General features: G+C 33.2%; 4 protein-coding genes and 1 pseudogene across 4 annotated transcripts; 3 read left to right on the forward strand and 2 right to left on the reverse strand.

The window, feature by feature from the left end:
- Positions 1–19,030: 19,030 nt before the first annotated feature.
- LOC146922343 (putative leucine-rich repeat receptor-like protein kinase At1g68400) lies at positions 19,031–23,111 on the forward strand. Its single transcript, XM_085715332.1, has 2 exons — positions 19,031–20,390; positions 22,216–23,111. Exons 1-2 carry the CDS (start codon positions 19,097–19,099, stop codon positions 22,836–22,838), a joined length of 1,917 nt encoding a protein of 638 aa, XP_085571458.1. The 5' UTR covers positions 19,031–19,096; the 3' UTR covers positions 22,839–23,111.
- A 356-nt stretch (positions 23,112–23,467) lies between these two features.
- Positions 23,468–27,204, reverse strand: LOC146922344 (glycosyltransferase BC10-like). The gene is made up of 2 exons (XM_085715333.1): positions 25,852–27,204; positions 23,468–24,348 (listed from the first exon to the last, which is right to left on the reverse strand). Exons 1-2 carry the CDS (start codon positions 26,389–26,391, stop codon positions 23,713–23,715), a joined length of 1,176 nt encoding a protein of 391 aa, XP_085571459.1. The 5' UTR covers positions 26,392–27,204; the 3' UTR covers positions 23,468–23,712.
- A 5,924-nt stretch (positions 27,205–33,128) lies between these two features.
- On the reverse strand, positions 33,129–34,640 carry LOC146922345 (zinc finger protein GIS3-like). The gene has a single exon (XM_085715334.1). It carries the CDS (start codon positions 34,367–34,369, stop codon positions 33,572–33,574), a length of 798 nt encoding a protein of 265 aa, XP_085571460.1. The 5' UTR covers positions 34,370–34,640; the 3' UTR covers positions 33,129–33,571.
- Positions 34,641–44,985: 10,345 nt separating this feature from the next.
- On the forward strand, positions 44,986–60,162 carry LOC146922346 (protein FAR1-RELATED SEQUENCE 5-like; annotated as a pseudogene).
- A 4,883-nt stretch (positions 60,163–65,045) lies between these two features.
- On the forward strand, positions 65,046–65,583 carry LOC146922347 (uncharacterized). The gene is made up of 2 exons (XM_085710829.1): positions 65,046–65,452; positions 65,553–65,583. Exons 1-2 carry the CDS (start codon positions 65,061–65,063, stop codon positions 65,581–65,583), a joined length of 423 nt encoding a protein of 140 aa, XP_085566955.1. The 5' UTR covers positions 65,046–65,060.
- The last annotated feature ends 6,506 nt before the right edge of the window (positions 65,584–72,089 follow it).

A 72,089-nucleotide genomic window follows, 5' to 3' on the forward strand; every position in this document is an offset into this window, starting at 1 on the left:
GGTTGGTAAGCCTTACGAGCACGAGCCACCTTTCGGCTGCGGCGGAAAAACCGGGAGGCAATGAGCACGAGGGAAGTCTTTTGTGACCAATGAATGCATGAGATGTGTAAATGCATATGCAAAAAAGACTCTTTTTGTGTTATCGAAGGGTTTTAGACAGATTAGAAATTTGCAAACATTACTAAACAAACTAAAACATTCAAACATCACAAGGTCTTACAAGATAACTCCCTTTGAAATACTAAGCCAATGGATAGACTTTGAAATGTAAAACAACAATAACAACTGGAAATAACAACGGGAAACAGAAATCCTAAAGCATAGGAAGTGGAAGGACCATCCTCGGACTCGGACTCGGACTCATAGCTGCGGTATCGGCATAGAAGTCACGGGCACCCCTAGCCCTCTTGGAATCCCTCATAAGCAACTTATCTTTCTCTTCAATTTCTTTTCTAGCTTTAGCCAACTCCTTCTTCAATGTTAAAACCTCATGAGTTTTACGCTCATCTTTTCCATCCAAAGTCATGATCAAATTCTCGGCCTCATAGTATCTAGTCTTCCACTGATGCTTCTCTTGGCTCTCCATAGCTAGATGCTCCTAATACATCTCCCGAGTAGGTGGTAGTAGAGGCAAAGGCATGGTTGGAATAGATGCGGACACATATCTCATGGCGGGGTAAGGCATGCCAATCTTCTCGGCTGGTTTATCACCCATCGAGTATAAGCCTCATGAGCAATACCGGATCTCACACCCATATGCTTCACCTCTTTCTTCCGAAGCTTGGACCAAGCCTCTATGAAATCTTCTCTTATTCCCGTGGGAGCATTAGAGTAATGGAAGAAGTAAGGAGATGTAGCAAGATAGATAGGCTTCTCTTTCATCGGGAAACCAAATTGTCACAAGGCGAGCTCCGGGTTATAGTTGATTCCACCCCGGGTACCAAGAAGAGGTACATTAAGAAACTTTCCATCACCGAAGATAATTTCTTTGACTCTAGCGGCGGGAGTGAGCCAAACCACTTCATTAGGGGTGAGAGCCATGATCCTTTGTGAAATAGTCCAACTCTCCGGATTATCATGGAAAGACTTCGGAAGGTGCGAAATAAACCACCTATAGAGGAGAGGTACACATCAAAGAATGTATCCACGACCCTTGCCGAATCGATCGTGAATAGCATGGTATGTGTCGGCTAGCAAAGTAGGAACCGGATTCTTGGAGTGGAAGATCATAATAGCATTCATATCCACGAAGTCATCAAGATTTGGAAAGAGAATAAGCCCATAGATGAGTAGTGCAAGGATAGCCTCGAGAGTGTACGACAAGTGGTTTTGAGTTTGGCTTTCTCAAGTAAATACTCCAAAGTGAATCCTCGGATGTGAGCCTTAGTGACAAGATTCTTGGAGACGTCGGTGGTCTTAAGATGAAGATCACGGGCAATGACCAAAGGGGTAGGAGGATTCTCAAGTCCCGCGAAAGGTACCCCCTTAGCAATAGATAGATCCATCAAGCAAGAATAAGCCTCGAGTGTGGGCAACAACCGAAAGTCGGGAAAAGTGAAGCACCGATAGTCTCGATCATAAAACTGCACTAGAGTGTGTACAAGCTTCTCATCCACATTGGTCGGAGAAGCATAAGTAAGTCCCCGTAACGATGTCGGAAACCAGATCGGATCCTCGATCTTGAGTGCCAAGTCTCTCAAACTAGCTAAATCCACTTCCTTGAACTTGTAGGAGTTAGTCTTCCCCATTCCTACAATGTTTACAAATTCAATTTGTCTAAGCCCTTCGATAAATGCATGGAAATAGTTTATGCATGTATGCATGTATGCATGATCATGTTCAAGTACGGAGAAAACATGGTGGGTTGAGATTCAAAGTCAAGGAGTCACGGGTGGACACGGTGTCGGTGAATCTAGGGCTTTGGATAATAGTAACCGGGTTCTAAAAAGTTCCCAAGTCGCAAGCTCTCTTACGTATATCATGGTGTCACGAGACAAACACTCGCTCCGTGATTATCCGTAAGAAGGTCTAACTTGAGTGTAGTATCGCGTGACGACTAAAACTCGAGACAACACTCGGTTTAGCCTCCGCACTACATCCTAGAAAATGGGCATGGATGGGTTCGGTTATCTACGGTTCATAGCGTCATAGAACAATTAGTAAAGTGCCTAAACGCGACAACACGCGCCGACAACATCACCCCCAAAATGCCTCGGCTATGTGGGATTGATCGCATAATCCAATACACGAGGCAACCCTCGGAATGAATTGTCGATTATATCCCCCCTAAATCCTAAGTTCACTCAGCCCGGGTGTAGGACTTTTGATATTCTCACCCCCACACATTAGCGAGAATTTAAACATTTATTCACACAAGAAAGCAAAAAGAAGCAAGTAAAAACAAAAGCGCAAGCGTGGAAATAAAGACTAGGCGTAACTCTCGAATCTCCCCGGTGAAGTCGCCACTGTTTTATCTTGGTTTTTCAGGTGTCAAACATTGATTAAGTTTGAACCTTTTTAACCTTTGATATCTCATTTTTTCTTGGGAAGGGAAAAATAAGAAAACCCTTGAGAATCGAGGTCCGGGAGTTGGTTTTGCTATAGGAAGGTGTTAGGAACCTATAGCAACTATAGTATCCTATAGGAACCGTCTTTACTTTCTACGCACGCGTTTTATTTTTAAATGCTATTTGAAAAATGATATTTACACCTAAGAGTTTACTAAGTCAAGAATTGGAGGGAGAAGAAGATGTTTGAATTTGGTTTTATTGGACTTGGAGAAATTTTGACTTCTTGCCTACATACCCTTTTAAGGGATCAAACTCCATGTAGTTCTCTTCCACAAAAATGTTTTTGTTTTTGTTGGTTGATTTTAACTTTGAATATGGAATTTTGAAGAATAAGAGAGAGGCCTCAAGGGCATAAGATTTTGAAAAGGTGAGGTGGAATTAGTCATTTTGCAAAAGAAAGTCTAAGTATGATTAAAGTACATTAAGGGTTTTGTTTAAGAAAATAAAGGGAAAATTCAATGGGATTTTGATCCCAAGGTTTCTTTGGAAAATTATTTGAGTGAAGTTGTTCATGTTTTTTGGAAAAGAGAAATTTTCTAGGTATCGTGATCCCTAAGCATACATCTAAAGCATACATTCCCTAGATATTCATCTAATGTATCCATGTGGTGTGTGTGCATGTGTCGGTGCTTGTGTCGGTGTACATCATTAGAGTCCATTGTCCTTTACATTGGCCCTAGTTTACATTCTATGGTCCTGCAAGAATTTAAAATTGCACGAAGTAAAATACACCACCCTAGGTTTTACATTCTAAGTCTTGGCATGAGAATTAAAGTGCAAGAAATGAAACTAAAATTGAAGGATGAAATATGCTTATGGAATGTATGAAACATGAGATGAAAATGTTAGTAGCACAAGATATAAAGCAAGTAAAAGCTATCATAACAAAAGTAAGAAAATTGACATAAAAAGCAAGCAAAAATAATGTGAAATAGCCCTAAAAATTCATCACCAATGCAAGGCTTGAATATGACCTATAATCCTCATAATTCAACATACTTTCAAGGCATAAAATCCAGGTTTTAAAATGAGAATCAAAGTGTCATTGTAAACTTTGCATTTTTATGTTAATTTAGACCTATTTGCACTATTTATTCACAAAACAAAACTTGCAAAGCAAGCAACCAAGCATCACATGCACATATTCAAGTAAAAAACACATTCAAACAGTAGTGAAAAAACTTCATAAAATCATATATCATGAACCACAAACATTTATCAAGAATTGGAATTAAATCATGCAATTTTCATGGATTTTTTACATGAAATTCAAGTAATAAAGCAAAAAACGTCACAATATTTTTTATCAAGTTTTTCGGTAAACAAGTAACACAAAAACATTACAAAATTATCAAGAAAGTATATGAATTTTTATGGAATTTTTATAAAAGATTTTAAACTCAAAAGAGGTGTAATTAGCGAAAGCAATATACAAAATAGCAAGAACACAAGTGAAGAACGAAAATCCGCAAGAGACAGGCCTGTGCCCAAGATCTGGATGGATCCGGTCTATCCAAATGCATCGGGAGCGTTGGATTGATCCCGGCTCCATCAAACCCTAGATCTAACGGCTAAGGATGAACATAAGGTGAACCAAGAATGAACCGGACCGGTTCAGGGGTCTATAAAACCCTAAGCCTACCGGTCCGTTCATTTTCTACGTTTGCTTCTCTCTCTAAGCCTCAAACTCCTCTCCACTTCTCTCTAAAACGCCGGTCATCTTCTCCGGCGGGTTTGACCACCGCCGTGAAGATTCGATGACGGAACCCTAACTTTCTCCGATCTACATGGATCTAAATCCTAAACTACTCTATTTTTCTTGCCGATTTCGAATATGAGCTTAGATTTGAAAAATAAACGGTGAAACTTCGTATATCTACGTTTGATGTTTCGGTATCAAATCTTTTCCAATCTTTTTCGAATGAACAAGTCCTAGAACTTGTTAATCTACTTCGATTCACCATTTATTTATGTTTATGTACCTTCGATGAAGATTTGAAACAGAAACGAGAAGGTTTTCGAGTTTTACCCGAGTTTTGAACGAAGATTCGAGTGAGAAGACGAAGAGAATCTTCGTGAATCTTCTTTGAGTTTCGGTAAGTGATTTGTTGTTGCAAACCGAAAACGAATCGGTGAAATTCTTCTTCTTCTTCTTTGATTTCTCTTCTTCTCCTTAGGAACACCGTGATCGTACGAATTTGTCACTTCGGTGACGAATTCGTATCGGAATTGCGGTGAATTTGGTTCGATGATGAAGATTCAGCTGCGAATCTCTCGAGAACTTCGCGAAATTCACTTCAATTTTGTTCAATTTGTGATTCCGGACAATTAGGGTTCGTGATTGTTTCTTTTGTTCTTGATGAAATCGTTGCTCCTAACAATCTTGTGATGCTGAATTCGTGTGGATTGATGGATTTGGATATGGATTTGGTGGTTTTTTGTTGGAATTGTGGATGAAGAAAACGGTTAGGGTTTGAAGCTTGCTTCGGCCTTCATCTTGTTCTTGAGTTTTTGGATTTGATTTCTTTGATTCGGAGAGAGATGGGTAAATGTGTTTGTGTGATGTGGCGATGAATGAATGGTGATTTTTTCTTTGACTTGAGTTGGCCTTTGCTTTATAGGTGCCAAGTGTGATATCTGGACCAATAGCTTGCCGACACTGTCTTGGACTTGTTTGATTCGAACTTGGACTAAATTTGGGACTTAAGGACCTCCCTGCAATTTTTGGAACTTTGGGACCAATCCGCAACTTTAGTAAAAGGACTAAAAAACAGACTTTAAAACAATAAGGGACTGGACTGCAATTTTAGAAAAAGGACTAAAGACAAATTCAAAACTAAAAGGACTTAAATGCAATTTTCAAAACTTTGAAGAACTAAAGTGAAAATAATAATAAAATTGGTAAATTGGAAAAAACGTAAAGTGAAACCAATAAAAAACACAAAATGATCTAAAATGAACCAACTACATAAATGAGGTACTTCAAAGTAACCTCTCTCTGTCAAAATTTTGTGTGAAATGACCAAAATGCCCCTGGGGACTAAAATGACTCAAAATGATTCAAATGCAATTTTTTTTAAAATGGTTTTTCAACAGGGAATTAAAGCAAGAGTTTATACAAGCAAATTAAAAGACTCAGAGACAATTTTTAGGGGTTAAAAGAGTTTTAACACAGAAATGACTAAAATGCCCTTAGGGACCAAACCGACCCAAAATGGCTCGGATGCAATCTTGGAATGGATTTTAACATAGAAATGAAACAAAGATTTATACAAACAAATTGAAAAGGCTTAGAGACAATTTTCAAGGACTTAAAATGAATTTGGATGCATGAAATGACTAAAATACCCCTTTTTTATGAATTTTGCAAATAACATTGAAATAAAATGCGAGAGAAATATGCAATTGATCGAGAGACAAATCCAAATGACTTGAAACACAAGAAAGACTCTTTGGATGGTCTAAAATGCAAGAAATCATGGACAAAGTCACAATTGAAAAGATTTTTAAAGCAAAATTGGAAAATAAAGCAGAGTAAAATATTAGTGTAAAACAATAGCAAATTGGTAATCTTTCAATAGTAATAGACACATATCGTAGATGGAAAATATTTTGGGCAAGTATTTTTAGGTCCAAAATTAGGGTATAACATGGACTGATTATGAAATAAGTGAAAGAGTAGAAGAATGTGTTATTTCTAAAAAGGTGCAGGATACATTGCAAACACATCATGCAAGAGCTCTGAATTTCAAAGAAGCAAGAACTGACATGGGAGTAATAAATGCATTGACTACTCAGCCTTTGTGGAGGGATTGATCTATCAACTCTTCCTTCTTCTAAATACAGTCTCAATCTTTATGTGTGGATGATTTTGTGGTAGGAATTATCGATGACAGTCAAACCATAAGTTTTTTCGACTAGATGCAAGGGTAGATGCATTAGAATGCTCCACATAAATTGGGCATCTTAGTTTCCCCATTGTCATCTAACCATTTAACATTTCATATGTTGGAAAGTCTTTAATAATTCAAATTATAGCGACCATCAAAAAAATGTTTCTTCAAGGACACGTCGTAAGTCATAACACCGTCCTCCCATAACATTTTAGATTCATATATGGTGGCAATAAAGAGTAATAATCACGGGCCAACAAGAAAAACCCGGACTATTTTGTCGAATCGAGCAAAACTATCTCGAACACAAACCTATTCTAAGATTATGAGGATCTCGAGAAAATTTAGGTCATGTTTCATCAAAGTCTTTCCAAGCTTCTACATATGGCGGTGTGAAAGAGATAAAGAATCGTTCTCTCTTGCCTTTCACACACTTGCATTGCATTTCTTACAAGAGTATCTAATATCCCCTTTTCCATTGTTATCTTCGTGATGTTCCAAAGCAAACTTAATAAACTCATGAACTTTGATATTCTTCTTCCCACTCCTTCTTTCATCAACAATTTCATAAAAATATTTCTTTCCCTTTATCATACTTTTCTTTTTATTCAATATTTACTTTTTTTTCAAAAATTAACAATTACCAATTATTTTTTTCCATTATTTTCTTGTTAAAAATGTTTTTCTCAAATCAAAATTTGTTTTATGAAAAAGGACTTTTAGTATATATATATTTTTTAAATAAATCATTTTTTAAATTGGTAGAATGTAAATTTTTTTTTTCAAATTTTTTGAAGTAATTTGGATTTTTTGGTCCAAATTCGAATTTTTTTGAATTATTTGGCGCCAGCTTTTCTTTAGTTTATTTACCGACGAAAATTCGTACAATAATTCGTCGAAAATTTGCAGGAATAGATCAAAAAATTTCTACGAATAATTTCCTCATAATTTTTACAATAATTCCTTGGAAATTCGTCGAAAATTTGCAGGAATAGATCAAAAATTTTCTATGAATAATATCCTCAGAAATCAATGTTTCCGATGAATTTGGGATGTTTTCCGAGTAATAAATTCGTAGGAAAACCAGTTATTTATTGTAGTGTAATAACTTGAACAACCTTCTCATACACATATACATGGTGGAAATAAGGAGTAATAATCACGGGCCAACAAGAATAAACCCTGACTATTTTGTCAAATCGAGCAAAACTATTTGAACACAAACCTAATCTAACATTACAAGGATCTCTAGAAAATTTAGGTCATGTTTCATTAAAGTGTTTCCAATCATCTATATATAGTGGTGCGAAAGAGACAAAGAATCGTTCTCTCATGCTTTACACACACTTGGATATCTTACATGAGTATCTAATATCCTCCATTGTTATCTTCATGATGTTCCAAAGCAAATTGTATAAACTCATGAACTTCGATATTCTTTTGACAATAATACTCTGTTATTCATCCATTGGTACGTCCATTGCAGATACCTAAAAAAGTTATAAAAAAGTAACATGATTTCTCACTAAAATGACTTAAAATACATATGAAATTGGCGGTTCCGAGATGAAATAGAAAAACATAACTTAAATGAAAACAATACAAAATGTTCTTTAAATCCAGTGGTACCTCCAAAATGACTTAAGAAAATTGTTAAAATGTTATCAACTATTCTATCATCGGTCATCCAGTGGTACCTCCAATATTGCTGATGCACTATTTTTAGGTACTTAAAAATAAAATGATCGACCAACTAAGGTACAACTACTTGTAGATAAAATATATAATATGTCCTTATAAATAAGTTATAAAAATAATAAGGTGATCATACAATTGAATTTGAAAATTGAAATTGTATTATAAGATTGAATTTTAACACCATATCGTCTAAAACAAAAAAAGAAAAGGAATGTATATATCTTTATTAGGAGATAAAACAATTGTGTTGTAAATTATAATTAAAAAGAAAAGAAGAAGGTCTTTACAGGTCCAACAACTTGTGTTTAATACTATGCATGGTGAAAAGGACTTGTAACTTCCTCTCCTTTCAATTAATATTGTGGTCAATGAATTAATCCTACACGTAAATTTTGATCTGAATTTAGTTAAATTAAGGTTTAAGACGCAAAGCCATTTGAATTCTTTCACATTTAATTTTAAGAAACCAAAAGTTGTATAAATTGGACCTTAGGTGTAATTAGATTCTCATCAAAAAACAAAACTCAAATGGTACATAAATTGCTTTGTGTATCATTATCCATCAGATTGTGCACTCTACCAGACGCATTGCATTCTGCACACTTTAAAGCTGAGATTAGAACTGCATCAGCGCTCTCCTAAAGCTGAAGGTCGTCGTATTCTATGATCTCTACGTGAGTATCTAAATAAATAAAATAAATTAATATTTATGCTTTTTTTGGATAAATTAATATTTATGCTTTTGGTGATTTGATGATTGTCTTTTCCACTGTTGCTTAAATAAATATAATTTCATGGAATGAATTTTTTTCCACTCTTTTTAGTTTAATTATTGATCTAGTTGAATAATATACTATGTTATTTTAAGGGAAATAATATTTGAACAACCATTTTGTGAAAATTTTTGTGACAATTCATATTATGTTTTGTATTTTCTCTAACTATTCCTCATGGTGTAATTGTGGTAAGAATTCATTGTTGTGTCCGTGGAGACCTGCTCCCGAATCACTATATTTAAAGTTTAATGTTTCTTAGCTCTCTCATTTCTTATAACAAGTTAAAGAATTCTAGGCAGCTCAATGATTTTATAACATAAAGATTGTTTAAATCCTTAAAAAAAATATACAGATTGTTTAAATATACTCATGCATATAGATAATTTAAATACACTCAACCCATTTTCATACGATCTGGTATGTATTTTATAGTTTGTGTATATTTTATCTTCTTTTATGTGTATATTTAGCATCTATCAAATTTTGTTATACCGATTCCATAATATCTACCTCAGTTGATAACATTGATAATCATTCTGGTATAAATCAGAGACCTCACAGTTGTGCATGTATATTTTAGATGATATTTATCACTTCATCTCTCGACAAAATAAAACAATACAAAATGCAAGGTTTCAATCTTTTGTAATCACCACTAATGAAAAAGATGAAAGAAACTGGGATATAATATTATTTTTTATATAAGGAAAAGCTAGGATTGCATGTATAAATATATTTTTTAATAACAAAAATAAATTTTATTGATGAAAAGGAGAAAAAGAAAATTAATATTGAACTCACATCTTTGAAGTAATTAAGTACAACGGACCCACTAAAAAGAATCATCCTACATGAACAATAAAGACAAGACAAAAAATTCAAATACCATTCAAAAGACATACATGACCCCATTTTCTTCCTAGTTAGTAGTTAGAGATCATCTCTAAGAGAATGATTTAACCTCATCTACAAAGACCTCCACATCCGGATTCTTTGAAGAAAAGATTAATCTTATCCTTTGAGTTGAGTGTATTTAGATTAATCTATCTACATGAGTACACTTAAACATATCTGTATGTTATGAATCATTGAGCTGCGTAGAATTCTTTAACTTGTTATACGAAATGAGAGAGCTAAGAAACATAAAACTTTAAATAGTGATTCAGGAGCAGGTCTCCACGGACACAACAATGAATTCTTACTACAAAATTACAGTAAAAAATATTATTCCATAAACTAAAAAGAGTGGACAATATTCATTCCATGAAATTATATTTATTTAAGCAATAGTGTAAAGACAATGATCAAATCATCAAAAGCATATCTAATTATTTATTTATTTATTTTATTTATTTATTGAGATACTCACATAGAGATGAAGGAAGACCACCTTCAGCATTAGGAGCTGAAGGAGTTCCAGTCTCAGTCTCAGCTTCAAGTCTGCAGAATTCAATGCATCTGGTAGAGTGCACAATCTGATGGATAATGGTACACAAAGCAATTGATATACCAAGCTGAACAGTCAATAGGCCCCCATGTCTTGGGCGATATTTCATCATCTTTCTTCATCAGATCAGCCTTTCCCACAGAAACAGTAATGAGAAGAATAAGAATAACAATTGAGATATTAATTACTTGCCATTTGTAACTTTTTTATTAGGATATACTATGTATTTTATTTAGCAGTTGTACTTTATTTGATGGATCATTTTATTTTAAGTACTTTTTAAAGCAAAATTTATTAATTTCGAATAAACAAGCACAAGATGTACAAAGACGCTCGATAAAACAAACAAAGTTACAGAGAAAATTCTCAAACATCCACAGTGAAATAAAACATGATAAAACCACCAAGTAACATCACTATCCCATTTAGTATGTTTGACTGCTACTGCTAAAAATATTGCATCACCAATTGAAATACCAGTGGATTGTTATTGTCAAAAGAATATCACTGTAGAGTTTAATATCGGAGTTCATGAGTTTATTAAGTTTGCATTGGTACATGACGAAAATAACATCGGAAAAGGGAATATTAGATACCTGTGTAAGAAAGGCAAGGGAGAACGGTATTGTGTCTCTTTCGCATCCCCATAAAAAGAAACTTAGAAACACTTTGATGAAACATGACCAAAATTTTCTCGAGATCCTTGTAATGTTAGATTAGGTTGGTGTTCAGATAGTTTTGCTTTCCGATTCGACAAAACAATCAAGGTCTATTCTTGTTGGCCCGTGATTATTACTCATTATTGCTACCATGTATGTGTATGAGAAGGGAGTTTAAGTTATTAACAATATTTTTCATGGCCCGTCCAACCCAAATAGGAACATTGACATGTATAATATATGAATCTAAAATGTTATGGGAGGATGAAGTTATGAGTTATGACGGATCCTTGAAAAAAAACTTTTTTATGAAGGCCGCTATAATGCGGATGATTAAAGACTTTTCAACCTATGAGATGTTAACTGATTGGATGACAATGGGGAAACTAGGATGCCCAATTTGCATGGAGCATTCTAAGGCATTTTACCCATGCATCTGGTCGAAAAACCTTATGGTTTGACTGTCATTGATAATTCCTACCACAAAGTCATCCACACATACGGATTGAGACTTCATTTAGAAAAAGGTAGAGTTGATACATCAATTCCTCCACGAAGGTTGAGTGGTCAATGCCTTTCTTTCTTACTCCCATATCAGCTCTTGCTTTTTGACATTCAGATTTTCTGCATGATGTGTTTGCAATGTATTCCACACCTTCATAGCAGTTGCACATTCTTCTATTGTTTGATTTTCTTGTATAATCAGTCTAAGTGATAAGATTAGATGAACTTTTGCATTCAAGATCACTATTTCTTGTTTAGATCTTGTCTAGGTATCCTCTGGTTTCTGACCTTGAGTTCCACTAAGCTATAATTCCTTTGTAATGAATGGTGGTCTTGATGAAGAGCATCCTTTGTAATGAAGCTGTAGGTGGAAATTAAATCTTTGCTCAACAATTTTACTTATTCATGAATATTTCCTATAACACTTATAAGGTTCTCAAACCCATAGAGGTAGAGCTTTGATGCCAATTGAAGTAAACACAATAGTCATAAGAACCAGGGTTTGAATTGTGGCCCTTTGAAATTTTGGTTATTTTTCAACCTTGAGAAGATATTCAGATTTGATGATCTAAAGTATGTATCAGAATAAATTTGATACTTGAAAAGATTGGATGATTGTACTTGCTTATGAAATATAAAATAAAAATGGCACAATGAAGTTATCCCGGTTCACCCTAACCTAGCTAGTCCAGTCCCCACAACTTGTGAGATTATCCAATAATGGTGTCTGAGATATCTTCTTAGATGATGCACACTTTAAGGCTTAATGGATCTTCTTCCACTGTATACATCATATAATTGGGTCTATGCTCTTTAACAATTCTTGCTTTCTTACCTCTTCAACGTTCTATAATATCACGCTCAATGTTTTCAACATTATTTCGATTACTATAATGTGACAAGGTGTAGTGCTTCCACTAGCGCCCCCACTATTCTTTAATTCAAATGGGTATTTATTTTCATAAAGTCAACATCGTTTGATTCTATGATCACTTTACATTTATGTCATAAAACCCATATGATTTGTTATTTATAGCATACCAAATGAATACACATTCGTAGGCTCTACTTGTGAGTTTAACTCTCTTGGGGTCATGAATTCGAACATAGGTTAGACAATCTCAAGTTCGAAAATAAGACAAATTGGGTTGTCTTTTCTTCAAAACTTCATAAGTAGAAATTTTGTTCTTAGACTTGGGTACTTTATTTAGCACATAGCAAACAATTAATAAAATTTTCCTCGCTAATGAGATACATCACCGAAATTAAGCATGATTTAAAAACTAGCTCGATAAAGGTTTTAATTTTTTTCCTTGTCAACTTTACCGTTCATTTAAGAAGAGTAATATATAGTTGTTTATGCTAGCTTGACTAGTGACAAGCTCCCTTCAAGCCAAACTTGGGTTCCTGCTTCCAAATCATCTCTCTATTCTGTCGGCCTTTAAGAGTGTGTAGATTCTTTCCAAATTTTGGGGGGATGAAGTAGAAGAGCGTGAGGGTCACAATGCCGAGGCACTAGTGTCTTCTAAAAAGATTGTAGATCCAAAGGTTATTCAAAATTGGGCTAACACTCCGGTGCTCACTCTTATGGCTATGCCGGTCACAATGTTGAAGAAAACTCTTAGCCATGACAAGAGTCCCGAGATGGAAGAGGACGTGTTGAAGCCATCGTAACGGACTTTGAGCAGCACTATTCAAACCTTTCTAAGAGCACTAAGGCAGAGAAAAAGAAGAAGCATGTAAACAAAGTGAAGCCTTCTAGTTTTAACTCAGGAATGAGAACCGGTGCCCAAAAGGGTTCCTCTAAAGTTGTCTTGCAGATACAAAATAGTTGGTTCAATTGCATTAGAATAGCAAGGAATATTAATGCTTTTATACAATCTTTCATGGAGAGGGTAGTATTGTAGTAGTTGTTATGGTCATGAATGGTCATAATCTGCCTAGCTTTTGTACAATGGTGGATTAAGCCACCTCTTTCCTTAGGACCTTTCCTTGATAGGGATAGATAAGGATTTTCTTTTCACATGTTTTCCACTATGTGACTTTCTTGTATTGGTTCAGGCATCTCCTGTTTTTATATTTTAGTGCTTTGATAAAAGAAGAATTGTATTCCTTAAAAACTCATTGAAAATGTGGGGATCATATTATGTGTCTCTATCACCACGAAAAAGTCAAGCATGCCAAATATTAAAATCACACAGATTGTAAAAACAAAAGGAGAATTTTAATTTTGAACATACCTTCGGTGGCATAGTATTTTCCAACAAGAATACATGGTACACAAGTATCTTTAAGTGGCATAGTATTTTCCAACAAGAATACATGGCACACAAGTATCTTTTTAAATCTGAATGAACTCGAGTCTTTTTCGGTAGAAATACGTAAAAAAGATTCTTTCTTATCTATGGAGCATGCATCACATCCTAGAGAATATTTTCCTTTTTCGGACGTCAATTACAACTCCGCGTCTTCAATGCCACAACTCTAGTGGTGTAAGAAGATTCTAACAACACTTTATTATTTTCAGTCTTAGCATATGTTTTGAACATAGCATAATCATAATAAGCATGGCGCTAATGTTGAACCACCATTGACTTGATCTACCAACTAGATGGATTTAACCAAATCATAGTAGCGAATTTCTCTTTAGTCGAGTTAGGTTGCAGAGAAGCACTTGACATATTCCTATCTTTATGGGACATATGACCTGACTTCTCACAATTGTAGTAAATAAATTGTGAATCAATGTCATTTCTTGATGGTGGTTGTTGATTTCCATTATAGAACATTTTGTGGGGCTCTTATTCTCGTGGTAGTCGGAGTTCTTATTCACGATGCAATTTTTATCTTTGAAAACAAATTTCAAACATATTCGGAGTTGTGTGTGTGAATTTTTAAGTGTTGTTGTTTGAAACAACAAGCACTTCATTGTTTCGTAGAAAGATGTATTTCTATAGTCCGATTTATCTTTGTTGTATTAAGGGATACCGAACCTCAATAAGTAATTCTCTCGGTAGACATGATTTAAGAAAACGTCTTAAAATTTTGGTTTTGGATTTTCAAATTGTTGTATTTGGATTTCCAAAGTCTATTTTTGAAAAAGAATTTTCATCTACCAAAGTTGTTACTAGGTTGAGTCATGACCGAGGTTGCTCTCTTTAAGAAGTTTTGTGGCTTTGCCTAAAACCGTACAAGGCGTACTAGAAACCACGCCTAAAATTGTGCAAGGCGAGACTAGCAACCAAGCCGCCTTTAGGATAAAACAAGTTCATCGACAATTGTGTGATTAACTATTGCAATGTAGAAAACCATTCGAGAATTACATTTGCAATATGGTACTATGACCACTCTTTTAAATACGAAACCAATCAATTATGGTACTATGACCGCTTTACTATGATATTGTGATCGGTCAAATATGATGTTACCGCTATTTTCTAACTTTTAACATATCCAAGTATCAATGTGGCATCTCAACCACTCAAATATTGTACTACCACCATTCTAACTTTTAACTTCTCCAAGAATCGAAGAAGAAAATATTCTTAAGATCATTCTTAATTTTTAAAGGGACATTATACTTCGAAAGGGACTATGATTTTAAAGAAACTATTTATTCTGAAATGACATAAATTATCGAAGCGATTATGCTCTTAAAACCATTCTTAATTCCGAAGAAAATTATATCTAGAAACGGTCTATGGTCTTAGAACACTCTTAATTAAAGGAGATGAAGAGAAGAAAGATTCATCAACACAAGTAAAAAATGGGGCGAGAGAAGAAAAGTATTTGAAGTTTCAAAATACTTTTCGGTGTGTTGAATGAACTACGTGAGCTCTCTATTGATAGCTAAAATTCACAACTAATATGTGAGGAGCTTTGAGAAGAAGTAATTCAAGTATTACTTTGGGATTAAATAATTCACATATTGGATTTAGTACAAAAATATTTCAAATTGAGTACTGTACTAAAATATATTTTAGATAAAGTGGCAAAATATATTAGATTGCATACCAAAATATTTTCAGATTGTGCACCAAAATATTTTAGATTGCATTCCAAAATATTTTAGCAAAACTTTGGAAGTAAGAAAGCACATTCTAATAATAATTAAATTAATTATTTAATTTAACATTTTTAAATAATATAAATATATATATTCTTGTACTAGTGCTTACTTCATGTAATTATGTACATGTACATCTGTCCTCGTGAGCATAGCTCGGTTGGTATGAACAATGCATAAAATATGCAAGGTTTGAGGTTCAAACCCTAACCACCACCAAAAAATGTACATGTACATCCCTCTGTCAAAAAAAAAAGTGTACATCCTCCATTATATAAACACTAATAACGTGTGTGATCTATCTAACGTGAGTTTTCACTTTTTTCAATTCACACTATTAGTTCTACCCAATATAAAAAATTGTGTTTAGTCTTTTTACTCAATTTACACATTTATTCCAACATATACATATATAGGAAAAAGGATGTTAATTTGGTAATTAATACTTCCTCAGCCCCAATTTATAAATCATTTTGACAGTTTCATTCAAATTAAGAAATATAATCAATGTTGGATAAGAAAATGAAATTATAAATAACTTTAATATAAATATCCTTCCTTAATGTTATAGAGAAGAGGTTAAATAGTAAAGGATATACTATAAAAAAAAACATTAATGCTTAATTGATATTACAAAACAGCTTATGATTTTTTTTAAAGATAACAACTTATGATTTCGAACAAATATTTTCTCCTAATCCACTTTAAACTTTGGATCGATAGGTAGTTTTTTTCATGGTACATAAGAGAGAAAAAGGGTGTTGTTGACCCTCAAAATATTAGTGAGCATTTCTTCCAATTTACTCATTATACGGGTCATTTAAAGGTTCGTCGATCGTTTCTCCAATTACTTTGGCTTCGTGTGTTTGGCTGCTATGGAGTGAACGTATTAACAGGATTTTCAATAACATAGAAACTCCTATTGTACAGCTTTTAGATCATGTTAAATTCCATGCTTTATGGTGGCATAAGGCTAATAATGCCATTTTTGTGCACGATTCTCGAGAGATGGTGGTCGACCCCTTTGTTTGTTTGGGTCTTGAGTGATCGTTTTTGTATATACACCGTAAGACGGTTGTCTTTTGGGGTGATTTCTTTGGTACATCTCGTACTAGGGAGGTCTCGGCGCCATAGTTAATATATTCCATTTTGATTTCTTCAAAAAAAAAAAAAAAGAGTGCTCCGAGATACTCTTTAACGATTCCAAAAGAAGAAATTATTTTATACAAAAGTCAAATATTTCAATTTTCGATGTATTGATTACATATATTTTCACAACAATAAATTGTCATTTAAAGGACTTTTTTTGTGTTAATAGTGTTTTACCCCCGTAATATAGGTCATTTCCGGTTTTACCCCCGTAAAATAATTTTTTTGGATTTCGTCCTTGTAATTTGAAGATTTTTGGTATTGGACCTTTATGAATTTTGACCGTACAAAATCGAAGATATGGCGGGGGTAAACCGAAATTTGCTCAAATTAACGGGGGGTAAACCGAAATTTGCTCAAATTACAAGGGGGTTAAACTAAATTTGCTCAAATTACAGGTGGTGAAATTTTTCATGAAGGTCCAAAACCAAAAAATCTTCAAATTACAAGGATGAAATTCAAAAAAAATATTTTACAAAGGGAAAACCGAAAATGACATATATTACAGGGAGTAAAGCACTATTAACATCTTTTTTTGAAAGAATCATTTAAATGATTTAACTAGTGTTCCAGAGACATAGTTTTATATTTATATATGCCTAAGAAAAAACTCCAATTGAATCTTGATTTCAGTGTCAAATTAAAAACAAGGCTTAAATGCACTTTTGGCCCCTATGTTTCAAATAGTTGCGATTTTGGCCCCTAAGAAAAAATGGATATTTTGACCCCCTATGTTTTGTTTCTCTTTTGATATGCTGATTTTGACCAAGTCAACGCATACGTGGCATGCCACGTGTGTAATTAATTAATTAAAAAAATAAAAAATCGAAAAAATCAATTTTTAAATAAAATAAATGAAAAAAATAATAAAAAATTCTGAAAAAATGAAAAGTAATAAAAAAATATTAAAAAATTCTGGAAAAATGAAAAATAATAAAAAAATTAAAAAATTAAAAATTTTCCAGATTTTAAATTAAATAAATGAAAAAAAATCCAGAAAATCAATTTTTAAATTAAATAAATGAAAAAAAGAATAATAAAAAATTAAAAATTAAAAAATAATGAAAAAATTAGAAAAAAACAATGTCAAATTTTCCAGATTTTTTAAAAAACGAAAAAAATAATGAAAAAATATTACAAAAAAATGAAATAAATTCTGGAAAAATGAAAAATAATGAAAAAATAAAAAAAATTTAAAAAACGAAAAAATATTCCAAAAAAATGAAATAAATTCTTGAAAAATAAAAATATTAATAAAAATGATTAAAAAAACGAAAAAAAATTCACGGACAATTCCAAGAATCACTTATTCGAAAAATATTAATAAAAATAATGGAATAAATATTAATGGAAAAATATTAATAAAAATAATGGAAAAATATTTAAATTCTGGAAAAATGAAAAATAATGAAAAAATAAAAAACGAAAAAATATCACAAAAAAATGAAATAAATTCTTGAAAAATAAAAATATTAATAAAAATGATTAAAAAAACGAAAAAAATTTGACAAAAATTCATGGCCAATTCCAAGAATCACATATTCGGAAAAGTAATGTCATGGAAACATTCATTTCCCTAAAGAAGAAATATGTACCAAATTTGTGGCCAAGTTGTATTCTCGTCGGTGTTTTTGTGTTTACTTTTTCGTTTCCTTGCGCCTTTAGAATGTCAAATTTTCAACATTAGAAAATTCGTAAAAGATTCGGAAAAAATTTGAAAAAAAAATTTCGAAAAAAATAATGTCAAATTTTCCGGATTTTTTAAAAAAATTCCGTATTTTTTTCGAATTTTTTAAAAAATCTGGAAAATTTGACATTATTTTTTTCGAATTTTTTTCATTATTTTTTAATTTTTTATTATTCTTTTTTTCATTTATTTAATTTAAAAATTGATTTTCTAAATTTTTTTTCATTTATTTAATTTAAAATCTGGAATTTTTTTTATTTTTTTCTATTTTTTTTATTATTTTTCATTTTTCCAGAATTTTTTATTATTTTTTTCATTTATTTTATTTAAAAATTGATTTTTTTGATTTTTTATTTTTTTAATTAATTAATTACACACGCGCAGACGCCACGACAAGGCTTGCCGATTTGGTCAAAATCAAGAAATCAAAAGAGAAACAAAACATAGGGGTCAAAATATCTATTTTTTTCAACTATTTGAAACATGTATGGCCAAAAGTGCATTTAAGCCTAAAAACAAAATCTCAATGTGGGGTATGTATGAACAAGAAATTTAACAAAACCAACCGCACAAGTTTCAACACTCTATTTCGTCTCCTAGTTCCTAAATCCTACTATTCTTTTCCCTAACTCTCACTCACTCCAACAATGGCACAACAACCACCTTCTCCTTCCATTCTACACACAACCATCTTCACACTAACCTTCTTCCACTTCCTCCTCTTCACTCACGCCACAAAAAACCCAGATTTCCATCCACTACTTGCATTCAAAACAACCACCGACACATCCAACAAACTCACCACATGGAACATCACCACAAACCTATGCACATGGTACGGTGTTTCCTGTCTCAGAAACCGTGTCTCCCGCCTCGTCCTCGAAAACCTCGACCTCCACGGCTCCATGGAACCATTAACGTCTCTCACTCAGCTCCGTGTACTCAGCCTTAAACGCAACCGTTTCAACGGTCCCATTCCAAATCTCTCCAACCTCACTTCACTAAGACTTCTCTTCCTCTCATACAACAATTTCTCCGGTGAGTTCCCGGAAAGTTTAACCTCGTTAACCCGTCTCTACCGGCTTGATCTCGCTCATAACAATCTCTCTGGTGAGATTCCGGTGACTGTGAACAATTTGTCTAGCCTCCTCACTCTCAAACTCGATGGAAACCAAATCAATGGACACATTCCAAATATAAACCTCTCTTATCTCCAAGACTTCAATGTCTCTGGTAACAATCTCTCTGGTAGAATACCTGAATTACTTTCGGGTTTTTCTGATTCATCTTTTGCTCAAAACCCGTCTTTATGTGGTGCTCCATTGCAAAAATGTAAAGACGTTCCTGCCCTTGCTTCGTCTTTGGTTCCAACTTCTTCGAGTATAATGTCGAGAAACAAGACTCATAGAAATGGAGGTCCAAGAATGGGGACTTTGGTTTTAATCACCATTATCCTTGGCGATGTATTAGTACTCGCCGTTGTTTCATTGCTTCTCTACTGCTACTTCTGGCGAAACCATGCTAACAAGACCAAGGAAAGAAAACAAGGAGAATCGAATTCGAAGAATGTAGAAGGTGAAAATCAAAAGATGGTTTATATTGGACAACAAGGGTTGGAGAAAGGTAATAAAATGGTGTTTTTTGAAGGAGTCAAGAGGTTTGAGCTAGAGGATTTGCTTCGTGCTTCGGCGGAAATGTTGGGGAAGGGTACCTTAGGAACTGTCTATAAAGCTGTTCTTGATGATGGAAGTGTTGTAGCTGTGAAGAGGTTGAAGGAGATTAATATTAGTGGGAAGAAAGAGTTCGAGCAGAGAATGGAAGTTCTTGGAAAGTTAAGACACTCCAACATTGTTAGCTTGAAGGCTTATTATTTTGCAAGGGATGAAAAATTGCTTGTCTTTGATTACATGGTTAATGGTAGCTTGTTTTGGCTTCTTCATGGTAAGATTTCTTTTCTTTCTCTTGATTTTTTTTTTGGATAAAATTCTTTTGCTTCATTTCAAATTTTATTTTTCTTAGTAGTTGCCATGAAGTTTATTGTAGTATGATGCCGTTCAATGCAGTGGTTGCATCTATTATATTGCTGCCGTATGCAAAGATATTTTTGTGATTTACAATCATAATGTACTATTGCAGGCTGATGCGGTTGCGTGCAGAATTCGGTTGCAATGCAACCGCAACTACAATATTGTGGCCATATCATGAAATATACTCCACAGTCCACAATTTCAGTATTGTGACCAGTAACTGCAATATTGTGGCCGCATCATAAAACACGCTCCAAAATTGCAATATTGTGGCCGGCCACATTACGTAATGCGGTCCAATATTTAAAACATTGCTTGTTTGATTGCCAATTAGTACATAGTGAGTGAGGCTAGTTATAAAAGTCAATGACCCTAATGACTGGTTTTTGATTTTCTACCTTAAAATCCATCTTCTTCTTGCCTTTTCCTTACAACCAAACAAACCTAAGCAAAATTGAAAATACCTAACAATCTCACCTAATTATTCTATAATGATGGTGTAGTGACTAGTTAGCAAGAGACCCATACATACATAGGGGACCACCTTTGATTATTTGAAGTTGGACCATGTGATCATAATAACTGTTCTGTTTGTAGCACAACAATATCAACTATGAGTCCCTATCGATCCTTCCATCCTTAATTTGTGTCACCAATTGATACATATCAAAGAATTGTGAAGTCTGCAGATGCTGCATTATCAGAGAATAGGAACTACTACTATTGTACTATTCACAGACTGTTCAACCAACTGAATTTGATTCTTTTCTTTTGTAAAAAGAAAAGACAAAGAATAAACATTGTCTTTTTATATATTTTGCTTTTGCTTTTTTGTTGTTTTTCAGAACCAACTTTGGCTTTGTGTTTACACTATTAGGACACGGAAATTAGAATATTTGAATGTAAACAAAAAGGGCAAAATAAAACAGATTAACAGGCCCTACCTTGTAATACAAAATGTTCAATACTTATAATGGCAAGTTGACATGTTACCATTTCTTATAAAAAATGGTGGGTTGAAATGTTGAGAGAGATAGATTTTTTTTTAAAAGGATTGAGAGAGATAGATATTGATTGAAAATTGGATAAACATGATTTTATAAAATAAGTTTTAGTATTTTGCTGAGGGTTCCTTTTGACCTCTCATCACTCCATTTCTTAATTTCTCCATACAATCATAAAGTAAACCTTGTATCCACTATGACATTTTTTTATCATGTTATCTATATAAAGTTTGTATGGTCGTTTAGAAGTGATAAATCCTCACACAAGGAGAGTTCTCCCTTTCTAATCAGATTATTTTCATACACAAGAATCGTGATTGAACTCCAAACCACTTACTTAAAATACCCACATTCCATTATCATTTGGATCAATTTATTGTTGGTAAGACCATTTTAATTAATAGGCATTTTTAGATTTATTTCAAACTTTTCTATAACAAAATATGTAAACCAATCAATATTTGATCTAATAGAAAAGTTAAACTCTTATAACATGTTGAATCATTTGAATTTGGATTAAGAAAATATCAGCATTCAATATTCTATATGTATGGAATAAGATTACCTCATATTAAAATAACTTAAGGAACATTAAAATTGAAGAATGTGTAGATTTAATTAAATGTTTTGATGTCTTTAAATACTTATATTTTCATTGCTAATAACATCTCCTAAAGAAATCGTCCACTTTATTAAAATGGAACCTTGATGACTTAATTGTTATATTTACGACAGGTAACCGAGGACCCGGACGAACCCCACTTGACTGGACCACAAGACTAAAGATAGCAACCCAAACAGCACAAGGTATAGCATTCATTCACAACAACAATCTCACCCATGGTAACATCAAATCCACCAATATCCTCATCAACGTCTCTGGAAACACCCACGTGGCAGATTTTGGACTCTCCATTTTTACCCTCCCATCAAAAACAAGATCGAACGGCTACCGTGCTCCAGAAACATCATCAGACGGTCGAAAATACTCCCAGAAATCTGATGTCTACGCCTTTGGAGTTTTACTAATGGAGATACTAACAGGGAAGTGCCCCTCCTCCGCCGTAGATGACGGAGCAGGGATTGAGCTTCCAAAGTGGGTCCAGTCAGTTGTTAGGGAGGAATGGACTGCTGAGGTGTTTGATCTTGAGCTGATGAGGTATAAGGATGCTGAGGAGGAGATGGTGGCATTGTTGAAGATTGCGATGACGTGTACTGTGACTGTACCTGATCAACGGCCTAAGATGAGCCATGTGGTTAAGAAGATTGAGGAGTTGTGTGATGTGTCCACGTGTCACGGCTCGGTTTCTGACTCACCTTCAATGTCTGAAGATACATGTGGAGGTGCTATTAACTAATCTTATCAAAATTTCATCAAGGATTATTACTAAGTAGTTTAAGTAAATAAACCAAATTATTATTAGTCTATTTTTGTTTTTGAAATGTTACATGTCACTTAATTTTATTTCATGTACTATAGTTTTACATTAGAGTCGTGGCTATGTTGCAAATCTTTATATTGTAATGAAATCCAGACAAATGTGGCCATTGTGGCCGAAATTTGATTGCAATGCCTTTGCATAAGCATCCAAAATATTTATATTACGGAACTATGTTCCTTTTTTGTCTAACATTTTTCTCTAAAAAGAAAAAGATCTTATCTAATATTTTACCTTAGTGCTATATTGATGTATGATAAAATTTCGGGCAATGAATTATGCCAAGTAAAGCAACGTGACATACATGTTGATATGACTTATAAGTATAATATCGTGCCTTTATAGAGTTGGTGAAGATTTAGAGAAGCACTTCTTTATTTCATTTGGTTGACGTAATCTGAATGGCTTTTTCTAAATTAAAGCATGTTTGTAGATGCTATTTTGGACCATATAAAAGTGTGGAAGAAGGACCTAAATGTAATTTGGTTTACTTTATGTCGACCAACTTTCCTTTATTTATTAATTAAATTCGTTCACTAATACACCTATCAAAAAATTAAATAATATACCTTTGATGTGGATCTTAAATTACAAATATATGGAAAACCTATTAAAATAACACATCAAGTCCATGAAGTAAGTGGACTATATGATTATTGAAGAATGAGTTTATCTGTCTATATAGAAGAAAAATAAAAAAACTACCTACATAAAAAAGAATGAATTAAATAATTTATATAGTTGCAACTGGTAATTACTAAACTATGTAATTACTAAACTATGAAGAATGAGTTTATAAGTGCATGACCTTTGGAGCAAACCTCATGAGCCTTGACAATGAAGTAGGCAAGAATTTCCTAGCAAACAAATAACAAACATTTGTGCTATTTCCATTATACTTACATGTTTGATTCCTCAAATTCTCCAAAAACTCACAAGTAACCTCTGGTCTCACATATTTAACTGGGTGTGGTCCACCCTTTGACCAGTCAACCCAAGTCAAACTTCTATTTGTATTGCTCTTCCAAAACTTAATGCTAACAAAAGTTGGCAAATAATGCTCATCAGCATAACATGAACCATTGCAATATTTTCTGAAAACCGGGTAATATGTTCGGTCTGATATTACTTCTAACGCAAGATTTCTGTCCATTTCAAACCATTGTGACCCTTTTCTCCATTGTCCGAGTTTGATCGTAGGGGACATTTTAATTTTATACCGTCCGCGTCCAACTGAACTTGCCTGGTCGTAAGCCATGACGTAGCTTTTTGTTGAGTTCATTAAATAAGAGTAGACTGTTGAGAAGTTGAAGAGTGGTATGCATGATTCTGATATGAGAACGAATCGTTGGTTTGAGAAATCGAGAAGCGCGTTTGCTAGCAGGCGACGTTCGGCTTCAATCATGTTGAATTTTCCCCATTCTACTTTCTGCATTATATCAGATGAAAGGTTATGATTACATTTTGAAACAAATTGATGGAACTAGAAGTCTATTTATTAGCAATTTCCTAAAAATTAAGATTTGAAACAAGTATACAATAAACCATAAAGGAAATTAATTTTCTCATGATCACTAATTGGGTTAAGTTCTATAGATTTTTCCCCTGCATTTTCTATCTCTGGTCTGTTTCATTGAAAGCTTAATTCAAAATGGCAGTGAATGAAATTTACTAATCCATTTAGTTATTTTTACACATTTCGTGGTTGCATAACACTCTTTAGACTCTACATATTGGTCCCTCCCTACACAACACTAGAATTTCATTAATAGGTGGTAGGAATTTAGATGGAGCATAGCATTGATAACTAATTAGGAAATATCAAATAATGAATTTATTAGTAATGTTTCACCAAACTTCCACCAGCTACATATCCTCAGTTAATACTGTGCCTTAATTTTGGTCCTCATGACCTACCTAGTTGAAGACTATAATCTATGAGGTGGCAAATGGCAATTTATCTGGGATTATTCTTGTAAAGTCACAAAACCATGTATAAATCTTTTAGGCACACTTACAAAATATCAATTCAACCTTTATTCTTTCAATTATTTAAAAAATAATAAAAAAATTAATTCTACATTTTGCTAGTTTGTGAGTGTGCTAATAGTATTTTGACTATGGAATACTGGCTCGTTTATCTGCTTAATTTTTTGTGCAAACTAACATGTGTCCTCTTTTTGGAGGAACCATGAAATGCTATATACAGACATTTTTTTTAATAATAAGCTGATATTCAAACTGAAAACTATCCTCTTCCATACTACGGTCATGGTTGGTTGGGTGGTTTGTGAGGGGTGTGCCAATAGTATAACACATGAGCGACATATGAGAAGTCCAGTTGTAAGCTACTTCGGTGGCCTCTCCCCCTCAAAAAGTTTTTTATATCTTTTCTTTTGGCAAGATTAAAAAAAATTGGCACTTAGTTAAGGTAGTTATGGTCTCAATCGATCATGGCCAACTTAAAACGTACATGTCACACCGACACTTCATATTTTTTTGAATAAACACCGACACTTCATATTGAAAGTGTTTCCGGTACTAACTCACCTGGTTACATTCAATATTTTTTAATTATTATAGGACATAAAGCTCTATTTGTCTCCCTCTGCTCTGCTTCATTTAATTCTCCCCTTTTCCTCTTAATTCAATTTACTTAGGCACACAAATTTAATCAAATTTTTATATAATTATCATTAAATTATCAACCATATTTAAAACATGTGTATACTCTTTCAATGAAAATATTATCTATCCACATAGAATTGTTTGATTTGAAAACATGGTAATAAAATTGTAAAAAACTTGATCTTAGTTATGCCCTTACTTTATTTGTTCTTTGATTTTCTACTAAGCAATCTTAATCTTCATTAAACCAATGACAATTTTCATTCATAAGTTAACCATATCAAGATAAAAAAAATTCACTAACCTTACTGGGAATTCTCCTGCCATGAAACACAGGACTCTCCACTTCAGAACCATTGTAAGATGGATTCGAGTGCACGTAAATTGAGTAATACCCTTTATGCCCTTTGAAGAACTTCTCCCACAGTGGTGCCAAAGGCACAGGACCCCTTACCAAGAACAAAAACGCCACCTTCGGAACTCGATCGAAAGGATATTCATCTATCTTAGGAGTCAATGAAGCTCTCCATAACAATTCTTCGTCGCTTAAATCATGTACAACTTGAGATGGCTCAATAAATTTCTTCAATCCTTCATGACTACCATTGAGACTGGAATCGAATACTATTGGTTGGCGTAACGGTAAAAGCGTTGTTTTTTGTGATAATTGAGTGAAATGAAGATTAAAATTTAAGCTTTTCAGATAGAAACTGATGATGATTCCAAGTGTTACACCACATGCTAGAAGGAGAAGGTAAGTGAGGAAACGAATAAGATGAAGATGAGAATTGAAATTTCTTGAAATAGTGTTTAATGATGATTGTTGATTATTTGAGTTCTTCATGTTTTTGAAATCTAATCTAAAGAAGAAAAATGAAAAGATGGATTTTTTTGTTTTAGTAGGATATATGTGGAATAAGAATATCTTAAAAAGGTTTGAGAGAGTTTTCTTGTTAACAAAGGCTAATGAATGATTATAGGAATACGTTTGGTATAAGAATGTTTATTGGCTTTTGAAACAACTCTTAAAGTGCTTTCAAGTTAAGTTATGAATGAAAAATTTTCAACATGTTATAATGAAAAGGTGTAAATAGTCATAAAATTGAAACTATAACGTTTTTATTGAATGAAATAAAGGATCACCGAAAAGGGGTAGTAACGTTTTGAAAACTGGCGGCTTTGAAGGTTGATGAATTGGAGAATTTGAGTCTCTCTTTTTCTGCCTCTCTTTAATGCTCACTTAAAAAAAAAATCTTATGGCAACTTGTATCAAAGGATATAAGTTGCCAACATAGAATTCTTATTTGCTTGTTTTGGAAAAAGGTGATTAAATAAATAAGTTCTAAAAAGAGTGTAACACTACATGCTATGCTACACATAGCTACTAATGAGAGTCATTAAATTTTAAAGTTTGAAAAAAGATGCACATTTTTGTAGGTATTATCTGGTGGAATTTCCACGTTATTTTGAAATTACAAGTCAATGATGGCGAGATTGTGAGAATGAGTCGTGGAAGACCAACTTACGTGTATGTGGCCACCAGAGAGACCAGGCCTATGAAAGTGATTTTCACGACTATTGCTTTGTTGATTAATTAATGAGTTAAAGATATTTTTCAATGAGTTTTTGAGAACACGTATTAGTGGGATTAATGACTTTTCAGCATGATGAGATGACTTGTCAAAAAAAAAAAAAAAAGGATGAAGGCATGACATTCTAACAATCAAACCTCACCGGGTTGAAAATAATCATACACGTGTTGGTCATAGGAAGGAAACTTAATAGGAGAAGACTGAGTCTTGAGGAAATTTTCATTAGTGAGATTCTAGGCCTCCATTGTCACTCATTCATATTCGCCAAGAACGTTGATAAGACTTAGGTAAAGGCGAATAGAAGAAAAATTCAAACATTTAAACCTCTATTGAGAAAGTAAAATTATTAGATTCTACTATTTTGACCTTATCGTCTATCCAAAACATGAGTCTTTGGTGAAGTGTAGAGGGAACACGTTCACATGTATCCGGTCTCTATCGAAGATTAAAGAGTATGAAGGCTTGTCGTCAATGACAAAGAAAGCATATCTCAATTCCTTTCGACCCACTACCACATTGGCTAATAGAACTCCCATAGCATTTGATGACGCACCCATGAAGCTAGCCATTTTCATGCTAGTAGGGATCAAGTCTTTCATGTTTTTACCTAGCTTCTTCAGAGTTGTAAGCGACATAACATTTTCGACCAGGACAGGCCCTAGGCATAGGTCGGGAGTGCGACGGCCTAGGGCCCATGCCGTTAGGGGGCCCTAATTTTTTATGAAGGGGGATGTATATAGAAATATTTGGTTTATTGGGGTTTATATAGCAAAGTTTGTTGAAAGGCCCAAAATATTTACATGATGGAGTGATGGGCTCAAGTCTGTTAATGTTTTAGTTCCTTTTGGCGAGATTTGTTATATATACCCTCGTATAACACAAAGATTTCTATATACACCCTCCCTATATACACAGCATTATATTTTAGTTGAAAATGAGACTAAGAAATTAATCTTAATCTTGTCTTTCTAAGATTCAAAAAAAATAAATTATATCAATATTGTAATGTCAACTTTCTTGAATTGAGTGAAAAGATTGTAAGATCATGCAAGACGCATTCAAGATCATGAAACCGATTCGAGACACATTCTTGATCATTTCGCAAGTGCCATTGTTTTTTTCCACAATATTTTATTTTGTTTTGGTGTCTATAATGTATTTGATTTATTTTCAGATGTTGCTTAAAAAAAATTATTTGGTAGTGAAAAGCAGGGAAAATAAAACAAAATGAAGAGCTAATAAATTCACAACAATGAGCTAAAAAAAGTTTATGAAGTAATATAAGGGGTCATTTTCTCATATTACGCAAGCGCTCGTAAAACTCTGTGAACGACCCTATTTTCGACTACACCCCCATCAACAAATAGTCGGCTAAACAATTTTCCATTGACTTAAGCATTGATAAATGACAGAAATGATATCTGGACACTAATTTCTTAACACAATACAGAGACCCTATACGTATACATTGTTCATTAATACACAATTTTATTTTTATTTTTTTTCTTTCCCTTCATTTCCTGGAAATCCGTTGTGATCTCACTCTCTCATTTCTCAGTCAAAACAAGCATTTTTTGTCTTCAACAATGGCAGATCTAAACAAAATCCACCCATTCCGATCACCTTTGTCGCCGTATCCATCAATGAGATGACCGACGACGACGATCAGTTGACAGCATCGATGAATCACCATAAACTTGTTTCTTCGACAACTATCGTCTTTGATTGAAAACAAGATCGACCTTGCAAACCTTGTTGTCACACAGATCTTGAAACGGCGGTTGAGAACGATGAAGGGAAACAGCGGTTACAGATGATGTGGTGATGGCGATGAAGGATCTAGAGAAGATGGTGGTGGGGACGGCGTGATGAGGTGGTTGTGATAGCGGTGTGACGATGGTGGTGAGAATGGCATGATGGTGGAGGCGAGAAGATCAGAGTACGGTGGTGCGACAGTGGTTCGATGATTCAACGACGAGGGAGAAAAGTGAAGAGAGAGAAGTGGGTGGGTGGTCTGAGAGAGAAGAGAAGACGCTCGGAAGGGAGAAAGAAGATGATACATTGGGATTTACAAAACTACCACCCTTTTTTAATGTTGAAATGTCAAAATTATCCCTGGTGTCTGTACTGTGTCAAAAAATTTATGTTCAGTTATCATTACTGGATAAATAGATGCTTAAGATGTCTAATCACGTAATGGATGGGTTTTTTGAACAACATACCTTCATTTTAATTTTTCTTGGTCCAGGTAGCCAATTCAACATCTTGAACTAGCACGCCTCCCTCTAATTCCTTCGGTTGTACATTATCTCCCCATAATTCAAAGGAAATTTATAACATCCCGCGTTACTATCTCTATAAATAATTTTGATAGGATTCATTCTTCTTGTTGTTGTTGTTGTTATAGAATAATACATATATGTTATTTACTAGACTTGGTGTTTAGTTGAATTATAGAAATAAGAAGGGAGTATGAGGGACCTGAGAGTACATCTAGTAATTAATCTTAGGCTACTATCTAGCGGACAACCTCCACTCTTCCGTAAGCTCCATTGATCCATCCACATTGACTGACATCATCCATTCATCCCTTTAGGCGTTGAGTAATTCCTCCTCACTTTTCTTCTTTGATCATTCTAAACCCTCAATTAAATTAAAAATCCTATTCTTTTTTGGTTTCTGATCCCAAATTTATGTTTACCTTTCCTTTTATGTCTTCTTTATTTGCGTTTTTTGCCTCCACGTAAATTTACAAACTTAGATTAATTTTTGATTAAGCAAAGTTCATGATGACCTGAAGAATGTAAGCTTCACCACCTCCCTCTAGGGTTTACCAAGACTGTATGACCCTACTTTTAATATCACTCCTACTATAATAAAGATTCAATTACATAGATATTCCACTGCAAAAAGTCTTTACAATCTGGTTCTTATTAAAAATATCATGATATTCTATTATTCTCATATCAATGACAATCATTATTGATAATGGATGCCTTGATGTGTTCACTTTGACACTTAAATTTAATGGAAGCATATATGTCTCATAATTTATATGAATTAGTATTCAAAACTCCCTTTGTTGATAATTGTGTGTAATCAAGCTTATGTTATGTCTCATGTATACTTAATGTCATGAATTGTAATTTTTATTTGCTAGCTGGAGGCTATCATACCGTGATTGTTCAATTTCCTTCCTATGACATGTTGAATAATTTTGGTTATTATTCATGATTGGATTAGTTTTTTGAAATGTTAATTTCTCTCAACATTTTGAGTTATATGTTTTGCTTTTATTTATTTGATTTTGGTTGTAAGGGAAAAATCAAACTTGACTAAATTAACATTAATGTAATGTAAAATATAATTTTTCTTATTTTGCTTTTTTCAATCAGTCTTACATTTTTTTTGTTTAGTGATGTTTGCTGCTTGGACTTCTTTGGGCAAGATGGAATTGCTACAATTTAGTGTGCGCTATAAATCCAGGAGACACTTTTCATGACATATTCAAAGTTGACAATTTTGGTCGACACTTTTCATGATTTGTAAATCACATGATTTTATTTTTACCCTTTTAATTATGGATTGGCTCAGTAAGTTTATTCATTTTTCTGTTTTTGTTTTTCTTTCCGGCTGCATTGATGTAATCAGCTGGACTTTAGATACGTTGATGGGAACAAAGAGGCTTTCCTTCCCTACTAGAGTATTTGATGTGTTTTCAGTGTGCACATTGTAGAGTTCCATGACATATAGAAGTTATTTCAATATGTCAATAAACTTTTTCAACGGTCAATGTGGTTAGATTAACTTTTGTTCATACAAGCTTGAAATTTTGATGCGGCAATTTAGTATTTACTAGCATCATTTGGCATTTGGATTATATATAATCCATGTAAATAAACTGCCTTTAATTTATTCTGGAAGCTCACTATTTGTGCATGTGTAGGTGGAAAACTTATTTTGGAGTTGAATAGAGTATTGTGACTGAAGCTGCCTGAAGATGTAGAAATATGGAACGGTAAATGATAGTTCACCAATGGACCCTTATTTTTGGGTCCATATCAGGGGGCTTCCATGTTAAGCGTTTCAATTTTGGTGTATTAAGTCTGACATTTTTTGACCTCATTTAGGATAAGGGTTAAATGTGTTTTTAGTCCGTATAAAATTACTAGCTTTTAAGTTTAGTCTTTACAAAAAATTTATTTATTTTCAGTCCTTACATTTTATAGGGACTATTTTGGAGGACTAAACGTATTCATTTTTCGTAAAAATATTTCTAAGATAAGGATTATTCTTACAAACTACAATATTATGAAGGACTAAAATTAGCATTAAAATTTTACAGTAACTAAATTTAAAAACTCATGATTTTATTATAGGAATTAAAAATATGTATTTAACGCTTACATAAATGAAGGCTCTAACAAAAGCAGTGTGTTAGGAAGTGGTGTCTATCTATCAGCAGGGATAAACTTAATGGAGTTGGTATAGTTGTATACTAGAAGCCAACTTTCAAAGAATGAGTGTAACAAGATAATTGATTAATCTTTCAAAAAAAAAAAGATAATTGATTACTAAAATATTTAAGATTTCCATTATATTAGTGAAAGTTGTGAGAAATTAATTTTGTTTCATACCATTATATTTGATTGTCTTATTGCAAATGTAATATAAATGGCATACATGTTAATAACAATTTAAAAATCACTTGTTCAAAAATAATAGTCTTCATTTGTAACATCAAAAGTAGTTTGTAAAGAAGTATTTCATAATGTTCGGTAGATAATTACTAATTAAAATGTATGAAATTTCTATTATAGTAGTTAAGGTTTTGATAGATTCATTGTGTTCCATGCTATTATATTTGATTGTTTTATGTTTCACATAATATAAATGTCATAAAGTATAGTTTAACATGTTTATAGCAAATAAATATCAATTGCTAGAAAATGAGTATTCAACTCTAATAGACCCGTGTGATAGCACCGGTAAAGAGTCTAGGAAACTATATACGTTGTAAAAATCCCGATGAAAAATTGAACAACGGCCATCCCATTTTCAAAGTATTATTTGTGCTAAATATTCTACCAACCAGAACAGTTGTGAACTGATTTTAGTGGGGAAAAAAGAACTAGCTGGTAGAAAATTGTTGTAAATTAGGCATCATTCAACATTGTTGGCAGTTAAACATCGAACATGATGTGAAATCAATTATACATAACCAACTTCCTTAATTATGAATAAGTAGTACTTTTTATGACAAATAGGTACTGCATTCCATATTGAAATTAATTGAAGTGATACAATGTCGAATTTGATAAAATAAAATAAAATAAAAAGTGAATTTCATTTTTAGAAACTACAAAATGTTAGTATTATTAAGTTGAGCAATGCTATATCTCTAAAAAAAAGCATCAAGAATTCTTCAAGAATAAAAAGCAACCAATCACAATGCACTATTTGCCACAATTCAAGGAGGTGTGGTGAAAAATAGGAAGTGGACAAATAAATAAATGCAATTAAAACTCGCTTACACGTTGCCTGAAAAATTAGCGCTTTATTTTTCTAGATAAATAGCATTTTCCTATTAAGTTTTATGCTGAGAGTGGTGGGACTCAAACACCTGATCTCCTTTTCCTTCAACTCCAACTCCACCACGCAACTACAAAAGCGATGCTTATATAAAAAAGACATAAGATCCTTGCATGTATCCAAATTCAAAATAATGCTAGGATTTGGACATAAACATGAAATAATTTGAAACTATCGTGACAAAAATTTGAACAATTTTTCATGAAATAATGCTAGGATTTAATGTGATTTGATGATATCTAGCGTTTATTATTTCTTCACTTGTAAATATGGTGATATATATAGCTTTGAAAATAAAAATAAAAAAACACGTGATAAAAAATAATAGTTTTTCAAATAAAAATTGAAAGTTTGAACAGATAAGTAGAGATAAGTAATCTGCAAAATATCAATAATAGTGAGAAAAAGTAAAAGAAAATTAGTGTACAAGTATGTGGTCCTTGAGCAAATTAATTACTATCCGTACCAAGTGAAATTAATCAACACTTTGAGAGGGAAAAATCAACAAATAAATGTACGTGAAGAAGAAGAAGAAAAATGTACAAGATGTGAAGTTGAGATACTAGCAACTAAACATGCTACCCTCCTAAACGGCTCATGAAGCTAGAAACTAGAGATGGCTACATCATATGGTACATGTTCACTCACTTTTAAATGGAAATGGACTCCACATTGCGTACTATTATATCTAAATCAATCGACGAGATCAATTTAATAGTACAATCCAGATCATTTGATCTCAAATTAACGATCGAGATTATTTACTGCATGAATCTTCAAATCCGAGTCCATCTTGAATAGATCTACTGAATAAGAGCCGAGCTGAACTAAGTTGATCGATCACGGCGGGGCTAGGCTAAGATGCAAATTTAAACCAAATCCTTCATCAAAGTTGGGCCCCACATCTCCTTTCGAGAACCTACTCAAAGATGGCCCATCAAGTTTCCCAAACTGGGCCAGGCTCTGCATTTGTGAGCCCATAGTTGACAATGTGGGTGAAGAATTCCCTACACCGCTAACACACGGTAACACACCTGCACTCGTAGATCTTGCACTCGTTATAATACTATAACTGTTACCGTTGTTACTGTTGTTTTGCGATGGAAAAGCACAACCGTGTGAAACTGAGACATGGAAAGGAGGTGGTTGAGCACGTGGTGGCATGTAGACCCATGACGGAGGAGCAGTAGGCATCATAACCTGTCCCGGCGAAGAAAGCAGATGATGCGGCGGAGCAAAGGCGGAGATAATCGGGTTTCGAACGAACGAAACGGCAGCGTTTCGTGAAGCTTGTAACTGTGCTCGTTTGAGTTGTTGGCGCTCTTTTTTGTGTGCGTTTTGGTGTCCACCTAGGGCTTGAGAGTTTGCGAATTCTCGACAACAATATTGACACTCGTATTTCCGGTCACCGGAGGTAGGGTTTATACTTGAAGCTCCACCGTCTCCGCTGACGGACTCCGTTGAACCAGACGGTGAAGTATTTCCTGTACCGTCTTCAAGTGGTGGTGGTGGTGGTCGTGGTGGTGGTGATGAGTCTTCGTTTTCTTCTTGAACACTGAAACCAAAGAGTTTTAAGCACGTTGTTGAATTTGAATTTGTGTTTATTCTTTTTGTGTTGTTGTGGATTTGATCTTCCATGAGAGTGTGGTTTTTGTGTGTTTAAGAATGAATAAGATAAGGTAGTGAATGAAGAGGAGATAAGTTTTGTAGGGGTCGGAATAGGTTTGTTTGATGTTAAGGTGGTGTTGTATGTGTTGGGTTTATTTCTATTTATACATGGAATTTTTAAGGAAAAAAGAAAAAACAAAAAAGAAAGGGTAAAATATGTATGATGAAAATTGAAATAGAGACTGAAAAAGAGTGTTTTTGTGAGAAAGAGAAGTAGGCGTTTGAGCGGACATCCCAATGAGAAGTGAAGTGTGTGAAAATATGGAACACGAACCTAGAACACCCTAATAAGGGACCCATATGGATTGCACTTGTCTTTGATCTAACACTCCACTTTTATTTATTTCCATTGTTTATTCTTTTTCTCTATATATACTTTAAATTTGACAGGTGGCTTTCTTCATAACTGTTTCAATTATTGGATTAATCAATAGTTTGGAAATAGCTAGCTACTAGCTAGATAGATTTTGATAGTTGTTAACTTATTATGTTTCATTTTGAGTAGAGAAGTTTTACAAGTACACTCTTTTTTCGATAATTATTATTGGATTAAATCAAAATGAATCTCACCACTTTTATGTAGGATAAAATAATCTTATTTAATAAAATAGTGATTAGAGTGTATAAAAGAGGAATTGTATTTAACACTTTTTTTTAAAGAAGAATTGTATTTAACACTTCTAAAATTAAATAATATTTTTAAATATAAATACTATTTATAAGGATCTTGGCATCTTTGAACATTCTATAATCATAAATAAACGACTAATTACACTAGTGAAACTACAATTCATCACCTTAAAATTATATAATCTTAAATAAACGCAATTGTTTTCATTACTTCATATTGTCTTATTTTTACACTACCAAAAAAAATATTGTCTTGTTTTATTTTATTTCTTTAACTATTTCTTAATTTTATTTTATATCTCTAACTATTTCTTAATTAATTTCAATTTGTATAATTTTTCATATACCATTAATTAATAATAATTTTATAGTGTAAATCATAATTTTTATAATATCAAAAAAATTATATGTATAATTCGTTTATCATTAATTCAAATTACTTATATCGTAGAACAAACGGTGGATATTGATCTCGATTGGCATATCCTGTTCTCTCTTACTAATATGTTGAATTATAAAATAAAAGTGCTAGTATTATTGTAACAAAAGCAAGAATGTGATGCATGTGATGGGAGTGTGGGACGGGTTGAAAAATCTATGTATAAAATGATTGGCGTTGTAACAGACCCATGTTAACATTCTATTTTTTTCTGCTTCCACATATACGTACAAGGCACAAGTATATATATTATACATTTGATTATATATCATGCATGTACCTGCAGGTTTGAATGGAAACTACCAAAGTCTCAACCAATTAACTTAGCTTGATGGATTATATATAGCATTATCAAACCCACTAAATCAGTGGAGTAATTAATTCGTTCAAAATTTAATAATCAAATTTTGGACTCATTCTCCTCCTTTTGTTCATCATCACAATTAACCCATCAAATGCTCGCTGTTTAATTGGAATGTCCAACCAAGACTCAGAAAGTAAGGGATTCTCTAAACAATTAGGTTAGAAAAGTATTAATTGATTTTATATGAAATTAAACTTGCGTGTTTTGATGCTTTTCAACATAGAACAAGATCACCGATCAGAAACTTTATTAGATATATTAGTCACATTTAAATAAGTTTAACCATAAATTCCATGTAACCTTATTTTATTATACATTTTTTTTAGCCCAGTGTCTCCACATGCAAGCTGAGATTTTAATCTTTCCGGACGGGCAAAACGGTAGTAGATGACCAAATTTTCTCTCAAATTTTATCAAATCAAATTTTATCAAATCAAATTTTATCAATTAGATGTTTGTTGAGAAATTTTAGAAATTAACATATCAAAGTGACATCATAATGTGATTTACATTGTTTTTTTTATTATATGACTTAGATTTTTTTTATCCGTCCGCCGAGAACAGGTTGAGTAGCAACGGTGGCGAGAGAATGCTCCGGTGTGACGGTAACGGCTTTCGGCAAGGCGGCGATGAGTCTTCGCGGTGGAACGAAAGGTGGATGCGGGCATGTTAGCACTCCGACGCTTAAGTCGGTAATGGAATTGTGAAAGAGTGTCTAAAAAATGTTGTGAAAAGTGATGTGTACCTTGAGGGTGAAGCAAGTTCACCCTTATATAGGCGTGCGTTGGCCATAACCGTCTTCGGGTGTGTGATTAGGGACGGAGCGGGACACGTGTAGGGTGATCCTTGCGCGAAGGCGCGCTCTGTGTGGAACGGTGCACGCGAGCCGGCGTGCTCCCTTAAGTGTGGAGTCTTGAGGCGGTGGAAGCTTGGCCACGTGTCAACGTGAGGTTGGTCTTCTCGACCGGTCCCGGAACATTTTTTATGAATGACAATGTATAAAATTATTTTCTAAACATTTTCGAAACAATAATCTAGCTCAACTCAAACTTTGATGTGTACGGTGTTTGAATGAAGCCTCTATTGAAATATTTAATACCAAAATTATAGATACAAAGTTATGACATATTATAGGAGATAGGAGCAATACGGTGTGAGAGTTCTTCTACCTCATAACCGTTGTGCGTAGCAATGTGTATCCTAACCTCATTGATTGGTCACACGTCTTGTATGTATAAGTGATGTGAGCTACTCATCCTCTAGCTCCACGCTCTTATATTCTTAGAGTTTCATCTACGACATTTCAATGAGTAGCTCACATATCGTATCTTATGTTTTTTTTTTTGAGAGAGTATCTTATGTTTAATTAGGTGAATAATATTTATATTTTCTAAAAACATATTCAACCTTAAAGAATATTGAAGTATTTTAATTTTTTTATTAATCTTTTTTTCATTCCATTTTTGGGTCCTCTACATCAATTTTTCTTTTGGCACAATCTTGGAAGCCGACATTATTGCCTATCAATGTTTGCATACGTGTAGAGAAAGTCAAAGAAGGCCACAAGGAAAGAAAGTGATTGAGAAAGAGGATCGTAGAAGAAGGACGGTTTTTAAGTATGATAGCATCCAAGATCGTAAACTAGTAAGGAGATAAATAACACTCCAATCGAATACCCACTAATCACTGCTTCATGGCCCAGGTGTCAACATCATATTCACCATTCATATCTCATTTTAGATACGCATGTTTCACACTACTACTCTCGATCTCCCTCTTCTTTTCACACATATCTCATAGCTTCTCACCATGGTAATAATTTCATAAATATTGTCAGTGTGAATAAAGAAATTTAATTTTTAAAATATAAACTCTTTTTAAAATAATTAAATATAAAAAAATTTAATTATGAGTTTATACCCAAAAAAACTTTGAATATCAGAGTGTTCATCAATAAATTTACATTGTCTTAGTATTTTTTTACCTATAGGTGATGATGTATAAGATAATTTTGAACCTATAGTAAATTTAGATTGTCTTAGGTTTTTTTTCCTATAGGCTGTGAGGACTAAATCAATATATTGCTGCATGCAAAAACGAAATGGTCACACACACATTAATTTTTGTTAATATTACTAGTGTACTACACTTCACAGTTGGCATGTTTTTCCATCAAAACAAGTTAGATAAAAAACAGTTGGCATGTTTTTGAAAGTGTTATGACATGGGGGACATATAAATAAATATAGTAACGTTCAGGTGGGTGTTTATTACAAAACTCATGGTTTGGGTCCCCACTTGTGATGATGAATAATTGTTTGGGATGTTTGCGTGATTGACGTTGAAATATATATTTCTATAGTATTTCGTTTTATATCTTTGGGAGAGATCTGAGCGAATCTTACTAACTACGAGATCCTAGAGAGTGAGATTAGAGCTTTTTTCTGCTTTGTAATCTCCCACTTAAAAAGCATAATAATCATACTCATAATGGCTTAATAGATTCATTATTTTTATTTTATAGTAATAAAAATTCCCTCATCAATTCTTAAGTCTTTCTCACAACTCCTAATGTGGCCCTACTTTCTTTCTCATCTGTGTATCGGTTCAACATCCCCTCCTAATTAGTCAAATTTTCCCATGTAAGAAAAAGTATGAGCAAACCATCAAAATGTGATCGTCACTATCTTTGTAAGTCATTCTCAAATTAATCTTTGACTTTATTAATATTTTAAATTAATCATTGTTTCTATCAAAAGTTTTACTTAGGTTTCTCGTCATGTGACAAAAACATAAATATATGGATCTAATTGAGAAACTTTTGACAAAGACAAGAACTAGTTTGAAATATTAATAGAGTCGATACTAATTTTAGAATGACTTACAAAGATAGAGACTAATTTGATGGTTTAATTGAAAAAAATATTGTACATCCCTACTATGTTGATATCTTTGTAGTGAAAGCTTATGTTCCTTTTCCACCGTTATACTATGATAATTAATCATCATTACCATAATCTCTAAGTGATCTATTGGATTAATGGGCTAGCTATTATGTACTTTGATATGGTAAATAATAAAAGGTCAATGTATTTAATCATATGAATGGGTGTTTGGGGTTTTCTTTATCATTCCTTGTTACTCATTTCGTCCTATCATTTTGTGGGAGAAAAATAAACCTTAAATTCTGCTTTTTCATTTCCTTCTTGAGTGATTTTTAAAGTTCCTAGTCAATTTTGTGTGAACATGGTGCATGAATGAGAATATATATGGTTATAAATGTCATTTGATGAATCTTTCCATATGGGTACCAATGATGAAATCCTATAGAAACATGGGGTTACCGGTGTCCGGAGGCTACTACTTTCCTCGGTCACATTTATAAGAGAAATTTTGGTCAACAAAAGTTAATGTATCCTGGTTAAAAAATTGGACCAAATACATTCATTTTTGTTGACCTAAATTTCTCTTATAAATAGGACCGGAGGAGTATATTGATAAGGGTCTTGTTATCTTGTGCCCTTATGGCACAAGTTAAGCGAATCCAAAATTAGAAGTTTTTCATAGAAAACATCAAAATTTTGACTTTAAAAAATCGACTAAGGTTGAACGCACAACTTTTAAGGCCATTATTTCTATTTAAATTCCTTAATATGTGCCATTGAGGCACATGTTAGCATTAGCCTATCGATAATGCATGTAGATTTATGAATCCACATTAGGATCTCCATTCAATGAGTTTATAAAAAGTAAAAAAGATTTAATGTACTATGCCAAACCTAACAACCTTTTTGATTTATTGTGTGGATCCAATGATTTTGCTCTTTGGGTCTTTCTCAACACTCTTGGCGTTTTAATTGGGAAGGTAAGAAAACAGAGGTTGGGCCACTTTAGTCCCAAGGAGTCAACCCCACACTCACACACAGAAGAAAACATTGCATATTAAATTCACATTGTCATATAAACGTGGTTGGGACCAATGGTGGCCAACCAATAGCTTGTAGTACTATTTTTTGGCTTCACCCTTTGAGTATACATGGCTTCCATAAATGGCCCTTTAAAATAAGGTTAGACCAACAAGTGTTTTCGGAACATTGTTTAAGGAGTAAATAAAATGAAATTTAATCTTAAAAATACAAGTTAAATTGTTGAAGTCGTGGTTACAATATTTTTTTATTCAAAAATTATTATTATTTATTTCTTAAACGATGTCTTAAGATATTTGTTAACATTTTCGTTTATAATATGTTACAAATGATCCACTTCTATAGATGTGGTTAGGTTGTTCGCTGATGGAACTTAAATTCCAAGTGTCATTCTCGCCATTGGGTTATACATTTTGATAAAGTTGAATCAAGCCTCTCTTATATATATATAGGGTTATGTTACAAGACACCTTCATAAAAAGTAGTGTGGTGTCTTTTATCGTTCACACCTTTCAAGGTGTGATTTTCACTTTTTAGTTATAAGCTTTGATAAAAGACACCTTCATAAAAAGTAGTTGGTGTCTTTTAACAAATGCTCATAGAGTAACTTGATAAAAGACACCTTCACAAAAGGTGTCTTCTATCATAACCCATATATATATATATATATATATATATATATATATATATATATATATATATATATATATATATATATAGGGTTATGTTACAAGACACCTTCATAAAAAGTAGTGTGGTGTCTTTTATCAAGTCACACCTCAAGGTGTGATTTTCACTTTTTAGTTATAACTTTGATAAAAGACACCTTCATAAAAAGTAGTTGGTGTCTTTTAACAAATGCTCATAGAGTAACTTGATAAAAGACACCTTCACAAAAGGTGTCTTCTATCATAACCCATATATATATATATATATATATATATATATAGATTTGCTAGAACACACCCACTAGTTTTTATGTGGGAGTGTTTTAGCAAGCTACACCTTAAGGTGTATTTAACTACTTTTTAGTTATAACTTGCTAAAACACACCTTCTAAAAAATAAGTGGGTGTATCCTAGCAAATGCCTATAGGAGTTGCTAACATACACCCACTTATTTTAGAAGGTGTGTTTTAGCAACATTCACCTTAAGGTGTATTTAACAACTTTTTAGTTATATCTTTGCTAAAACACACCTTAATAAAAACTAGTGGGTGTATCCTAGCAAACCTCATATATATATATATATGATAGAAGACACCTTTTATGAAGGTGTCTTTTATCAAGTTACTCTATGAGCATTTGTTAAAAGACACCAACTACTTTTTATGAAGGTGTCTTTTATCAAAGTTATAACTAAAAAGTGAAAATCACACCTTGAGGTGTGACTTGATAAAAGACACCATCAAAGGGTGGCTTGTAACATAACCATATATATATATATATATATATATATATATATATATATATATATATATATATATATATTTGGTTTTTTTTTTACGATTGGATATCTTATACTATTTGGTTGTTTTTATTGATATGTATCTTTAGTTTTTTTTTTTTTTTGACAAAAATAAACGATATTCATTCATTCAAATTGATAGAGTACATCAATACAATACAAATCCAAATTCGCTAAAAACAAAAAGGATGAATCTGTGAACAAACTCACAAGATCCATGTTAACGGCATAAAACGGCAAAGTATCTATGCCTACAAATATGACTAATATGATTATATTCAAGTCTCCGAATACTCATGTCTCCGGATCCGCAACGTTGACGACGCCAAAGTCATTGTCATTGATCGGACCGCACTTGCTCAAAGCTAATCTTTCAACCTCGAATCAAATAAACACCGCACTAAGACGGGAAATCAAAAACACACCGCACAAAGACGGGAAATCAAAACAAACGATCGTTAAGAGACGGCGAAATCACAAAAACAAACGAAAGAAAACGAGAAAATAAGTGAAATCACTTATTTAATTAGGATAGAATGAAAAACAACTCGGAGAGGTGATTTTTGGGTCAAAATTGACCCTAAATCACCCCTACGACAAGAAGAAGGAGAAAAAATGGGTGACGGCTAGGGTTTGAGAAGGAGAGAAAAGAGAGAGGGAGAAAGGGGATTACATGTATCTTTAGTTCTATTACAACATTTTGGAATCAATAAGAAGAGAAATTAAAAATTTCCTTTTAACAATTTATATCATATGAAAATAAGTCAAAATTATTTAAGATTTTGACTCTTTCTCTTTTGAATGCAATAACTCATGCTTAATAACCACTATTATATGTTTTATATTAGGAAAATGCTAAAGGGTGTCCCCGAGTACCGGTTAAGGATACTAAAAAAGGAAATTATATAGTAGTTATTGCATTGAAAATTGTGTAATTAATACATAAAAGGTCAAAAAAGATTTTCTTTTAGTAATAACTTCCTTTTTTGGTATTCTTAACGAGTGCTCCGGAGGCACCGATTAGAATGACCCTTTATATTAATATCTTTCCAAAATCTTTTCAAATTATTATAATATTTATTCATGAGGGTATCAACAATGATCCATCACTTGTGCATTTATCAACAATGATCCATCACTTGTGCATTTATAAGAAACACATGCATGCTCTTTTACTCGAGTATTATGTTGTTCAAGTTTTTATATATGGGTTTTGCTAGAAGATATCTTTTATGAATGTGTCTTTTAGCAAGTTATTCTACAGGCATTTGCTAAAAGACACTAACTAATTTTTATGAAGGTGTTCTTTAGCAAGTTATAACAAAAAAGTGGATAATCACACCTTGAGGTGCGAATTGCTAAAAGACACCTTCAAAAAAACTAAAGGGTGTCTTCTATCAAAACTCATATATATATATATATATATATATATATATATATATATATATATATATATATATATGAGTTTTGCTAGAAGAAACCTTTTATGAAGGTGTCTTTTAGCAAACCTCAAGATGTGATTTTCACTTTTTAGTTATAACTTTGCTAAAAGATATCTTCCAAAAAATTAGTTGGTGTCTTTTAGCAAATGCTCATAGAATAACTTGCTAAAAAACACCTTTTATGCTCATAGAGTAACTTGCTAAAAGACACCTTCATAAAAGGTGTCTTCTAGCAAAACCCTATATATATTCTCACTTTGCCATTTTAGAAGTAACTGTAGTTGCAAGCTGGAATTTAAAAGTGTTGCATGCTCAAAAATTGTTGAAACATGACAAATTATACGGTACACTTGAGTATTGTTTTATCTTGGTTTTCGGGTGTCAAACATTGATTACGTTTGAACCTTTTTAACCGGTGATATCTTATTTTTCTTGGGAAGGGAAAAAGTAAGCAAAACCCTTGAGAATCGAGGTCCGGGAGTTGTTTTCGCTACGGGAAGGTGTTAGGCACCCATAACGACTATAGTATCCTATAGGAACCGTCTTTAATTTCTACGCGCGCGCTTTATTTTTAAATGCTATTTTGAAAGTGATATTTACACCTAAGAGTTTACTAAGTGAAGAATTGGAGGGAGAAGAAGGTGTTTGAATTTTTATTTTATTTGAATTGAAGGAATTTTGTTCCTTGCCTACGTACTGTTTAAGGGATCAAATCCACCGTAGTTCTCTTCCAAAAAATGTTTTTGTTTTTGTTGGTTGATTTTAAGTTTGAAAATGGAGTTTGAAGAATGGAGATTGAGAGGCCTCAAGGGCATGAGATTATGAAATTGTGAGGTTGAATTAGTCATTTTGCAAAAGAAGTCAAGTATGATTATTTTTCATTGAGATTTGATTAAGAAAATGAAAAAGGAAATTTCCATGGGATTTTGATCCCAAGGTTTATTATGAAAAAAGGTTTGAGTGATATTGTTCACATTTTTTGGAAAATTGATTTTTCTAAGTATAAAGCCTAAACATACATCTAAAGCATTCAATCCTAAACATACATCTAAACATGCATATTCTAGCTATATACCTAAAGTGGTGTGTGTGCATGTGTCGGTGCTTGTGTCGGTGTACATTATTAGAGTCCATTGTCCTTTACATCATTGGCCTAGATACATTCTATGGTCTTGCAAGAATTAAAGAAATGGCATAAGAAAAAATATTACAAAATTCCTAAGAGTTACATTCTAATTTTTGCATGAAATTGAAACTTAAAGTGCAAGAAATAAGATGGAGAGGAAGATGAAGCGTGGGATGCTTATGAATGTATGAAACATGAAACAAAGAGATTAGCAATACAAGATATAATATGGAAAATAAAGCAAGTGGAAATTGCATAACAACATGAGCAAAACTTAACTAAAAAGTAACAAAAACTTTAGCCAACAAAATGGGAAAATGGACTTGAAAAATTACCGTAACGTCAAAGCAAATTTAAGACTTAAAATTCTCATATCAAGGGTATTTTTCAAATGGTTCATTTCAGCCACATTATGAGAATCATAAGGACAAGTATGAGCCAAGACTTATAGTACATTTTCAAATCCATTTTACACATTATTTCTCATGGTGACAATACACATTACTTACAAAACAAGAAATTCACAACTTGCACTTTCAAAATGGCCAAACAAACACAATTTTCAGAAGTAAATACATTACACATTTGCATATGAAGTATCAACACAAGGTGGCAAAATATTAGAATCAAAAGCACACAAAAAACTTCATAAAAATTGACAAGAAGTACCAAACATCACAAACAAGATCACTTATGCTTTCTATCCATTTTTCATGTCAAAATATCATAAGAGACTGGTGTTAAACATCAAGCATGATTGCAAGAGAGTTCACAAGATCTTAGAAATTTTAACAAGATTTTTGACACGAAATGGAAAAGAAAATGAATCAACAAGGGGAAAAAATATTTCCTCATTTTTTGATGAATATTTAACATACAAATTCATCAAGATTCATCAAAAAAAATCAAGCAAACTATTTGAACATTTTTTAGGAATTTTCTTGAAGATTTTCAATGAAACAAACGGCGCAAATAGCAAGAAATGGTGTGGGAACAGCAAGAAGATAATGGAGTAAAACACAATCCGCAGGGGAAATAGGCCCAAGCCCGGAGAGATGGGCAGGGTTATGGGTATGGATCGAAAACGGGTCATGAGTTGGGTTGAGCATATAAGATTGGGTTGTGTTGAAAAAAACATTGCATAATTCTTCTTCTCTCTCACGAAAAAAGATTGCCTACGTTCTCTCCCCAAATGGCGGACGGCGCCGCCGCCCGCATTGTCTTCTCCGGCGAGTCTTTCCACGCCGACGCGGTGGTTGCCGGCCCAACGGGCGGCGCCGCCGCACGGAATGTAAAAACACCGCATTTTTTAAAATCCGGATCCATTTTCAAATATCCTTTTCTTCCTAGAACTCAAATATGAACTCGAATTTCGACGAAAAACAACGGATGAGAGTAGATCTAAGCAACAAGATTTAAACATTCGAAGCCACATGAACTCACCTCCGTTTTGATTTCGATCCGGACATTGATGCTACGACGTTGAAGCTTCGTTGCTTCTCAAGCGAGTTTCGCTATATCCCTTACATTCGACCTTTCTTCTTCGAATCGCTTCGACTCTTCGTCCCCGTTTCCGATCGACTTTGTTCGAAGCTTATGGCGAAATGGATTCGGTATATTGCAGCTTGCAAGCGGTTTGTTTCCTTCTCTTCACCGTTCCAATTCGTTGATCTTCTTTGGATTTGGAATGTCGGAACCGACCTTGGAGGTTGCTTTCATAATCCGAAAGTCTTGAATTATTACTTTGGAACTGTTTGAATGTGCGATGAAGCTTGCGGTGCCGTTGAGGAATGGATTTGGAAGAGTTTTTGTATCGAATTCGGTTGTGAATTGGAAGTTTGCGTCGTTGAATATGGCGGCGAAATGGTTGTTGATGATGATGATAATGATGGATGTTATGGTGATTTCGCGGTGGTTAGAGGTGGCGGAAAAATTGGTTATGGTGGTTAGAGATGGTGGTTGGAGGTGGTTATGGAGGTTTGTGGTGGTTGTTAGAGGTTGTTAGAGGTTGAAGATGAAGTTAGTTAGAGGAGAGAGAAAGTGGAGGAAAAATAATTATGAATATTGTGGTTTTGTGTAAAAATGGTTGAAAAATAAAAATTGGTGTAAAAAATGATTAGTTGAATGAACCTTGACCAACTTTGACCTATTTATAGGTGATGTGGGAATGCTTGGACCAATGATGTGATGCCATGTGTACTTGGACTTGTAACAAACTCTTAAGGACCAATAGCATTTGGACACATGGCACTTGGACTCTAACAAACTTAAAAAAGGGATTAAAATGTAAATAACAAAAGTACAAGGACCGAAATGAAAATCAAAACTAAAATTGAAATGAAAAAGTAAATTGAAAATTAACGTAAAGCGAGACGATTAAAAACAACAAAGCAGATTAAAATGAATCGAAATATTATGTGAAATGACCAAAACGCCCCTAGGGACTAAGACGACTCAAAATGACTCGGATGCAATCTTAAAATGATTTTTTAACAGAGAATTAAAGCAAGAATTTATTTAAACCAAATGAACAGACTCAGAAACAATTTTTAGAATTTAAACAGGGTTTTAACACATGAAAAGACTAAAATGCCCCTAGGGGCAAAAGCCGACTCAAAATGACTTCAAATGCAAATTTTGAAATGGATTTTGACATAGAATGAAACAGAGACTTATTCACACTACTTGAAAGGACTTCAAACAAAATTTTGAAAGACTGAGAGAAATTTGACATAGGAAATGACTAAAATACCCTTGCATGTAAATTTTGCAAATAACATTGAAATAGAATGCGAGAGAAAGATGCAATTGATCGAGACAGTTCAAATGACTTATAATGCAAGAAAAGAAAAATTGAGTTAGTATTTTTAGGTCCAAAATTAGGGTATAACAAGTATACTAGTACAAACAATTTTTAAAGTGGTCTTGTTGATGGCCGGATTAGACAAGTGTACTTGAATCGTTTATCAAGTAATAAAGCGATAAGTAAAGTATCGTATCCACATGGATTGTCGTTTAGTCCAAACAATTCGCGTTACTTATTTGGGAACAAAATAATAAAATAAGGAGTTGAGGGTTAAGAGATTGCAATTTTTATCCGTTTGTAACAGAGCAAGTTACTGTTTTTTGTTGTAGAACTGTTAGCAGCTAGGATTCTTTGAATCTCCCCTATTCATTTGGTGGAATTAATTAACAATCAAGTCGCGTTCAGTTATTCTAAGTAGACTATCTAAGTGATGAGTCCGCCGAGACATGGTTGGTTTGTCAAGTTGCACCTATTGATCGCACGGTCATCCTTACGTGCGAGACCTTACTCTCTCGGTTGATTTTGGACTATCCCTTCGCCTATTGAGTCACACATGTTGATCACATGGTTGTCCTTACGTGTGGGGTCTTACTCCCTCATAGGTAATTGGAACATAAACTTAAGTTGGCGTTCCTAAATTTCCAAAGGTATGGTGGCCGGTGTTCCCAAAGGTTTTCCCATCTATGAATCTTAGTAGTACAAAACACAATCTCCCTCTCGGTAGTTCTACAACCGGCGGTCCTATTAGCGTCTACATTTCCAAGGTGCGAGGAGAATGAAGTTACCGGACTGATTTAAGTCTTGAAGTCGCTTGCTTCCTTAATTATTAACTAGTTACATCCTAGGTTCAATATATATTTTACTCAATATTAGTAATGTCACATCCAAAGTACTTACTACTAGGTCAACTCGCTTTCGATATCTTTCGCTAGTTACTAACTAATTACTTCCTAGATAGACAGATATAAATATCAAAATATAAACATCAATATTAGGCCCCTGTCACTATCTAAATGCCTAAACTAGGGTTGCGCTCCCGAGTAGACAAATCTTACGCACCACAATAAAACTAAATAGCAAATAGAAAATAACCGAATAAACGACTATAAATTAAATAATTATCCAACAAATAAAATAGAGGTTCATCTTAGAACCCTAGCCTAAAGAGATTTAGTTACACATGATAACTAAAAACTAATTACAAAAGAAATAAAACTTACCACTAGAAATACTTGGAGAGAGAGGAGAGAGAAACTCCTCCCGAAAGCTCCTAGAATCCGCCTTCCTCTTGAACTGCTCCAATTATGAATGAGAAATTATGAATGAAGAAGGTGGTATTTATAGGGAAAGTTTTCACCCGAACTTGGGCTAAAATTGTGAGCTTTCTTCCACAAAAAATCATAAAATAATGACTTTTCCCGCAAGCAACCAGACGCCCGAACCTATGCGCTAGGCGCATCCGCCTACTTTGTCGGTCACTAGGTGCCTCAAACCACGCGCTTGGGTGCTTTCCCCGCCGACTACGGGCGCCCGGGTACCCCGTTACGTGCGGTGGGCACTTCGAGTGTGTTATGTGGCCGAAAATGTTGTTTTCTTCGCATTTTTAGGTGTTTGCTTCTATGTAAGTTGTCTTGGAACTTGGGAACATAATTCCTCCATTTGTAAAGTCTTCGAGAGGCCTCTTGAATTTTCATTCTTCATCTTTCCAAGGACCAAATAAACCTTCGGATGTCTTGCTTTGCCGATTTGCATGATTTCTTCGTGAATTACATCAAAAAATCCTAAAATTGTTATGTTTTGGGAAGAACGAATCACGGACTCAAATATAAAAAATATTACAAATGTCCCGAAATCATAGACAATTGCTCTAATACTCCTCTCGTTTTGCTGGTGAATTCTACCGAAAATGATTGAAAAACATGCTAAGAATAATGTAAGATGACATGTCATCACTTGTCAATGAGTGCCTCTGGGGCACTCTTTAAGGATTCTAAAAGAAGAACATATTTTATAAAAATGTCAAATATTACTATTTCTAATGCACGGATTACACATATTTTTATAAAAATAAAAAAAAAGGTTACCATTTAAAGGTGTTAAATAGTGTCACGGGAGCGCTCGTTAATTATTAGCTAAATGAGTTGTTTTTTTAAAGAAAAAACTTATTTTGTATTATTTATAACTACTAATAAAAATATAGGCTTTTTTATTGCGGAAATACATGGAAATTACGATTGGTGATTTTTATAAAATTATGATTTTGATAAAAAAAGTACACCCTCCGGTCACTATTATAAGCAAAAAATAATATTGTAGGTTCATTCATTTAATGATGTGTGGTCTTTATTATAGACCACATACATCATTAAATGAATGAATCCAAAATGTTGATTTTTGCTTATAATAGTGACCGGAGGGTGTATAGAGATTAGATGTTTGTGAGTTATTTTTTTCTTTTGTGAAAGATGTTTCAGAATTTTAAATTGTAGTAAACCCATAAATCATGTTTATCTTATTCGATGATATCAAAAATATAGCAAATATAATGTAAATTCTTATCTTTTTAATGACACCAACAAAAAAAATTATTATTGTAGAAAAATTTGTTTAAAGCTTTAATTGGAACAACAGAAAAAGAGAACCCAAAATCTTCTATTTTCTTTATATATAATATAGATAATAACTACATCTTATTTACGAAAAGTGTCGGTAAAATAAAATTTATTTTTTCTATATTTTTATTACTTATAATATAAAATATTGAATATTTTTAGTGATAAAACGTAAAATATTTAGTGTGATTTTATAAACAATGAAAAGATATTTTTTCTTATGAAATAAAAAATTTTAAAATATAAAAATCGGAACAAGAATACCAACACACCTTAATTTGAAAAGGGTTTAGAAAAATGAGAAGAAAAGAAAAGTTGTCTTTTTGGGATAAGTGTATAGGAAAAACGAAAGAAGTGGGTTAGGAGGAGTCAAGCTTAGTTTGAAAATTGATAGACATGAACTCAAGGTTTTCTCCACTGATGATGTAAGGTGATCAAACACATGGGAAGGTGCCACCCACATTGGAACCAAATGCAAGTTTTGTGGGACTTTCCCGTTTGAAGAGAAGTTAGGGTTGTGAGAGAATTATTTAATCACACTATGCATGTATTTTTTTTAACGATTTTTATTTTGACAAATTTATTACCATGTTAATGATACAAATTATCTACCACTATTTACTTGTGATTATTTTTTATTTTTTGAGGGACGTGATTATTTCTTTTTTAAACAACCTTATATATACAAGGTGAGTACTCGATCTCAACCTAATTTTTTCAACGTGACTTGTCTATATGGTGTCAAAGTCTAGTTAAAGACTATTTTTGACACCATAAATCTGTTTGTTTTTCTTTTTCTTTTTCTTTTGTTGCTTCAAAACATGTTGTAATGGGTTCCACCATAAACTAAAAATGAGTTTTACTAACAAGTGTCTTTGGATGTTTTTTAAGTATTTCAAAATAAGAAATTATTTTTTTAAAAGTTAAATATTTTAAATTTCAATACATTGAATACACGTATTTTTAATAAATACTTATCGCTTATGTTTTTTAAAGAGTGTCTCGGATGCATTCGTTAACATTTACCATTTAAAAATATGACTTTTAGAGTGCATTAATCATGCTTTCTTTTGTTGTTGATTGAAGTGATATGAAAATGTTATCATGTAAGATTGCCCAAATCCTGATTAGGCCCACAAGATGTGCTTATCAAGGAGAATTAACCAATGAAACAATAAATTACAATTTCTAATTAGTGATTATTAAGAGACATGATCCTATCATATTAGAAACCCCATTAACTTTCTAATCATCTTTGTTTCTTTTCGTAACCATTACTTTGGAAGCATCCAAAAACGATAAAAAGATAAACCCTCAATGTGACTTAGTTTTCAAGTAGGAAAACCCTTTCTTAGAGATTGTTCAAAGCACTATTTTTAGCACTCCCTAAACAATATGGGCATGACTCAATTTAGCCCCTCCATGTCCTCCAAGTGACACTACCTAATTCTTTTTAAAATTTCAACTCCTCCCAATTTTTTAAAATTAAATTGTTGGATGTATATGAGGGTGGAGTTTGCTTTAAGTCATGTGATTGTGAAGTGCCTCTCTTTTCTTTCTCTCCCATTATTAATATTAGTACAATCTATAGTCTAATTAAGCTACGTGGATCAATGCGTACATTGCTTAGATTGTAGACCAGAATGTCCACTACTCCACTCAAATTAATAACAAATAAAATTAAAGAAACAATCAAAATCCCAACCTTTTACGTGTTTGAAATACATGTGTTGGAACATAGCTCTCGTGAATTGAATTTAATTTTAGAGACTTTAGTCAATTAATAAGACAAAAACAAGTGCGTGGTTTGCTAATAAAGCGAGGGACATATAGACGGCTATATATATGCATATGCAACATGGCACCCACATAATATATTACCCAAGCATATGAACAATATATATATATTTGGGGAACATTTGCACATGATAGGACAAAATCTAATGCCTGTTTTCTATAAATATTTATATATCTATATATTCAAAAATAAACTATAGTTCATGCAACAACTCTTATTAGATATTGTCAGTATAGTTCCATTGACATGGTACACAGTTAATGAAATTGCCACATGGGTACTAAACTATTTGCAGGGGGTACAAATTTAAATCAATTATTGTGTTTTCATTTACTCACACCAAACTTTGACTGTCCGTTTTTCACTTGCTGTGAACTTTTGAACTAACCATTGCAAACTTAATTTATTGTGTTATCACTTTATTACTCACTGTCCTTTTTTCACTTCCTGTAAACTTTTGATATTTCAGCTAATTTGGTTTCAACAACCTTTTTCTAGAAATTTATTGACTAGACTGAAAATAAGTACTAAATTAACATAAATAGAGTTATTTACAATGAAACTTAATCAAGTATGTTCAACAACCGAGAAATTTTGAAGAGAAACTCAAGTTAGATCGTGTGTGTAGTGCTGGAACCCTAGCTAGGTCGATGGAGTTATTAAAGTATAAGCCGTAGAATATTTAGCTAGAAAAGTGTAGTGATAACTACTTGCAGTTACTTTTACTGCAAGTTATCGAAGTAACCCTTAACTAATTAACTATCCGAAGTGGACCGGTATAGGTTGATCGGATAAAGAACAAATCTAAAGAAAGATTAAAGTTGTGAGTACTATTGGTGGAACAAGACAAAGTGACATGACAAAAAGTTTGAATCAAACTAACAAGTATTACTCGGTTAGTACAATTACAAAGTAGTTATTGGTGGATTGTGGACTAGTATAGGTCGGTCGGATAAAGAACAAACGTCTACTCTTTAACAAGCTTAATGCTTGGTGTGGATTGTGGACGACTATGGGTCGACCAAATAAAGAACAAATGTATACACCTATATAGGCTTGACGCTTGGTAGTTGTGGGCTGGTATTGGTTGACCGGATAAAGAACAAACATTTACGCCTTAACCGACTTGACGTTTGGTGGACGTAGACTAGCATGGACGAGACCTTACCATGTGACTTGTAATAGTTGACTTAACCGACCAACAAGATCTCACTCAACACCGGGCCGACTATTCAAATTATGTCAACTAGCTCGTCCTCGTTCAACACTAGTTTGACTATTCAAGTAATGTCGGCTCGGCTTGGCCTCACTCAATACCGGTTTGACTATTCAAAGCCAACTCGGCTTGTCCTCAATTAATACCGGTTTGAATGTTCAAGTGACACGAACCATACCAAGATCACCCCAAATTAAGCTCGCGGACAAACTTGTTGTGTTCCCAACTCAAGTTACACATGCTCGATTCCACGTGTCTTGTACAATTGAGCAACGTCTGCGAAAACGCGTCTCAACTTCACGCGCCCTATACGGACGAGTTGCAACCTAGTTCACGCGCGGTCGTACTTGAACCAGAGAACCAATGGCGGCTCGGTTCACAACTTTATGGGCTTGAGTGACCAAAGAAAGGCTCATTAAATCAACAAATCAAGGGTTATAAAAGGGGACATTTAAGAGGCATTAAGGGGATTCAAATTTTTAGTTCGAACAACATATTTTCATTTAATTTTTAGAGTATTCTTGGAGCTCCACGTAGACAACTTCTCTAAACAGCTCACATGTTGTAACTTGTGTTTTACAAGCATGAACACGAAGTTAGTTAGTTAGAAACTACAGTTTGTTATGGCAGTAACATAACAATTAGCAGCATGGTGTAATTGATTAGAAAACAATCCATTGCTAATGCTATATAAGAGTGTATCGTGCTTCATTATCATTTTTAGTTAGTGTTTTATCTTCTCTCCTTTTCTAAAAATAAAACATAATATATTTCCTCAAAATAAACGGGATCCAAATTCAAGTTTTTCTTATTCCCGTGAGACTTTTTAATTTCCATTAAGTTCCTTATTCCCGTGAGGCTCACATAATGCTTAACCTACGTGATTTGAGTTGCTTAAGTTTTAATTAATATAAGACAAAAAGCAAGTGAAATTTGTATATAAACTATTCTTGATTGAGTTTATGGCCATGTTGTCCATTGGGAAATTCCAAGCAGGCTTATAATAAGCAGTGGCCAAACTAATTAATAAACTATTGGACCAAATTTAGATTCAGAACAAGTCAATAAGACAAGCTTGTTTAGATAGATATCTACCAGCAAGTATGATATTTTAATCAAAGTAAGTGACTTGTATCTAACCTGACAATCTAAATAATTTATACCTATGAAAAGGTTTTGCAATTTATGGTTGTACTTATGTGTTAATATTCAATGCGTGTGTCCAGTTCTTTGAAATTAAGTTGAACCGAATAATACATAGGTAATAGGTTGAATTGTAGGAAAGAAAAGTTAGCCCAAAAGTCATATGAGTTTCATTTGTAAAACCTTGCTTATTGGATTAGGTTTGAATTTTATTATTGGTGAGAGTTATAGTTGAAACGTTTAGTTGGATTGCATCCTTGCAAATTTTCTTAACTATCCATTGTATAACGTCTATAAGAAAAGAAAAGAAAATTATAATTGAAATTGTCAAATTAACTTCATACCTATAGTACTAAGAGAGTTAGAAACATAGTTTTAAATTGAGGTTGCGGATGCGGTTGTTGCCGCATCTACGCGACCCGCGCATATGCTTCTTAGAGAAGCAAATAATAACAAAAGATTAAATAAGAGAACGAAGAGAAAGACAATTGTTGTCTTTCAGACTTTTACCTACGGAAAAATACAATTTAGTGACGGATTTTGTCCTTAGGTAAAAGTATTTTTATTTTTAATTTTTTTGCAAATTTTGAGGCCCCTCTAAGTTAGAGGCTATGTGCGAATCGCCTTGATGCACTTTCACGGGGCCGCCGACCCCTGTGTACACCCTCATTTCTTGTATTTACCATTAAAAAAAATACAAGAAGTGTACTTTTTCCGTTCCAAATTATAAGCCACTTTGTGAATTTTTCTTTCTCATCATACAATATTAATTGCATTTTTTTATTTTTGTGAAATTGTCAAAAAGAGTTATAATTTTTTTTGACAAAAAAAAAGAGTTATAACTTGTAACAAAAAAGAGTTATAACTTGGAACAGAGGAAGTATTAAATAAACCATATGCCTTACGTCTTTGTAAAAAGTTTCAAAATGTTTCTGAGATTACAATAACTAACACTTCATGTATTTTTTTAATGGTAAATATTAGCATGTTATGTTAGTTTCTCGTTTGTTAGAATTTGAACTCTACTTTTTTTTTAACTCCTCAACATATTACTTGTCAAAAAAATTCCTCAACATATTAAATCCCTTAGCTCAACAAATTTAGCTACTGATCCCCTATACTTCTTGTATTTAACTTGTGAAGTTTTAAGGTTTGGCTATGAAAAAACACAAATAGGAAGAATGGGTGATGTCTCTCGATACACAACAAAAAATAAGGTGAAAAGTGAGGGAGTAGGGCACCAAGGGGGTGTTACGATAGGGTTTAGTAATATTCATAAGAGAGATATTTAGGGAAAAAGAAATAAAAGGGGTGGTGTATGAGAAAAACCTAAGGTGCAAAAATAAACACGTAGAGCAAGTCCAATAGAAAAAAAATCTAGAAAAAATGAAATGTTAATGGGTTTGAAATAGTTTTTTCATTGAAAATTGCTTTTCGACATAGAATACTTCTTATTGACACAAGTAAATGACATTAATGTCCCCCGGCGGCAATTAACGGCATTTGGAACTCACGTTGTTAACAACCGTTGAAGCCGAAGTCGGCGGTTGTTAGCCCGCTACGTGCTTGACCATTTTCCGAGAAGGTCATTTTCATTTTCCAGTGTCTTTCCTAACCAATTTTCATTTTCATTTTCATTTTCATCTAAGATTTTCATCAAATAACCACTTGAAAATTCTTCTAAAATTTTCATCTAATAACCAATTGATACCTAAACATATTCATCCAATATTTAACGGGAACATGGTAAAATTAAAACGCAAGAAATAATATAAAACGAACGTACGTATATGTAATAGAAATAGGAAAATGTACGGAACATGTCATAATAATACATCATGATCATCATAGTAAAAAAATACATAAAAAAATCCTAATAATAATCAGCCTACGCCTACCACCTCTCGCCCCCTAATTATAGGTATTGATTGAGTCTTATATGCATACCGCAATCATCTCTAAACACACATGTTTTGGAACATCGGCTTATACTAAAGGCTGGATGAGATACTAACCTCACATGGTTTGTATTTGTTGGAGCATTGATGGTCGGAATGGCAAGTGTACCGGTTGTTAACCAAGTAATAAAGTGATAAGTAGAGTATCGTATCCACGGGGATTGTCCTTTCGTCCAAACAATTCGCTTTACTTATTTTTATAAGTTTGACGGTATAAAAGTTAAGGGTTAAAAAGACTTGCAATTTTTATCTCGTTAGCAACAGAGCAAGTTTACTGTTTTGGTTGCAAAAAAGTAATCGGCGGTTAGGATTCATCGAATCCCCTACGTATATATGTTTTTGGATAATAAGTAATAGTATGTCAAGGTTTAGGATTCTTCGAATCCCTCCAACAAAAATATACAGGAGGTTCATCTTATAACTCTAACCTAAAAAGGTTTAGTTACACATGGTAACTAAAAACAAATTAGTAAAAATAAAAACATACCCTACAAAATCAAGGAGAATATAGATTATCTCTCGAAGCTCCAAAGTAGTCTTCTTCTTAAGCGCCACGCTTTTGAACGAGAAATTACGAATGAGGAAGGCTAGTATTTATAGTGGAGATTTCTAACTAGGTTTGGGTTAAAAACGCGGGCTAAACCCGGAAAAAACGAATAAAATTACGTACGTGCGAGGCATTTTGAGATGCTTGGGGCGCACAACATATGCTTAAGGAGCATATTGCCTTTTGGCAATGCCCAAGGCGCATGGTAATGCAATTCCATGCCCTAGGCGCATTCTTGTGTGCTTTCGGGCCCAATTTCTCCAATCTTCGTCGTTTTTAGGTCTTCGTCTTCAAATAACTTGCCTCGGAACTTCGGAACATAATTCCTCCATATATAAAGTCTCCCGAGGCCTCTTGAATCTTCATTCTTAGTCTTCCCAAAGTCTTGACAATTCTTCAAATGTTTTATATGTGCCGGCTTGCGTGATTTCTTCGTGAATTAGTTCAAAACCCCCTTAAAATTGCTATGTTTCGGGAAAACTAGAATTATAGACTCAAATATAGAAAACATTATAAAAGTCCCGAAATAATAAGCAATTGTTCTAATACTCATCCTTTTTGCTGCTAAAATCTATTGAAAATGACTGAAAAACATGCTAAGAATAATGTAAGATGACTGTCATCAAGCACATATTGCGCCAATTTAGGTTTGTCCAAACCACTCCAAGGTATCAAGCTTATTCGGCTTCACACGTGACAACCCGACACCATGTGTCTTTGGCCTATGTCAACTTTCTTAATCATGCGTTAGTTGTTGAGGACCTAAGAGATAATGTGTTGCACGATTGGTAAATATCATATGGTTTCACGAGATGGTATTTCGGGATTTCACCCAATTAACTTTATTGATTAATTTCTATAATAATTTCTATTATTTTAGAGGTAATAATTTCTGTTAAAAATAAGGTAATCGAACCGGACCAATCATCGAACCAACATGCTTATGAGTTCGAGGTGTTAAGGTTGAATCGGTATTAAGTAAATATATATTTTAAATTTTATATAAAAAATATACAAAATAATATTATATTCATATTTTTTGTACAAATTATTTATATAAATTAATACTTATATACTTTAATTTAAAATTGCTTAAAAGCTTATACATACATACATATCTATGAGTGTGTGTGTATATATATATATATATATATATATATATATATATATATATATATATATATATATATATATATATAAAGGATGTTTCAAATGAGAGGGATTTTTAAATGAGAGGGTGAGAGGATTAAATAGTGGCCATAGGATTAGATAGATGGCTGTGATTAAAAGAGAAGATTAATGAGTCACGTGACTCTCTTCTCACCAATTTACGAACGCGCGTTCCTTTCTCTCATATTTTGCATGACGTTCCATGTTCTTCTCATTCTTGACCTTCTCACTTCCCTCTCACTTCACCTCCAACCAAATACATCGGTTTGAATTGGACAACTTGCACTTCTATTGAGTTATGTTCATCATTCTCCATGGACAAAGATACATCAACTTGTTTTTCAAATTCCTCGGGTATATTATAATTAGTTTGGCTTGAAGTTCAACATTATTGTTCTATTCTTGTTTCGTTGTTTTTTTCCTAAGAGATAGTTGTTTTTTGTTCCTATTTTTTTGTTGGTTCTCTTCTGTCCCGTGGTTCTATTTGGTTGTTGGTTCTATTTTTTTGTTTTTTGCTTTTGAAGTAACAACATTTCATCTTTTTTTCTTTCTTTTGTTCCTAGTTTTTTTCTTAGTTTGGTATCACTATTTTATATGTAGAATTTGAAAGAGAAGCCCTGCAGTAATCTTAGGTGGTTTTGCATCATATTACTATTTTGCAATGCTTTGCGTCACATTTCTTGTGCTGTGATAAAAGAGTGCATTTATTCTTTGTTTCATCCTTTTTCTTTAGGGTCTTGTTAACTTGTGCCCTTAGGGCACAAGTTAAGAAGCTTAAAATAGAAATTAAAAATAAATTTTACATTGAAAGTATAACTTTTGCAACTTTTAAGACATTGAATGCACATGTTCCAAGAAAAACCTTCTACATTTGATTTCTTAACTTATGCCCCAAGGGCACAAGTTAACATTTCCCTTTTATTTATTATGTTTTCCTTTCTATTATTTTATTGAAGATATTTATTTTGTTAATTTTAGGAATATGAATGTGTGCCAAATTGTGATGATGAATTAAAGGCTACGATTGGACAAGTATTTGATACGTTAGCGAAGGTAAAAAAATTTACGAAAAATACGCACTCTCTGTCGGATTTAGTGTGCGTTCATCATCATCGATTATAGATAAAAACGGCGTGAAGCGTTGGAAGTATTTTGTTTTCTCGAAAGAGGGTTATTCGCCGAATAAGAAGGATGGTAAAGAGCAAAGTGAATCTACTTGTCAAGGTTAGAAGAAGAAGGGCTTTAACAAGAGAAGGATGCAATGCAAATGTTGTTTTCAAATGGATGGGGGAAGGTAAGTATGAGATAGCTCGATTTCATAAAAGCCATACATATCCACTTGCTTCACCTATGAAGAGACCGTTTCTAAGGTACGCAAGGAAAGTGAATTCAGTTCACAAAAGCTTATTACATGCATGTAGTAGAGCAAATATAGGAACTTCAAAAGCTTTCCACTTATTAAAAGAACAGTGTTGGGGTTATGAAAATGTTGGATGCACGCAGGCGAGATCTTCAAAACTATTCCAGAGATTTAAAGACTTTGAATAAAGATTCGATGCACATGTTTTGATAGATTACTTTAGAAGGAAGCAAGAAGTTAATCCATGCTTTTATTATGCGTATGAGGTAGGTGAAGAATGCCGATTGAAGCATGTTTTTGGGAAGATGGTATTTGTAGGAAAAATTATTCCTTATTTGGGGATGTGGTTTCATTTGATACTACGTATCAAACAAATAAATATCATTTGATTTTTGCACCTTTCACCGGGATAAACCATCATCGACAATCTATTACCTTCGGCGTAGGACTTATAACAAATGAGAAAAGTGATTCATTCGTATGGTTGTTTGAAAAGTTTTTGGAAGCAATGGGCGGACATAAGCCAACTCTTATAATAACCGACCAAGATCCTTCCATGAAAGTGGCTATAGAAAATATGTTTGATGCTTCTACTCATAGATTGTGCATGTGGCATATCATGAAAAAAGTTTACGAAAAAGTAGGTGTTTCCATGTATGATGAGGATGAATTCAACAAAAGTTTCAAGTCATGTGTTTGGGGTTCAGAGACACCAAATGAGTTTGAAGAGACTTGGGCGTTTTTGATGACAAGGTTTAAGTTAGAAAAGAATAAATGGTTGGCACATATGTTTGAGATTCGAAGCACGTGGATCCCAACATATTTCAAAGACACTTTTAAGCGGGGATATTGAGAACAACATCAAGATCGAGCGAGAATTCTTTCTATGGTAATTTTCTAAATCCAAATGTTAACTTGGTTGAATTTTGGATGAGATTTGATTCGGCAATAGAAGCGCAACGACATAAGGAGTTACTAGCCGATAATAACTCAATTCATTCTAAACCAAAACTATTGTTGGAACGTGGTATCGAGAGGCATGCAAGAGATGTGTATACTCGTGGGAACTTTTATATATTTCAACATGAATTATGGATTGCATGCGTGGATTGTGGGATTGAAAATAAGAAAGATGAAGATGGGATGGAAATATTTCATATATATGATAATAGTGAGATCAATGGTAAACTTCGAGAAGTTGTGTATAACTTGTCAAATCACAATGCAAATTGCTCATGTAAAATGTTTCAGGCTGAAGGAATACCTTGTAGACACATACTTTGTGTTTTAAAGGGAAAAAATTTCAATGAAATACCAAGTAAGTACATTGTGAATAGGTGGACTAAGTTTGCAAACAGAACACCTATTTTTGACATAGTGACAATGTCTTGGAAGAAGACGGCAAACTCATTTACGATGTGTGGAACCACTTACATAGCCGTGTCGAGAAGGCTGGAAAAGATAAGGAAAAATTGCTTCTTGTGTTAAATGGGGCTGTTAACATGGAAAAATAGTTGGACGGATTTGAAGGGAGTTCTAAGAGAACCGGGACAGATGATTTGATTCTTGGGTCCAATATTCCGACGAAGTAGAAATCCTTCCACCAAAATTTGCAAAGACTAAAGGTAGTGGTAAAAGAATCAAAGGTGGCAAAGAGAAGGCTATTGAACAGCAACAAAAAAAAGCAAGACTTTGTAAGGCATGCGGTGAGTATGTGCATCATGATAGCCGCAATTGTCCCCAAAGATCATCTCCATAATTGCGGTAAGAAATCCCTTTCAAAATGTACTTATTTTAATCTTTTTGTGCTCATGTTTATGGTGCACTTGTTTTGATATTTTTGTGCTCATATTTTTACTTGATGTTGTTAGGATTGGAAGAATGGCATAGAAGAAGGATGAAGGAAGTTAGACAAACAAGATGAATGACATAGAAGAATGAATGGCACTTCTGTTCTTTTTGATATGATTTTAAAGTTCGGTTTTGTGATCATCTTGGCATATTTTTGTATCGGTAACTTAAAATTCTTAATGCGAAATTTCGGTTTGTGATCATCTTTGGCTTATTTTGTATCGGTAACTTATTTTGGTGAATGTAGAATTTTATTTTGTATCGGTAACTTATTTTGGTGAATGTAGAATTTCGGTTACCAAGTACTACTCCTATTATTATGGTTTGCCTACTTTTATGCATCTCATAAAAAATGCCTATTTTTATGTCAAAATTAACTAGAATAAAGTAACAACATTTTAGTGTGTTTTGGTGGGCGACAATTTTGTTCGGCGGGGTGTTTTCTGCCATTGATCGAGTTTGTGCTATTTTTTGCTATGTATCGGCGGTTGTATTTTGTTCTCGGGGTGTGTTTTTTGCTGCCATGCGAGCCTTGCAAGTGGTGTATTTGTTTTGCCAACTTTGGCTCTTTGTAATCTTGGCCTTTTGCACTTGTTGTTAGATAACATTTTATAAGACTTTGATAGTTAGATAAGTCAATGCTTTGATAGTTATGTATCGGTATTGGTATAACCGTAACAAATTTTGCATTATTAATATTCATGTTAAAAGTCTTTCATAGTTAAGTAATTTAAATTGTCTTTTAATTCATGCCGAGTTTCAAACTTATGTACACTAACTTTACGAGTAATTGTACATATTGAATTAGCGAGAAGCTAATCTAGTTTGTCGAGTTCACATAGCCATTAATGAGTGTTCTTGGATTTAAGGGTATTACTTGATATCATCACACTGGTATATATGCTCTATGCGAGGCATTATTAACAATAAGAATGAAAATGAATAATGAGTTACAATATTAAACATTCATAAATTAGTATCAAAACACAACATAATGTGTTCTCAATCGGGACCAAGTAACCAAGAAGTGAATGTTGCTTTGAACTCATGGTTTGTGAATCTCATCTCATTTCATGTAATATATAATTTGCTTACAATACAAAGTATCACATCACAAAATAGAAATTACATGTTGCAGACAAGAAAACTCTAACAATATCTATAACTATGCCTATTCTAAATGAAATTTGTTTTCTTATTGTTCTTCTTCAATTTCTTCTAACTCTTTGTCTGTTGTCTAGCATATAAATTGTCTTGAGAATCATCCATGCTTGACCTTTATGTCTGTTAGCTAGTAACCACAAGCACATCCAATCCATTTCTCACATTGCCATCATCTTATCCACTTTGAAAATTGAACCTAAATCCACATGAATTCAAAAAGTAGTTAATAGTTTTTTTGAATAATATTGAATCGATATCAAACTCAAATTTGCCAATCAAAGTTCCTTTCCAATTTTCCTTCTAAAGTGAACCTAAGTGATTCACCCAAACAAAAATCAAACACGAAAATTTGATAATAAAACAGAACAATATGTGAAAAATTGGGGTATCAAATTAAATTGGGAAGAAGTGAATCAAATTAAGGTATTGAATTAAATTGGGAAAAAATGGATCAAAATTAGGGTTTGAATCAGGAAACAATTTCCCACTGTTAATAACGAAACAACAGATGTAAAAGTTCACAAGAACAATATAGGCATCGCCGGATTTGAGTCTTGGTTGTCGAGATATCGTCGGAATCACCATATTAACGTTTCGAAAGAAAGAAGAGAGAACGATGAGGTTTAAAGAAAGAAAGAAGGAACATTTCAGAAATAGTTTGAGAAGAGAGAAAGCAAAGCGCGTTTCGAAATTGGAGAGAAGAGAGAAAGGAACGCGCGTTTCAGAATTGGTGAGAAGAGAGTCACATGACTCATTAATCTTCTCTTTTAATCACATCCATCTATCTAATCCAATGGCCACTATTTAATCCTCTCACCCTCTCATTTAAAAATCCCTCTCATTTGAAACATCCCCTATACATATACATATATATATATATATATATATATATATATATATATATATATATAGGCACACACACACACACAAACAAATTGCTCATCGTGAGTAGAGACATTATATAATATATGTAGAGTCGGGATTAAAAATCTTGACATTCGATTTATTCACTTGAAAATTTAAATTTCTAGCCACTAGACTACTTGATCTAAATAATATATATATATATATATATATATATATATATATATATATATATATATGAGGTTTGTTACAATAGGCCCACTCATTTTCATGAAGGTCTATTTTAGCAACCATCACCTTTTTATTTGGATACAAATGCCCATGATTTTGTTTTTTGGACCAATCTAAACTGAAGGACAAAAAGGTAATTAACTGTTCTTTTTTTTTTCTTTCTAATTTTTCTTCTCCACTTACGATTCGTGTATCTCCCTCTTCTCTTTCTAGCTTCTCCTTTATTCTCTCTGTCTTTTGGTTTTGCTGCTCAAATTACCGATGTTTTTCAACTTTGCATCTCCTTTGCTGCTCAATTTCACGTGAAATCGCATGCCAAGAAAAGGTTAGTATTTGGTTTCTCCCTTTTGGTTTTGTATACTTTTTCAACGTTTTCTTCTTCTTTCTTTTGCATGGTTAGTAGTTGCTATATTATTTGGTTTTTCCCTTTCTAGATTATACAAGAAGTTAATATGTTTTCTTCTCTTTTTGGGTAATTTATAATTATTTTTTCCAAGTAATGATTTGTTTAATTTTAAATACTACTATTCAGATTTGAATTGAGATAATTATATCTATTGAGGGATGAAATGAGTGTGTTCATGAGCTTCTTGGAGATAACAATTTAGTATATGAAGATGATGATGTCATTGATTCTACGACCTTTCAAGAGCCACAACATGGACCTTTGCCTCAAGCCAATCAAATTGATGATTCGGTTCCTTATGAAGGGAAGGTATTTAACGGTTGATGAAGAGGCTTACAACTTTTATTGTTTGTTTGCACGAAAAATGATTTTTCAATTAGAAGTCATCATGTTTACAAATCTATTATACAACAGATCAGAGGATAATCCATTAGGCATTTATAAAAGAGAGTTTGTTTGTCATCGTGGTGGTTCTATTAGTCTACACAAAAATAATGAAGTGGAAGGTCAAAGAAAACGAAAGTCATCAAGATGTAATTGTGGTGCAAAATTGTTGGTAAATATAACCACAATTAACTTGGAGAACAAGTGGGTCATGAAATACTTCAATAATAATCATAACCATGAATTATTAGATGATAAAGAGGTTCAATTTCTTCTGCTTATCGAAACATTTCAATTGTTGATCAAGATCGCATTCTTTTGTTGTCAAAAGCTGGTTGCTCTGTAAATTTAATAATAAGAGTGCTTAAGTTAGAGAAAGAAGTAGATGCAGGAAATCTACCATTTTTGGAGAAAGATAATAGGAATTTTATCCAATCTCAAAGTGGTGTTGGTAAAGAGTTCGATGCTTCAAATGTTATCAAATTATGTAAAAGTTTGAAAGATGTAGATGATGGATTTCGGTATGAATTTTCAATAGATGAGAATAACAAGTTGGAACATATTATTTGATCATTTGGTGATTCCATTCGAGCATATGAAGCATTTGGAGATGTGGTTGTTTTTTATACCGCCTATAGAATAAATCATTATGACATGCCACTTGGAATATGGGTTGGCATCGATAACCATGGAAATTCCATTTTCTTTGGTTGTGTTCTATTGCGAGATGAGAAGATTTCTACTTTTACATGGGCTATAAAGGTATGTTTCTAATTCTTTGTGGTTATCATTTCTCAATTTCTAAATTTGAGTTTTTAGTAAGTTATTTTATATTTACTTTATTAATTTTCAGAATTTTCTTAGTTTTGTCAAAGGAAAATATCCTCAAACAATTCTAACAGATCAAGATCTTGCAATGAAAGAAGCTATTGCAATGGAATTACCAAACACAAAACATGCATTTTGCATATGGCATATCCTAGCAAAGTTATCAACTTGGTTTTCATTTCCATTACGGTCGAGATATAATGATTTTAAAATGAGTTATATTGATTATACCATTTAGAATGTGGAGATGATTTTGAGAGGGAATGGGAATTGATGGTCGAGCAATTTGGTATTAGCATGGATAACCATATTGAGTTGCTCTCTTCACTTCATCAATATTGGACACTGGCTTATTTGAAGGACTTTTTTTTTTTGGAATGACAACAACCTGGACGCTCGGAATCTATAAATTCATATATTAAATGATTTTTAGGAGCAAAAACTAGTCTTACTGATTTCATAAATCAAGTGAGAAATTAATTGAGTTAATTGATTTTTCTCTAGTAAGATGCTTGGAATTATTAGCTTTAATTTACTAGTAATTAATATATAGTTGTGCAGGTTGGGGTTCTTTGTCAAGATTAGAAATCATGATGGTGAAGAAGCGAGAATGCGCCAAAAGTACCACAATCCTCGTATTAGTACGTGTTTTCCTATTGAGAAACATGCCGCATCTATTCTTACAATCCTCTAAGTTGATTCTACATGAGATTTAGTTATCTACAAAATATGCGGCAACTGAAACTAATAACAATGTATTCATTGTGCGACATCATACCAAAAGTGATGGAGGCCGCTTTTTAAGTTGGATACAAGAAAATGAATCAGTCCATTGTTATTGCAAGGAATTTGAATTTTATGGGATATTATATGTAGACATGCTATTTCGTTGAAGACAAAAGAGTTCATTGGTTCCAAAATCTAATCACATGATTAACAACAATGGTGGCTCCCTTGTTAAGTTTAGGTCCTTAATTCAATGTCTAGAAATTGAATCCTTAAAGACAAAATACCGAAAACAAGCTGCAACTAAAGAGTTAGAGAAAGTCATTCAAGTGATTAAAGGCATGCACGAAATCCAAGAAAAGTTGGTGGATGTTGATTCTAAGGTTCGAAATAATGATGAATTGAATATTGGAAATCCTTTACCTTCAAAAACAAAATGTCGACCAAAAGGATCAAGGCTAAAAGGAGGAGTTAAAATTGCAAAGAAGACTCTTCATTGTCATGTTCTAAATTGCGGTGGAGCTGATCATGACTCGCGAAATTGTTCAAATAAAAAGAAAAATATTGAAGCATTACCTTCTCAATCTCCTAATAAGCAAGTTTGTTTTATTTGAGGTATTTATTTTGTTAGTGCACAATCTTATTGAATGTTTATATTGAAAAAAATTGTTTGTTTTATTCTTGTTCTTTGTTAGGAGGATGAAGGGTTGGAGAAAATCATCTTAATAATGAGGTCTCGCTATACTATGTTGCAACAATGATTTCAACTTCCGGAGAAGGTTCTTAGGTAGCTGCATCTTATGTTTTGTTCAATCGTGGTCTGCTATGTACGTAGTAGTGTTTCAACGGCATTCCGGTATTGTTTCGGTAGTGTTTCACCAATGTTCCGGCTTATGTTCTAGTAGTGTTCCAACAATGTTGCGAAGTGTTCAAAGACTTAACATGGCGTTGAGACTTGGAATGGTTCGGAGGTGGGGTGTGGTTTTTTTTTTCCTTTCTTGTTGTTTGTTGTTGCTACAATGGTTGTTTGTTTTAGGGGTACGACGGCGTTTTTCCTTTGTCATCGGGGGTAGGGGTGGAAATAGGCTAGGCCGGGCCGGGCTTTGTAAGGCCTAAGCCCGACCTACTTCAAAAATTATAGGCCCGAGTACGGCATATTACCCGTTATAGGCTCATTTTCGAGGTACGGTCGGCCTATTTAAAGGCCCGATGAAGCCCGAAAGCCTATTTAAAAGCCTATTTTACACCAAAGCCTAGCAACACATGTAAGCCTACTACTAAATAGGCCAAAATTTACGAAGGCCTAAAGCACATGAATATATACGCAACTAAATAATGAAATCTTATGGAGGTATAATCACAACAATATATGTGCTACTAAATAACTAATCTTATGAAGGCTTGAGTTTAAGAGAAAAAAAACTTCAACGACGTCAATAATGGAAGATATATTATACATAAAAAGCTTAATAGGCCGGCCCGACGGGCTTAATAGGCTTTTTGTAAGCCTTAACTGGCCTATTTAATTAAATAGGCTTTATAAAAAGCTTGAGCGACCTTGTTAATAAACGAGGCTGGGCCGAGCTAGGCTTTAAATAGGCTAGGCCATAGGCCCCTGTCGGACGACGACTGTTCCTACCCCTAATCGGGGGTGCATGTTTTGTTCCTTTTGGATTGTGAATTTATGTTTTGGCTTGTTGTTTAAGTGTTTTGACACTATGTAAGACTGATTGTTTCACAATATTGAATTATGGTAATGTTGTTATTAGTTTGATATTAAATTTACAATGTATAACTTCTCAATTTTAGTGCCGCAATATAAAACTAACAAGATCTGAATTCGATGGCATTTGATAACGGAAGATAGTTGTATCGGTAGCCTAGCTCTCCATTCCTATATACCGAGAAAACCATAATAACTCATTGATAAAGTCAATGGCTCACTAAAATTAAAAAGATAATGAAACTTTAAAATGAAACATATCACTAATTAATCTTGTTAGTTTTAAGGGAAAAAAGCTACATGTACAACCCTTTTCAATATAAGCTCCACAACACATGATCGTCACTCGTTTCCATTCAAAACTTTCTAATTATCAATCCATATTATACTTCGATATGGACTGTCATGTGTAATATAAAGGAATGAATTAATTGTGTTTGCAATGGACCTACCAAGTTAAGGAGAAATAATGGAACTATCATGTATCTAAAATTGCACATGTATGCTTAGTTAATTGAAACTAATATATCAATGTGCTGACATCAATAGTAACTCAATATTTTTATTAATAAAAATTACGGGCATAAGGTATGCCAAATTACAAGCATCAATACCATGAAACCAACCTAAGCATTAGACATTATTCCACTACATATTGATAACTAATATACAATTTCAAACCATGACGGTAATAATAACCAAATATTGCTCTTCTTTCCAATTTTCTTTGTTGATACGTAGTACCCGAATTGAATCAAAGTTCAACAAAAAACCATATGTATAACCACTTTTGCTTCCAAAATTCAGAATTGTTACCAAATCAAAAATTCACAATTGTTGGTAGGAAACACGTTTTGCACGGTTTACAATTCAAGGCGAGAAAACACATTTTGAAGAATCAAAGGCGGGAAACACGTTAGGAAAAATTCACAATTGTTACCAAAGTTCACAATTCCGTTTGTAGAGTCCAAGGAAAAAAACATGTTTTCGAGGGGACAACGCAACCGAGATGAGACATATAAAGGGATGGTAAAGCTGAAATTGAAAACTAAAATCCAAAATCAAAATAAAAATCATGACTAATTTATGTGTTTTTGGGATTTAGGGTTTTAGCGGTTTCTCTGTAAAACGAGATATCGAAAACATGATTAAGAGAAAAGGTCAAAAATTCGAAGATTCAAGAGAAGAAATTGTGGGTGAAAATATGGAGATTACGTGAGAGAAAGATCGAGAGGGATAAAAACTCGAGAAGAGGGAGATACACGAATCGTTGGTGGAGAAGAAAAATCTCCTTTAATATAAGAAAAAAACATGTTGTGGAAAACCAATTAATACATTTATCCATTTCAATGCAAATGTCCCAGATTTAGGGGTAAAAGTAGTCTATTATTTTACATTTCTAACTAAATGACATAACTAAAATCACATGATGTCATCTAACTAAATCAAATAGGCTGGTTTACTTTATTTGTATATGTTTCCAACGACACCCATACCATTGGAACTAAACTGAACTCATTTCTTTTTGGTGGAAAGTTAGAAAGTACACTTTGGGTTCAAATCTCCATTTTACGGCTTGCAATCAATCAACATAAACTATGACAAAACTTTAAAATATACCTTACTTTAAAATATAACCTTGCTTTAATATTACTACCAAACATTATCATTCTCTACACTCATTCGTTCTCTCTCTCTCTCATCTATTTCCCGTAAACTACTCTTCTCATGGCTAACTTTACTATTCACTTCTTTTAGGTTTTACGCATTTCATATGCATGTTAGATTCAAATGTTCAACTTCACCTTCGATTTGGTTTTGTTTTATATCTGTTATGGCAATATCTAATCATGTTTGTCAACTAATATTAGTTCTTTTCGGCAATTTTTTCTTTACTATGTGTTTATCAAGCTTGACCATCGCTTATATTAATATATTCGGTTAATGTTTTCAGCTTTCACAAAATATTCCAAACTCATTTTCGTATGTTTTTTACCGAGATCTAAAAAATGGAAAGACCATTCGAGTTTATTGGTGATATCACGGACAAGAAAGACTCTGGAAACTAGGCTGTTAGAGTTAAGGACAAATGGACTGTTGTTAAGGATGGAAAAGAACATTTGGAGATGATCATTGTGGATGCTAAGGTCATATTCTATACTTTCATGAACTTTACCGATTTTTTTCTTAAGCGAGATTTAATGACTCTTTATTTGTTGGTTGTCTCCTACTTAGGGTAATGATATACAAGTGATTATACCTCTTGCATATAAAGTTTGTTTATGATAAAATCTTAGAAGAAAATGTTACATACACTTTGAGCAACTTTCAAGTTGTTAGCAATGAGTTAGTGTTAAAGGCTTGAACATAAGTTTTTGTTGAAATGGATCGATGGCACTAATGCTGTTGACATCAATGTTCATGATGTCCCAAAGTACGACATCAAATTCAAGCCATTTGCGAAATTATTTTAGGGAAATGGCGACACGATGTATTAGTTAGTGAGTTCAATACGCTTATAACATATATACATTATTATTTTATATTGACATTTTTCTTTCTAATAATCATTTGATGTTGGTTTTCAAGATGTTATTGGAGTTGTTCGGGACATGGGCTATTGTCACTTTGAATGAAGGTCTGGGAAAAAGCTCCGGAGTTAACTTTACTATGAAATATCTAAGGTGAGGATTTCATGTCTTTTGGACATTTGCCCTTGAAAACAATGAAGGGAAACTATGTTTACCTAACACATTTATATAATTAAAATGTTCATGTTTTCAAATGGATTTGTAGTGAGATTTCTCGAACCGCACTTTGTGGGAGGATTATGTTGCTATGTTTATTAAATACAACAACGAAAGGAAGGAATGTGGACCAGTGGTTGTGATGCTAAAGTATGCCAAAATCAAGGAAGAAGGTGATACCTCTACATCTGTTTTTGTAGTTGCATATGTATCTCCTAATATTGACTTCGAGTTGTTATCAAACACTTATTATTCAACTAAAAATAGGGTGATTTCCACTAAGTGTTTCAAACACTTATTGTTTCACTAAGTTGTACATCAATGAGGACATTCATGAGATCAATATATTCAAAGGAAGGTTTGTTATTGTTATTATCATATTGTTGTTTTGAATTTGTTTTAAGACACGGTGTTATAACTACATATTTTATTTTGCTATTAGTTTGCCTCAAGATGACCGAGTCGGTCCCAAAGCCAAATAATGTGTACCCAATCATATGGAAGTTCACAACTTTCTTCGAAGGCAGACCTACTCTCAAATCCTATGATTATCCCACTTTCCAACGTCATCCAGTGGAGCGAGGTCCAAACTTTGTGTGTGACATACAATATGATTCCTTATAAGTTCATTTTGCTTATATTAGTCCTATTTTCTAAAAATTACAGATTAGTTATTGTGTTACGTGGTGAAAATTGAGAAAGTCATTTCTACTAAGCATGGTTTGTACTATTTTGTTTGTCACAAGTGTCCGAAGATAGCTAGAGGTGAGAAACCTCTTTATACCCGTGAAGATGGCCGTAACACCGAGACTGAAATAGTCGGGTATATCCCTTTATTTAACTATAGATATATATCAATTGTCAAAATGTAGATATATATACTCAATTGACTTTTCGTGATTCACTTTTATAGGTACAAGCTAGAGGCTGATGTTTCTTATGAAGATCACAAGACTACTTTTGTTATTTGGGACCGTGAAGTTACGCAATTGTTGGAAATTTCTGTCGCTTCAACTACGAACAAATATGATTCAGGTGATTCAACATTTTAACTAGAAGGTTTTGTTATTACTTCAGATTGAGATCCACTTCTCAAGAAATTACATTCAAATATTTAAACATCTTTTATATTAACGAGAGATGCATTAGTAATCATTTGGAGTATCCTATGTTTATGGACTCCCTTGCCAACCTTGATGATATCACTCCGGCAAAAAACTCTTCTTCTAAGAGGGTTAAACTCATCAAGTAGGAGAAAAAAATGATAATTGATGTTGTTATGTCTTTTTGGTGCATGGCTAACAAAAGCATGTAGGGTGCTATCAAACTGTTTTCATCTGCTATATGCATTATATTCATATACGATCAGTTGGTAATATGTACCATGTTTTGTAACAAAATACTTTCTTTTCTATCAAACTATTTTGTAACGAGAAAATGAAACTTACAACTAATTTATTGTTAACATTGCTATTTAAACTACAAATAAATTGCCAATTGCCTTTGTTTATTTTTGGCCGACTCATTCACCCAAATGGCCCAAAGCTTAGTTAAAACAAGAGAAATTTCCAAGTTTTAATATTCTCACCCCTATTTTTGACACCAACACTACTAAATTGCATCGTTTCGCCTTTGATTGAAAGTAGACATATATTGTACATACTTTGCCAAATCTACTTTCAAAAATATTTTACATAAAACAAAAAACTATTTGTTATTTTTCAATCAAACAAAAAATGACAAAGTGCATCAAATCAAAACTATACATACAATAGTAAAATATATTAATACAATTTACTATGTTATAAAATATAACATGAAAATTATACTATAAATACTCCCTCTCTCTTATAGCATACAACATTTCCCATTACCAATGGAATCAAGTTCTTCTTCAATAATTAAACTACCAACAAATCAAAGGTCGGTCAATTGCGGCATAACTCCATTGATGACATCGTAGTCTACACTATTGAATCAATGTACACCGCAAATATCTTGTACAAGCTATACATCAAAACAGGCTAACAATGAGACAAAACTTCTCAATTGTAACTGCTGAAATTCAAAACCAACGTACACTATCATTTACAATTATATTACATTTTAAAATGTAACATTATTTATATCACTTTAATATTATCATTATATACTTCTTATATATTTAGGTGGTACTTGATTTTATTATAAGAAAACATGATGAGATAGAACATACATGTCCCTTTGAATACTTTTTCCATACCCATGTTTATATCTAATTTTCACTTTGCCATCACAGAGATTCCATATATTGTATGGTCTCTCATTCATACTTTTTTCTTTTACCTATGGTCATAGCATATCATTTACTTTGGCTTTAGCTACAAATACACTATGTTCCATTTGACTATACCACTACACACTTCATTCCTCTAACCGTAAACAACAAAAAAATTGTACCATTATGACTACTATACATGTTTTCATTGAAGATGCTCCAATTCACTTCTTTTCGCAATCAAATTGTCATTTAAGGTTAATATTAATTTTCTTATCTTACTCAAATACACAAAGTTTATTTGACTTCACTACCTTTTTTTTCTTCATTATCATTTTTACTAATAAATTTGTTATTTATATTTTTTTCACCACATGTTGAAGTTGATCCAATTTTTGTCGAGAAATATGTTGCAGACTTTTTTGATAAGTGGAACATTGTTATACCTAATGGGAATATTATAACACTTGATTTAACAAAAAACTACTATAATCCCACTATAACC

Source organism: Medicago sativa, chromosome 5, assembly GCF_051527215.1.
Source record: "Medicago sativa cultivar Bolivia chromosome 5, Bolivia_mono, whole genome shotgun sequence".
Classification (NCBI taxonomy): domain Eukaryota; kingdom Viridiplantae; phylum Streptophyta; class Magnoliopsida; order Fabales; family Fabaceae; genus Medicago; species Medicago sativa.

Excerpts from the sequence above, each read along its gene's own strand:
- LOC146922345 (XM_085715334.1), bottom strand. The coding sequence starts at position 34,369 with ATGGAAGATCAAATCCACAACAACACAAAAAGAATAAACACAAATTCA.
- LOC146922344 (XM_085715333.1), bottom strand. The coding sequence starts at position 26,391 with ATGAAGAACTCAAATAATCAACAATCATCATTAAACACTATTTCAAGA. Across the intron at positions 24,349-25,851 it reads GCAGGAGAATTCCCAGTAAG|AAAGTAGAATGGGGAAAATT; the intron begins GTTAGTGAATTT and ends GATATAATGCAG.
- LOC146922347 (XM_085710829.1), top strand. The coding sequence starts at position 65,061 with ATGATTAACAACAATGGTGGCTCCCTTGTTAAGTTTAGGTCCTTAATT. Across the intron at positions 65,453-65,552 it reads CCTTCTCAATCTCCTAATAA|GAGGATGAAGGGTTGGAGAA; the intron begins GCAAGTTTGTTT and ends GTTCTTTGTTAG.
- LOC146922343 (XM_085715332.1), top strand. The coding sequence starts at position 19,097 with ATGGCACAACAACCACCTTCTCCTTCCATTCTACACACAACCATCTTC. Across the intron at positions 20,391-22,215 it reads CTTGTTTTGGCTTCTTCATG|GTAACCGAGGACCCGGACGA; the intron begins GTAAGATTTCTT and ends TATTTACGACAG.